At 30.8% G+C, this 72,089-nt stretch overlaps 7 protein-coding genes and 1 pseudogene across 7 annotated transcripts; 6 read left to right on the plus strand and 2 right to left on the minus strand.

Moving 5' to 3' along the window:
* The first annotated feature begins 1,640 nt into the window (after nt 1-1,640).
* On the plus strand, nt 1,641-2,900 carry LOC124840260 (putative F-box/FBD/LRR-repeat protein At1g78760). Its single transcript, XM_088111358.1, has 2 exons — nt 1,641-2,597; nt 2,733-2,900. Exons 1-2 carry the CDS (start codon nt 1,641-1,643, stop codon nt 2,898-2,900), a joined length of 1,125 nt encoding a protein of 374 aa, XP_087967484.1.
* A 2,215-nt stretch (nt 2,901-5,115) lies between these two features.
* Nucleotides 5,116-8,882, plus strand: LOC124840261 (mediator of RNA polymerase II transcription subunit 11). Its single transcript, XM_047316282.2, has 4 exons — nt 5,116-5,275; nt 6,610-6,700; nt 6,799-6,915; nt 8,404-8,882. The coding sequence occupies exons 2-4, from the start codon at nt 6,647-6,649 to the stop codon at nt 8,578-8,580; spliced, it is 348 nt and encodes a 115-aa protein (XP_047172238.2). The 5' UTR covers nt 5,116-5,275; nt 6,610-6,646; the 3' UTR covers nt 8,581-8,882.
* Nucleotides 8,883-13,919: 5,037 nt separating this feature from the next.
* Nucleotides 13,920-15,441, plus strand: LOC124840257 (carboxylesterase 1-like). The gene is made up of 2 exons (XM_088114006.1): nt 13,920-14,549; nt 14,867-15,441. The coding sequence occupies exons 1-2, from the start codon at nt 13,970-13,972 to the stop codon at nt 15,325-15,327; spliced, it is 1,041 nt and encodes a 346-aa protein (XP_087970132.1). The 5' UTR covers nt 13,920-13,969; the 3' UTR covers nt 15,328-15,441.
* A 1,526-nt stretch (nt 15,442-16,967) lies between these two features.
* LOC124840262 (carboxylesterase 1-like) lies at nt 16,968-18,146 on the plus strand. Its single transcript, XM_047316283.2, has one exon. It carries the CDS (start codon nt 17,107-17,109, stop codon nt 18,082-18,084), a length of 978 nt encoding a protein of 325 aa, XP_047172239.2. The 5' UTR covers nt 16,968-17,106; the 3' UTR covers nt 18,085-18,146.
* A 3,853-nt stretch (nt 18,147-21,999) lies between these two features.
* Nucleotides 22,000-27,334, plus strand: MBD13 (methyl-CPG-binding domain protein 13). The gene is made up of 6 exons (XM_088111697.1): nt 22,000-22,206; nt 23,821-23,946; nt 24,045-24,140; nt 25,019-25,159; nt 25,377-25,527; nt 25,966-27,334. The coding sequence occupies exons 1-6, from the start codon at nt 22,123-22,125 to the stop codon at nt 27,009-27,011; spliced, it is 1,644 nt and encodes a 547-aa protein (XP_087967823.1). The 5' UTR covers nt 22,000-22,122; the 3' UTR covers nt 27,012-27,334.
* A 1,791-nt stretch (nt 27,335-29,125) lies between these two features.
* On the minus strand, nt 29,126-30,115 carry LOC148199683 (uncharacterized; annotated as a pseudogene).
* An 8,807-nt stretch (nt 30,116-38,922) lies between these two features.
* On the plus strand, nt 38,923-43,815 carry LOC124828758 (chromosome transmission fidelity-like protein). The gene is made up of 3 exons (XM_047302131.2): nt 38,923-39,110; nt 40,489-40,678; nt 43,467-43,815. The coding sequence occupies exons 1-3, from the start codon at nt 38,961-38,963 to the stop codon at nt 43,523-43,525; spliced, it is 399 nt and encodes a 132-aa protein (XP_047158087.1). The 5' UTR covers nt 38,923-38,960; the 3' UTR covers nt 43,526-43,815.
* Nucleotides 43,816-45,228: 1,413 nt separating this feature from the next.
* LOC124828757 (RING-H2 finger protein ATL32-like) lies at nt 45,229-47,043 on the minus strand. Its single transcript, XM_047302130.2, has one exon. The coding sequence runs from the start codon at nt 46,811-46,813 to the stop codon at nt 45,608-45,610; it is 1,206 nt and encodes a 401-aa protein (XP_047158086.1). The 5' UTR covers nt 46,814-47,043; the 3' UTR covers nt 45,229-45,607.
* Nucleotides 47,044-72,089: the final 25,046 nt, after the last annotated feature.

A 72,089-nucleotide genomic window follows, 5' to 3' on the forward strand; every position in this document is an offset into this window, starting at 1 on the left:
CAATGACTTCTAACTAAAGCAATTCAAATATTATTTGAATATGCATTCATTTTTTGGTTAAAAATCCAAACATTGTTTGAACGATTATCACTATTTGTTAAGATATTAAATAATATTTAGAATACAATCATTCTTAGCAAGGACACTAAGTATTCTTTATAAAAGAAGTCACTTCTAATTAAGACATTGAATATTATTTGGAACACATTACGTTTTAACTAAAAAAACTAAAAAAATTGAATATTATTTGAAACATAATCACTTTTTTAACCCATTATTTCTTCTTGGTGTTCTTTTCTTCAACTTTTAAAAACTTCATTGAGATAAAAGTCGTTGTGAATCCTTTTATGCTCTGTTATAGTGTTTTAACTTAAATCTTTATTTTACTGTTTAGTTCATTCACTTGTGAATTTAGGATTACATGATATGTATCTAATAGTAAATGTTAATCTCCCTTTCAAGCAACATTTTGATATTTGGAGTGACTTATTAGACTTTGGTCAAAGAGGTTTTATTCAAATTGAAGGAAAAATGTAGAACTATACGAGATAGAGAGTCGTTTCATAATTGTCATTGATCACTTTAGAATTTGTATTGACTTGAAACAATTTTAGCACCTCTTTCAAAATATCATCGTGGTACAACATGGATACATATATTCTAATGTAATTTTTGCTTACTAAAACATAGTGCAAACATATCTCTATACACAAAACTCATTTCGTCTCACATAATCTATTTTATAATTAAATAACATTGAATCAAAACATATAGGATCTAATGAACTTTTCTCTAGCATTTTCTTTTATATATTATGAGTTATTAATATTTTTCTCTCATTCTATTGTAATCAATTACACATTATGTTATATATTCATACATTTATATACATATCTATCAATAAATTTTACAGTGGTATATGATCTTTATTAAATTTTATTATTAAATATCTCTCCATGCCTTTTATTTATTTACGGAAAGACCTCACTGTTTATATCTTTCTGTATTGATAACATACACATAAAGTAACTTGACACTTCTGACTAAATATTAACATTTGCATCATTTATTGTTATTGAATAAAATTAATATATAATTTTCATTGTATGATAAATTAATAAATGTATGAAATTATATAAGTAAAATTCTATCAAATATGTCAAGTAATTAAATTAAAAAATATTCTTCCATAGTATCAGACAAAATATTGTTCAAACGCGGATCGATTAATATTTGCATACACTGTAATCTAATCACAATTTTTCCGATATAGTAATAAATATATTCAAAATCATACCAACAATTACTGATGTCAATGTCTTTACACTCATAATATACATTGCCATTAATCTTAAAAACAAATAGTAGATTACAATAAATAATATAGGCATAAAATTTAATAACACAGTCACGTATTAAGTAAAATATAAATTAATGAAAAATTAACAATTTCACCTTCCTAATATGATCAAGATTTTAATGCAGTACGATGGTTCAAACTTTTGTATTGTCTGATGCAATATTCTACAAACTGTTGCTTATAAAAGACAAGTAATATTGTCTTGTTCTTCACAAACTCGTTTTACCCTTTAACTATCACTTTCTGCTACCACAGTGTAGAACTGAAAAAGTAGAAAGTGATGGCTCCAAAACGTAAACAAATTGAGGGAGAGTTGGTAATGAAAAGAAAGAGACAGAAGAGAAGATGCAGAAAAGATGAGAAGGACAGAATCAGTGAATTGCCTGATTGTGTTTTGCTCCACATAATGAGTTTTATGAGCACAAAAGCTGCTATTCAAACATGTGTTCTGTCTAAAAGATGGAAGAATCTCTGCAAATGTCTCACCAGTCTCACATTCTGTGCCAGATACACTGGGGACATTTGTTTCAGAAAATTTGTGTCATGGGTTTTGTCTAGCAGAGATCATTCTCATTCCCTGCTAAATCTTGTAGTTATAAGTCCAACTGAGTCTGAAGTTCTAGACTTGATCATGAAATATGCTATGGTTCATGATGTGCAGCGTTTGACAATGCGTATAGATTTAACATGCAAACCTGCATTTCGTTCCCTCCCTTTCATCTTTTCTTGTAAGTCTTTGACATCCCTCAAGATTTGCAATGTTTATGATCCAAATGTGATGGTGATTCCAGACTCTTTGCACTTGCCCTTTCTAAAAAGTCTGCATCTTGAACGTGTTAAGTTTACTGCAACTACTGCCGATGCTGAGTATGTTGAGCCTTTTTCAAACTGTCGCGTGTTAGAAACTTTGTACCTTCGAAACTGCTCTATGCAAAATGATTCACAAGCTCTCTGCATATCTAATAATACCCTTTTCAGCATCAAGATATACAGTTACAATATATTTGCTGAAAAAAAAGCTTACAACATTGCACTTTCTACTCCGAATCTTCGTTCTTTCACCATCAAGGGTGTTAATAATCACCATCTCTCTTCTGTGTGCAATCTACCTCTTCTTGGAGCCGTGAGTATTGGCTTGTTTATGGTGAAAAGTTCAATCATCGTAAAACTGATGCAAGCACTGGCCAATGCAAGGATATTGACTCTCGGTTCATTTACCCTTCAAGCAATACTAGTTGTAAGTTCTTTTAGCATTCATTTTGTTTTGCTCCTCATATTTTTTATGCTCAAAACATGTCTGCATTCATATGAAGAGAAAAAAGAGATTGCAGTACTGAGTCATGCATGTATCCAATTTGCTCTAACTGTGCAGGATCTCTCTGATGGTTCAACAAGACTTCAACCACCCTGCTTTGTTAGATTGGAATCATTGAGAGTGAAAAGCAAATTGATAGAACTTTTTGATGGACAAATAAGCAAAGTTGTGAAGTACTTGCTTCGAAACTCTCCAAGGACCAGAGTTGGTGTCACAAGGAATTAAATTGATCCTTATAGTTAGAGATTTTTGCATAAGATCCAGCTTTTGCTTGTTTTATGTCTTCCTTTCTGTCCCAGATGCTCTCTTACAGCTAAAGATGGGTTGCAATAATGTAATAAGCTACTTGTTTATCAGACTTGTCGCAGATCTATTTGTTTATTCCTTTGTTGTTGAGGAAGGATGGTAGGCAAAAATGTTGTGTCTGCAATATAATAGAAACTTCCTTAAAAAGCAAATATTATTCCTGTTATTTGCATATTATCACAATTTTTTTCATGACATCATCAGTTTGAGCTGTCTCTGATGTTTTTTACTACTTATTGATCAAAACCTTCATATAATCCTTGAAGAATGAAACAGATGAAGGAAGAAATTTACTTAACAAAGTAAAAGATTATACCAACGATATTTGTTGAACCCGACTGATATCTAATATTGTGTAACATGTATGCCAGACATGAAAATTCTTATCACGTTTAAGATATAGGATTTTAAAATTTTGTATGTTTCGTATCATTTAAAAATCGAAGTAAAAAATAGTTTAAATATTTTTTTCTTTCATTAATATTTTTAAGACAATTATATGACGAAACATAAATTCCAAAGATGTTTTTAACTACTGCTTTGTTTTTCATCCACCACTTGACACCATAGACCTTATTATTATTCAATGGGAACCATCTTTTTCTTTTCTTGTATTTATGAAATTTTAACTTTTCATAATCGTGGTGTAGTTTTTTATTTCAAAATAATGATATATTAACATAATATTTTATAATATTTTGATACATTACCCATATATATTCTTTATTAAATTTAAAATACGTTAATGAGAAAATGTGTTATGTTATAACTTCAAAGATTTTCAGAATTATGCCAGAAGTATACATCTCACTTGTATAATAGGCTTCAGTTTTGATATTATTCTTCCCTAATGAACTAGCAGCAGTATCCCATACTTATAAATATCACAAATTTCTGACGGCTCCACCAAAACCACTGCAACATATAAATAAATCATTAAAATAAAAATGAAGCATGTATATGGATATTGTTTTTTAATCAAGTGTCACATGTGTCTTACATATATCAAATCATAATATAATATCAGGGTTAAATATGCTTTATAAAAATATTTTAGATTTAGTTTCTTTTTTAAATTTTGATATATTTTTATTTTTGTCAATAAGAAAACTATAAATGTTTGTTTCATTTAAGATAATAATCAAAATATATCAAAATTTAAAAAAGAAACTAAATCTAAAATTATTTGATAATTAAAAGACTAAAAACATATTTAATCATATAATTTTATAACAATTTATATAATATATATATATATATATATATATATATATATATATATATATATATATATATATATATATATAAAAGGAAGAAGTGAGTGAGATATGTTAATTCAGTTCAACTCATAATATTACAAAATTCACATAAGGAAAAAATTGAACCAAAATCATTAAGCCATTGACTAATTGTTTTTTAAAATATACTTTTTTTTAAAATGAAAATTTTAAGAAAACACTTACTTAAAAATAACTTATATATATAATTAAGTTACTCTAAATTTTAAAAATAGGACAACCTAATGTAAATGATTAATTATAAGAGTCAAATTATAAAGAAAAATAAATAATTTTAATTGTTGTTTTTCTTCTAAATCCTAGTTGTACTATATACTATTTTGGGTTAAATATGTTTTTAGTCCCTAAACTATTACCGTTTCTGGTTTTCGTCCCTCTTTCAAAATAAGATACAATTTGGTCCTCATTATTTTCAAAATTTTGGTTTTAGTCCTCGAAAACTAACACCGTTAAAAATGTGGTAGTTTTCGAGGTTAGTTTTTCGAGGATTAAAACCAAAGTTTCGAGGACTAAAACTAGAGTTTCGAAAAAAATGAGGACCAAATTGTACCTTATTTTGAAAGAGGGACGAAAATCAGAAAAGGACAATAGTTTAGGGACTGAAAACACTATTTTAATGTAAGAAGAAAATAATTTATGAAAAATTTAAAAAAAAACAATAAATGATTCACAATTAAGATAATCAACTTGATTTAACTTAATATAAAAATATTTAAAAAAAAAGAATAATTTTAAGGACCAATTAGATGGAATTGAACTTTAAGGTATTTATTTATAAAAGTAATGAAATTTGAAAGATACTTAAAATTAAAGTTTATTGTATTGCATCTATTTAGTTGACTTGCAAAAACATTCTCTCAATTCCATTCTTTCTTCTTTTCCTTCCTCTGCAGGCATTGAACAACTTTTTCCTTGTTTCCGAGAAAACTCTATTTCAACCAGCACAGTTGATTTCAGCGTCCTTCTGTTCACGGCAGCAAAGTCTCATCTTACACTGTCAGTGATCAATTTGATTTCCTTTCTTCCTTCATTTGCTTGTATTTTTCTTATGTTTCCTTACATAATCGTATATGTAAATCTCAGAAGGGTGTTCTGAAGTGGTTCTGGGTTAGTGATTTACCGTGAAAATTGGTTATGGGTTCGAAAACCTGATCTGATTTAGTCTGTAACCAGTTTCAGAGTGTATTCTGTGAAAAACACTTTGATGACGGAACCCTAAATGAGTTGTTAGACGCATTCAACCAGAAGCTGTCAATTCATTAGTATTATTTTAGAATAACAGTACTAGAACAATAATAAGTTCAAAACAAAAGAAAAACGGTTCGATTAAGTCATGTTGAGTGGGATCGATTTGTTCTCCTCATAGCCCCACCCATTGAAATGGACAACTGCTAGAGTGCCAAGAACCTGTTTGATGAAATACTTAATAGAAATTTAGGTATGTAGAATGTAATGGTACAGGGTTGACCAATTTTGAAATGTTCGAAGCCAAAGAAGAGTATTATTTACTCTACTTTTTAGAATGAAAGAGTTGGGTTTCATGAAAAAGGGAGTAATTAGAATTTTTCTACGAAACCATATATACATCTATAGTTAATATCCACAAAGCAGGAGATGAATAAATGACTCATGGAAGCCTCTAGTCCGAGAACATTTCAAGGCTAATATTGATGCTTCCGTTGTCACTAACAGAGGTGCTGGTTAAGGGGTGGTGTTTAGCGACTGTGCTGGCCAGATTTTGGCATCTGCTACGTGCCTACATCTCATCTCATCTACTGTCGTGAAAAGCAGTTGCAGAAGCTCTTAGCTTTAGATGGGCTATCCAAACAGCAAAGGATTATTGTTCCCTAAAGTGATTTCTGAAATTGACTGTAAGATTCTTGGCATTCAAGGGTTAATCCAAATAGAACATATATATAAATGGTGTAGTAAATGAGTGTAAAGCCCATGCTCATGGTTTGTTGGAAGTAGATTTGCTTCCTGCAAGATGAGAAGGAAATATTCTAACTGATAGAGATAGAGGCACAATGCTCTAGCCGTGACCTGTGAACTTCATGAGAGAGATAAACAAGATGTCCGAGTCACAGAAAATGTTAAAGAAGAAACAATTTTTTTCTCTTTCATTTTACTATTTATCAATTGGTATTTTATGATATTCTAGATGGCCATTTTTACCATTCTATTGACTAATAAATCCTTACATTCTGATGCATCCCAATCCGACACTTGTTACAGTTGTCACTTTATGTGATTATGAAATTGTTAATTGTGCATTTGATGCTTTTGAAGTCTTATGGATCATTTTGTTCTCCACATAATTTATTGTATAGACCTGAATTTGAGAAGGAACACTAGGAGTCCGCATCCATGGATTCACAGGGCCAGACAACTTCTTTGCAGAGACTTCAGAATGTAGAAAAGGTAAATTTTGAAAACGTTTACAAAAGGGTCCTGAATGTCACAGGACATTATAGTTTGTTTTAATTGATTTTTCCCCCCTTTTCTGCTGGTCATTGTAGAGAATCGTGAAGGTTTTGGAGCTTGCCGGAGGAGTAATGGATGAGCTTGCAAGCCCTGTTGGTCCTAGGAAAGATGTGGTCCAAAATCACTGCCTTGAGTTCATGCAATTAATCAAGGTCCTTGTCTCACAGAAATCAATTTACTTTTTGGTGTATACATGTATATTAACCATGTGTTTGGATCTGTGTTCATGGATGCTTCGTCTGCTTCACAGCAGAAGCTACTATATGTAGCCTCTGCGTTTTTCTCTATGATTTTTGGATATATACACAACTTCGTCACATACTAAAGGGGTTGGCCTTATGGGTTCAAGTCCCAAAATGAGCACACTACCAAAATGGCATCAGTCTAATTAATGATTGAATTTAGTGAAAAAAATTAATGAAAAGATATTTTTTTGTTGATAATATCTCCATTAGCCCTGTATTACGGATGTCAACTCTACTAGGAGAGAAAAATGAATATAAGCTGTTACTCTCTACATTTCTAGAACTTGAGATAGAACATACCCCAAATCTTCCTCTCCCTATATCTTAATATCCTATATTTGCCAAACTTGTTAGAAACGTACGCTTCTTACTAAAACAACTCTGACTATACTCCCTTAATTAACCGAAACCCAGTCCCATAGCACCACCGATATTACTTGCAGCCAGGATTTCTATGAACTGGAATTTGAACTTTTTGGTATTGCTATACATAAATGTTTTAAATAATGACATTCTAAACATGTGTCAACGACATTATGACAGGAGCTTTGTGTATTATGAGGGCCTTAAGTTTCACATAGAGAGTAATATGGGATGCTGGGTGGAGTCTTTGAATATTTGGTTCTCCCCCATAATAGCTAGTTTTTAAGGATGTGTTTCCAAGTGTTTGGATGCTTATGACATTATAATTTCAAAAAGTATCTTTTTTATTTTAAAAAGATAGAATTAGTGATTACCTAGCAACATTATATTTAAACTAAAAGCTTTTATTTTTAACTTCAACTTAAAGTAGTCTCCGAGCTCCAAAAATCGTGAGGCTAAAATCTACCAGTGTTCTTGTTATTACAGCCTATTACACGTTCCTCATAAATTTGGTCTTTGTGTTTTAGCAAAATTATAGTTTGATATATTCAAAATATTCTTATTCATATTTAAAATTAAGGCTGAATTGTTCGAGACAAATTACATAATTAGTCAGGTTACTCAAACAATACTAAGCTATGACAAGTAAACTAAACATAAAACTCAATGAACCCAAATTGTAGATATGAAATGAATTCCTATTTTTGCTCAGATATATATAATTTAAATCTCAACTAATAAGTGCACAAGTGCATATATATTGGTAATTGGTACTTGTAAATGGAATTTCTTTTATAATATAAATTGTCAAGAAATAGTTTCGTTTGCTTTGTATAGTATTTGTTAAATTACTTGAGTGTGAAATCTGTATATATATGAAAAGTTTACTTATCCTTAATTAAATAATGAAAATGCAGTGGATTTTTCAAAGCAAAGCAGTGAACTTATGATCAACTGACTCTGTTTTGTTCGAGTTCATCATGAATTTTATGCTCAAACTTGTGCTTTAACTATTATTTTCAAATGTTTCAGGACATTCAGGTGGCATTGCGTGACGAAATCAAAAGTGCTTGTGAATATCGTCCATTTGAGAAATGTGACTATGGTCCAAGAATAGCCAATGAGATTTGTCACAAAAAGGTGGAATTTATTATGTCACAATTGGATGCAATGAAACAAACTATAGATGAATATCATGCGGCATTTTGAAAATGTAGAATCCTGGGTTACCTCCCAGTAATGAGGAATTGCTTGTTACTAGTTAGTGTGTAGTTTTGGGTAAGGTAATAATTACCTTGGGAGAGAAAGGAAATCAGTGTATTTATTTAGATGGTTATATAGAAGAGTATCCTATTCGATTTGGGATTGTCATGCTCCTCCTATCTTACTAGGGCCAGCATAGTTTTTTCATTTATTTTGTGGACTATGCGGACAACAGTTAGAGTGTACCTGTGCTATCATGTGCACTTTAACATCTTACAATGGTTATAAAGTTTTAGATTCTTGACCCAGATCACAAAAGTATGATCTTTCAAGGCTGGTGTGTATGACTTTAATTATTATAGGGATGTGATTCTTGTCCAATTTTTCCCAACCGATTGCATGAGATTTGTCCTTCTGGGAGGAATTTTTGAAAGTAGTTAGAGTTATCGGGATCTCTGCAACTTTTATTACTACATCATCCAGTGAGTCCTGACCAGAACCCAATCTTCTATTGTACATTTCTTCCTACTTGAACATCATCTTCTGTGGCGTCATTAATTTGGTGCGGAAAGAAAATGATTATTACATTAGAAACATGTTGAAAAGTCAATGGCATTTTTTAATTTTAGATGTTCTTTTTCCATATTTTTTTCTTTTTGCTGCATTTCTATATTTTGGATAGTATACTGTCATTAATTTTCAGGAAACTTGACTTTCAGATGAATACTGTCTTTATTTTGGATATACATATTTTTTTCTTAATTCTTTATATATATATATATATATATATATATATATATATATATATATATATATATATATATATATATATTTGGTTCATTGTCTAGTTCACACTACTATGGCGGATTTAGATTTTATAGTTTCAATTTTTATGATGTTTTATTTATCAGTATGTTGTGTTGTATTTTACTATTTGCCGCATCAATAAGAACATTAACATTCATATAATTACATTCTATTATGCTAGGAAGTCATTCAAACTGAGCTGAAGCAAAACATAAATTATTTTACTTTTGGGTCTGGTAGTTATTTATGTTAAAAACCAGTTCAACTGATTTGAAAACATTTGTATTGAATACAAACATGATATTATCTTAATTCAATAATAAAAGACTGGTAGTTTTAATTTTGTTACCTTTTAGATTAATTAAATTAAATTTTTATATAAATGTTATGCTAAATTTTTTATTAAAATTTACATTTTTCATTAAATATTTTTTTTCATTATTTTTAAACCAATTCTAAGTGTATTATTGAAAAGAAATTATTATATTTATATTTGATTTTTGCTGTACGTAAGATTAAAGTTGGTTTAAAATTAAAAGAAAATTATTCAATGTTTTTAAAGAAAGAAAATTTTTATTATTTTTAAACCAAGTCTAATTCTATTTTCTACCTATAGGAAATATTAAACATAAATTTAATATTTATATTCAGTAATATAGCTAAAGTGGATTTAAAAATAATTAAATAAATATTTGAGTAAAATTATAAATTTTAATAAAAATTTCAATATTACATTTATTTAAAAATTATATTTGACATATTTCAAATATTTAAAATTGTTTCAAAAACAAAAATAATAAGAAAAATGATATATTTGGCAACATGCATTTCTATTCTACTTTATTTCCTGAATGTTCTGGTTTAAAGTGAATTAAAGTGTTTAACAACTTGCCTAGATCGTTTAACCGTCTTGTTAAATATTATAGTGTTTTTAGTAATTTAAAGTGTTTATAATAATTTAAAATGTTTATAGTTTTCTAATGTTATCGTAACAAACTAAGTTGGATTTTCACTACCAAATATTTTTTATTGTTAATTCAGTCGCTAAGAACGATCTTTTTTTTAAGTCACTAAAACATATCTTTTTTTATTGAAATATTAAAATAAGTAAATTAATAAGTTGAGTTTATGCAAAAGGAATAAAACTTAGCATTGGATTGAAAACTTATTTTGCAAAGTGATAATTGAATACATTGATTTTATAACATTACGATAAATTATTAAATTTATCCAAAACCCTAATTTTATAGATGAAATCAATCTAAATTCCTTTAATAAACTTCAATTCCTTTTGTTCCTTATTAAAACAATTTGCTATAAGTGTAGTAATTAAAAGATAACCAATATACCATGAACCATTCTTAAATACATTATTCATTCGATGTCTTACCTCAAGTTAAGATAATCAAAATATTTTTCAATCACAAACAAAATCCTTAAAAATCTAAGTGGTATCCATAACCAACACGAAACATAAAACTAAAACTTATTTGAAGCACAATAAATAAATAAATAAATATATATATATATATATATATATATATATATATATATATATATATATATTATCAACAAAATTCAAAGTATAGTGTAGTTATATCTAACCAAAAGAAATTGATTTAGCTAGTGACGATGGAAGAGGAAGAATAAATGATACAAAATGAATAAACTAAATTGAGGAGTCATGGAAGCAAAATAAATCTTCTTGTTTTTCACTCACAACTTGAGAAGCTTGTTTCTTTTCTTCAAAACAAAGGTCACAACTTCCAAATTCTCCGTCGAGCTTCAAAATTCTTAATAAAAAAAGTTCTAAGTTTGACTTTTAAACTCAAAATTTGTCTCCACAAGGAGCTTGGCCTCATCCTTCAAAAGCTTTTCTACCCATTTATTCAATTCTTCCTCTTTATAAAAAAAGAAATCAGATTTCTAGTAATATGTTCAAGTAAATCAAATATTAAACACCTACACGAAGATTTATTTGAAAAATCTTTAAGGGATTCTTTTCATGCATTCCCTCGGAAGCTTTCTCCTATCTCAGTGTTATTATTGGAAAATTTAATTAGCAACTTAAGAAAATTTAATTAACAAATTTAGATTCTTCTCATCCTTTATCTTCATCTAACTCCTTTGCGTCCTTCTCAAGACTATTCTTTGGTTGTCCAACACTAATTGAATTGAACTAATGCTAATTTTTCAAAAATAGGATGATAAACAATAATTGAATTGATTGAATAGATTAGGTTTAATTGCTTCCTTTGTCCCCAGTTTGGTTGAATTGTGTCAAATTCATCCTCATTTTTAAAAAAGTTTCATTGTCGTCCTCACGTGGTGTAAAAGTGTCAATTGAATCCAAACATAGAAAAAATTTGTGTCAAAGTAGTCATCTCCGTTAAATACACACTAACGGTGTTAAGTGGCTGATTATTTGGCATTAGAAAATTAAAACGTGACAAATGAGTCACAGTAGTGGTAATGACGTGTCAATGACGTGGCATACGGCCAACGACCATCATCAATCTTCACCCCTTCGTGGCACTGACCCCTCTGCTCATCACCCTCATCTTCTTCCTTACCTCATGGGCCTTCATCTCCAACAGGGGCCTTCATCTCCAACACCCGTGATCAGCCCCTCTCGGATTTCCACCCTTTCCGTTCTAGAATTCGTCAAATTCATCCCCATTTTTCTCACTGGATCATCCATCAACCATTCCAAGAACCAAATCCCAAACCAACCAGTAAATAAAAAGGATAGAAAAGAGAGGGAGAGGCGCCATCGGTGGCGTCGATGACGAAACGAACTCCGGCGAGAACGATGGTGACTAGCTTCGTCGACGGTAGGGTTTCGCTCGTTGCCTCAGAGGTGGTGTTCGGGGTTCGGTAACTGGCGGCGACCTTGGCCGCGTTTCGTGGCACTGGCGGTGTTCGATGGAGAAGGAAGAGAACTCGCGCCGAATCGGAGGGTGAGAAGGGCCTGAACGCTGCCTCCGGTGGCTGGACGTGCCCAAGCGGAGGCTGGTGTCGGACTGAAAGAGTTTCTCCTCTATCGCGCGGAAAGGGGGCAGGAGAGAGGACCTGACACCGCGGCCAGCCGCGATCCTGGTGGCGCTTGGGGTCGCCGGTGACGTCATGGACCAGGCGGAGGGCCTCTTCGCGGTGGTCGGTTTGGTGGGGGCAGCCGTATGCGCGCAGGGAGACGATCCTTCGTCGGAGTTCCTAGCTGAAAGAATAGAGAGTCTCATGTCTTTCTGAACTGGAAGAATGAGGAAGATTTGAAAGTTTCATTGCCGTATGCCACGTCATTCACACGTCATTACCACTACTGTGACTCATTTGCCACGTTTTAATTTTCTAATGCCAAATAATCAGCCACTTAACACCGTTAGTGTGTATTTAACGGAGATGACTACTTTGACACAAATTTTTTCTATGTTTGGATTCAATTGACACTTTTACACCACGTGAGGACGACAATAAAACTTTTTTAAAAATGAGGATGAATTTGACACAATTCAACCAAACTGGGACAAAGGATGCAATTAAACCAATAGATTATCATGAATAAGATTAGATGTAGATTTAAATATCAAATCAATAAATATCGAGATACAATATACCTTATGCAATATAAAGAAAGAGAAATACATAAAAAATTTAGTGATTCACTCCATCACAACATATACATATAGATGTTCAACTACAGTGATCAAGAGTCACATTATATACTTTCAAACTTCAACAAATTTGGTCAAACAGAAAGAAAAACACAATTATACAGGTATACATTAAAACAAATTTAGAACAAGTCACTTTGAGAATAAATAAACACAATAATGGCAAATACATTACGTGCAAAACTATGTTTTTTTCTTCAACCATGAGATTGATCACAATTTGTCTAAAGAAAACTCCAAAATCAGAGTACTAACGCACAAAAAGTCAGAAACAACCCTTCATAATTCTATAAAATAAAATTAAAATGTTATGATTCCCACTATTAAAAATTTACATTTAATAAAATTGTTTGCATAAATTTTTACAAAAAATTTAAAATTAAAAAGGTTATATTTTAAAAAAACATTCTGAAAATTTTTAAAGTTACATAAAATATATAAAGGAAAAAAAATTCCATAAGTATAACAAAAACTTTAGTTTTAAAGATGTCCAACCCAATGCACATATAGAAACATGAAAACACGAATCAAAACACATTCTATAAAAATGATAATTTCCTTCAAATTTGAACACTACAATACAACTATCAATAATAAAAAAAAAAAAGTAATAAATTTCGCAATTCAATGCTTCCCTTTTTTCCAGAATAACTGAGAGTGTACATGATATAAATATGATTTGAATACGTAATCCACTTTCTTCATTACTTTTAAATAATAAATTTTGTGCAAACCAACACACATATTTAATAATATGTCTGCAAATGCATTTAAGATGGTTCTGATCTCGTGGTCACACACGGATATTAAAAACTCAATAATTAAGTTAGTTCTTAGTTTTTACAGTATAAAAGGACTCAGGTGCAAATCACTACAATAGCAAATAAAACAACAAAAGTTTCTCCGTTTCCTCCACCATGTCCAACGAAACCATTGACCCCCGCCTCCAAATCCGCCCGAACCCCGACGGCACCTTCACCATCTCCAACGAAACCATTGACCCCTATCAACGCCTCCAAATCCAGCCCAACCCCGACGGCACCTTCACGCGCCTCAACGGTGTCACTATTCCACACACCGCACCCTCTTCAGACCCCTCTCTTCCCATTTCAGTTCTCACCAAAGACATCGCCATCAACCCACACAACCACACATGGCTGCGCTTATTCCTGCCACGCACACTACTCTCCTCTTCCAATCCCAACAAGCTTCCTCTCATCCTTTTCTTTCACGGAAGCGGATTCGTGCTGCTCAGTGCAGCTTCCTCCGTCTTCCATGATTTCTGCGTCCAAATCGCCGATTCCGCTCAGGCCATTGTGGCCTCCGTCGACTACCGTCTTGCGCCAGAGCACCGACTTCCGGCGGCCTACGACGATGGCGCCGAAGCACTGCGGTGGATCGGAAACTGCGAAGATGAGTGGTTGCGTCAATACGCTGATTATTCTAACTGTTATCTTATGGGGAATAGCGCTGGGGCAACTATCGCTTACCAGACAGGTCACTCTCCTTCTACTTCTTCTATGTTTTTAATTCTTTATAAATTTCATTATTTCTAATTTCCCTTTATTAAAATAAAATTATTATATCTTTTATATATAAAAAAGTAATAGCTTTTTGTTATGACCAAAACATTTCTGAAACACGTTAAACGTCTGATAAAAGACAAGCTTTATTAATTTCCTACATTAAATAGTTTTAAAAGAGTAATTATTACAATCAACTCAAAGCGAGTTCAAAAAAGTTGACAGAAAGAAATATCCATAAATATTAAACGTGGAATTGTGAACATTAATATTGGAAGATTAATATTGCAGGTCTGCGTGCAGTTGAAGAGGTGAATGATCTTGATCGAGTGAAGATCCAAGGGTTGATTTTGCGTCAACCATTCTTCGGTGGAGTGCAGAGGACAGAGTCGGAGTTAAGGCTTCAGAATAACCCACTCATTCCTCTGAGTGTTTCGGATTCGATGTGGGAGTTGGCTCTGCCAACTGGTGCTGATCGTGACCATGAATATTGCACTGTAAAGGCTGGAAATGCGGTTGAGAAATTTGAGAAGATGAAGGAGCTTGGTTGGAGAGTGCTCGTGAGTGGCAACAATGGTGACCCATTGGTGGATCGTGATAAGGAGTTGGTGCAATTGATGGAAGAAAAAGGGGTGAAAGTGGTGAAGGATTTTCAAGAAGAAGGCTGCCATGGAGTTGAACTCTTTGACCCATTGAAAGGAAACCAGTTCATTGATTTGGTTAAACATTTCATTAACCCAATCTGTGTTTAGGACTAAGTTATCATGTTCTTGTGTACCAAACACAATTTACTATGTTACGTTCATGTTTAAACGTTCTACTATAATAAAAAGATGAGAAATATATGTTTTCTTATGAAATTAAAATTAGTTTATGATGGAAATTTTTTATACCATTTGATTTTATATTTTTTAAAATCATTAGTTTTTATTCTTCATTTTTTTTTCAATGGTTTTAAAGTTTATTTTATATGACAAATGATATCCCACGTATTATTTACTTTTTTATAAAATAAAATCCTTACATTGGCCTAATCCAGCTTTTCACGATTAAATAAAAAAAATAAAAATGTAAAATACCTAAGGTGCAGACAGTGAATATGGAGGTGTAGGAAAAGGAATGGATTGGCCCAACCACATTGCCATTTGCTACCTAATATAAACTTTAACACCATTGACTAAATAAAAACCAAAATTAATACTTTTAAAAATACAGAAATCCAAATTGTATAAAATTTTGACCAAGAACTATTTTTAATTTTACTTAATACTTCATGAAAAAAACATATTATTCCCTTTGTTGAGATCGCTTAAGCATCTTAGTAATTTTGCTCTGATAGATAAGTTTTGTCTTTTACAATTATGATCGGAGTTTTCAATGAATAATTTAGGAATGAAATGGTATTTTCTTCTTCATTATTGTTATTAATAATAATATTATTATATTTATAATAGATGCTGAATATACTTTTTATAACATTTATTCTTTCATCGTAAAAGAAGATTGTTCTCTCGTTAGAGGAAATAATAATGCATCTGATATTACTTATTGATGAGAAAATTATTAAAAACTATACAAATCAGAAAGAGACATTAAATGTTAGATCCATTAAATATTTCATTTCTTCTTATAAAATAAATCAGGATTATAACTTTTGTTTAAATAAATGTTAGTGTTAACTAATAAATATTTTATTTGTTAAAGTTAACTAATAAATATTTTATTAAAATATATTTTGTTAGAGAAAATAAAATTAGAGTTCATTATATAGAAGAATTAGAATTAAATTATATTAGGATTATATTGAGAAAAATTATTACAATTGTGATTATTAACTCTAAATCATGTTCAACAAACGGTATGTTAGAACACTCAATATTAAACAATGACATCATCTAACATAAAGAAACACAGGACCATCTAGTAGATAATATAACAATATAAAAAATTACTTAAACCGTCCAAGTTATGTTATAAACGGCATTTTGTTGCAACATTTTAACAATTTTATGTTATTCATAAATTCTATATATAGACGTCGGGACTCTATATGTGTTAATGTCGTATGTATTGTCTTATTTATATATTGAAGATTCTATTGTTAATACAAGTTTTCTTTCAATTATTTTTGTTGTATTATTTTTATTATTGTTCTTTCAAATTCAATAAGTATTTTTTATTTAAAAAGCTCTTAAGTGTTCTTTCAATATGATTTTCATTCTTAAATTCCACAACAAAAAGTTACTTTCTAATATTAACAGAAAATGTATTTTGAAAATAAAACTAATTTTTATTATGATTAAACATGATAATAATTTCATGTAGTATTTTTAAGAATGTCACCATATTTGAATTTTCTTGTAATGTCTCTATTTTTCTCTTTCCTCGTGACTTATGAATATGAATGGTTGAAATTTAAAAGATAAGATTCCCATCAGCGATAAAGAAAATGCTGGTTCACTTCACAGCTTTTCTACACACTGCAACACAGAACACTTTCATCTTCTTCATCGGAGCCTTCTTCCACCACCATGTCTCATCAACAGCAGCAATCCATTGATCCCTATCGCCACCTCGATGTCGTTCTAAACCCTAACGGCACCCTCACTCGTTCACGTCACCTTCCAATCACACCACCAAATTCCGACCCCACTCTCCCACTTCTCACCAAAGACATAACCATCAACCCACAAAACAACACCTGGCTACGTTTATTCTTGCCCCAAACGGCACTATCCTCAAACGCAGAACACCAGAAGCTGCCTCTCATTATTTTCTTCCACGGAAGCGGTTTCGTCGTGGCCAGCGCCGCCAACACCATGTTCCACCACTTCTGCTCCGCCATGTCCGCAGCCGTCCCCGCCGTCGTCGCCTCCGTGGAGTATCGCCTCGCCCCGGAGCACCGTCTCCCGGCGGCTTACGACGACGCAGTGGAAGCCTTGGAGTTTGTCAGAAACAGCCAGGAAGAGTGGCTGACGAAACACGCCGACTTAGGTAACTGTTATATCATGGGGAACAGTGCGGGAGCAACAATCGCCTACTTCGCGGGCCTACGTGTGGCCGACACGGTGCGTGATCTTGAGCCGTTGAAGATCCAAGGGCTCATATTGCGGCAGGTGTTTTTTGGTGGGGTTCAGAGGTGTGGGTCCGAGGTGAGGTTAGAGAACGACGGGGTTTTGCCGTTGAGCGTAGCAGATTTGCTTTGGGAGTTGGCGCTGCCCGTTGGCGTTGACCGTGATCACGAGTATGCGAATCCGAGGGCTGAGAAGTGGGTTGGAAAATTGGGGAGAGTGAGGGATCTAGGGTGGAGGGTGTTGGTGAGTGGGAACGGTGGGGATCCGTTGATTGATCGTGAAAAAGAGTTGGTGGAGATGTTGAAAGAGAAGGGTGTGGAAGTAGAGAGTGATTTTGAGGAAGAAGGGTGTCATGGGGTTGAATATGGTGATGAATCAAAGGCTACAAAATTCATTCAAGTAGTGAAACATTTCGTTTCCTCGAGTGATGTTTAGTGTTTAAGAATGTGATTTAAGTATTTCTAGACATACATACAAGGATGTTTGTTATATTGTCATATATTGTGTTTACATTTTGGTGTGATCATTTGATTCGATCGGCTTAGGGAAAGCTATGTGCTTATTTTAAGAACCTTATGTTAGATGGTGTGTTAATGTGTTGTGGAATGTTTGGATAGAGTGACCTTAGGAAATAGCTGAAACGAAAACAAAGTTTCAAGGGACTTTAAAAAAAATGTTATAAGTATTTATCACCTACCAAGATTTATATGAAAAATCTTTGAGGGATCCTTTTCATGGATTTCTTGGAAAGCTTTCTCTTACCTCAATGTTATCATTAGAAAATTTAATTAGCAACTTTTGATCCTTCTCATCCTTATCTTCGTCTAACTTTTTTCAGATCCTCTTTTAAGATTATTCTTTGGGTTGTCCAATTGTCTTCTAATTTTTGTTAGTTCTTATAGGTGAATTCAACTAACACTAATTTTTCAAAATTAGGATGCTAAACAATAGTTGAATTGATTGAATAGATTATCATGAATAAAATTAGATGTAGATTTAAATATCAAATCAAGAAATATCAATATACAATATACCTTATGCAATATAAAGAAAGAGAAATACATAAAAAATTTAGTGATTCACTCCATCACAACATATACATATAGATGTTCAACTACACTTTACCTAAAGAAAGCTCCAAAATCAAAGTAATTTTTTCAACATTGATTCTCTCCTAAGAAATCAATATTCAAATGATCCCAAAATGAATTACACACTTCTTCATGTTCTGTTTTTAGAAATATTTATGAAAATCCAATGTGTTATTGCAATTCATTATACTATTTTAATCTGTCAAAATAAAAATTAAAAGTTTCAATAAACTAAATTGTTGTTTTAAAAAGTGATTTTAATGGATTCTTCAATCGATTAAACCAAAATTATTAAATGACGACAAAGTCAAAATTATATACTAAATGAAATCAAGGTATTAAGAACTCATCTTAGTCAATACAAGCTCAATACAAATTATTCACACATTCACTAAATATTTGGCTTCATGAAATCTTCAAATATATTTAGAAGATAGTTAAATTTGTTAAATTACATGATCAATAATTTAACAATTTTACTATTAACAAAGTCATTTTTCAAACACTTCCTTTATACGTAAAGTGTCACTTCAAAGAAAACATGCAATTAAATTAAAATATAATTTTTTAATTATGTTAAGTAAGAAACTTAGTTTATGATTCGTTTCAATGGAAGAGTCGAGTCTTTCCTTAGAAAGAAAAATATTTAGAATTTGAGAAATTAATAATTTTTAATCGATTAATGTAATGGTAATTAGATGTGTAAATTGAGTTATTAGACAACATTTAAATTACGTATGGAATAAGACTTTAATTTCTTGTAAGTAAAAAATAAAAAAACTTTAGATCACATACAAGTCATATTTGTTCAATAAAAAGCCCATACTCTTCTCTCAAACACATGATTATTAAAACTTTCAAAATCTCAATATACTTACTTTTATTTGAGATGAATGATTGTTTATAATGCATCTTATATCAATATTAAGATGATTTTTCATTAATTAATGATGACTCATATTTACTATTCAAATTGTTAAGTCAATCAAGTCAATTTTGTAGCCATTTTTAATACATATTTAGTATCACTTATCTTTCATATCAGTTGTGATTATTCTTTATTTTCAAGAGTGAAGATACAAAAGTTTACAAAATATGAATTTACAACTTAAATATACATTTTTCATTATAGACTCAAAAATATTTTTATTATTTTTAATAAATTATAAATTTAATCATTATTCTTAGTAAAAACTAAAAATGAGTGCCAACTTATTACATAACACCTGAAAAAACTTATAAAGTTAATAATTTAATAATCAATATGTGGATTACTAAGAATTTTAAAAAGGGTTTGCTCTGCATTTATGAGGTATGTCTCGAGTCATCTCTTACTTTTCCATAGGATAAACTTTCTATACTGTATTTTTATATCTTAAAAAAATAATTAAATATAAAAATAAAAATTGCAGAAACCCAAGAGTAGAATTGTCAAAAAGTACTGATTGAGACTTCGGAATTGAGGCAAACACAAGTGGAACCAAGGGGACAAATGAGTATTTTAACTCAACTTAGTGAATTTTGTTCAAACAAGTACTATTCAGTAAAGTACAAAAGGAAGAAAGTGAAGAAGAAAATTTGGCACAAGTTTCAAATTTCCACCATTAAAACAAAAAAGAAAAGTAAAAATAAGAATAAGACGAGATCTTAAGTCGTGTAAAGGAAGAGCAGACACAAAAGGTTAGAAACACCCCTTCATAATTTTATAAAATAAAGCACAAAATTTAAAATAATTATTATAAAAGAAAATTCACAGTACAAAGACACAAAAAGTCAGAACAACCCTCCATAATTCTATAAAATAAAATAAGATTAAAATATGTTATCATTCCTACTATTAAAAAATTATATTTAATAAAATTGTTTTCATAAAAATTTTACAAAAAATTTAAAATTAAACAGGTCGTTTTGTTTTGGAAATATTTAAAGTTACATAAAATATATAAAGAAAAAAAAATATCCATAAGTATTAGAAAACTTTAGTTTTAAAGATGTGCAACCCAATGCACACATGTACATATATAAATAAAAACACATTCAAACATGTCCCTTGGGTATAATAAAATTGAGAGAGAAAGATTAATCATTCAAGTATAAACTCTTTTTTTTAATTTAATTTAAGAGTTTATGTTTTTCATCATACTGGTTTTTCAAGGAAGATATATCTTTTTCAAGAAGTTATAATTAAATAGGTAGTTAAAATTAATTAAAAAATATAATTTATTATCTTTACCATAAGTTTAGACAAAATAGAAACATCTTTTATATATATCATGTAAAACTTTTTATATAGATTAGGACAAACATAGAAAAAAACTGTAAAAGTATTAAATTTGATTTTATATTTTTGGTTTAAACCCTTCCTTGGTCCTCATTTTTGTATGAAAATCTCAGTTCGGTCCTCATTTTTTCATTTGTCTTAATTGGGTCATATTTTTTGTAAAAATGAAAATATTTCTCAGACGGCGTTAAATTAAGACCACGTGGTGCAGAGAAAATGTGTTGATATGTGATGTGACATTATCCTAATCGTTTAAATAATGTCACAACACACATCAACACATTCTCTTTGCACCACGTGGCCTTAATTTAACGTCGTTTGAGACCAGTTAACGGTTAGGGTAAAATGTGTTCATTTTTACAAAAAGTATAACCCAATTAAGACAGATGAAAAAATGAGAACCGAGATTTTCATAAAAGAACGAGGACTAAGAAAGGGTTTAAATCTATATTTTTAGTTAAAGTTATTTTTCTATCTTTTAAACCTTAGTTGGACTTAAACTACTTTTAGATTAATCATCACAGTAAGCCATATAAGTCATCTAGATACTAGACTCTCTCTATCTTTCTCTTTTCACAGCATCTTTGTTTTCATGTTCTTTTGGTACTTATATTTATGTTCTTTATTGTTACCATTTTGATGTATTGACTATTATGATTGACTATTATTAATACTTTGTAATTTTTTATATTGTTTATTCTATCAGATTATTGATAACAAAAACAATAACATGATAAAAGTAATTTCTGGAAGACAATTCACTCTATAATCTGACCATGATAAAAAAAAACATCTTATAGTTAAGAACATGAGCTAAAGATGTTTTAAAGCTCTTTCTTAATAATGATATTCTTTCATAGATGTAAAAAAAAAAATGAAAGAGAAAGATACTAAATTGAAAAGAAAAAAAGAGAAAGGCTTAACTATTTTTGCATTTGCACCACGTGGTCATGCAATTTATTTTGTCATTCGGTGGAAGGTACTAAGCTAGTGTCTAGTGCTTATAGGTAGCGGCACTCATCTCACCAAAAGAGAAAGAAACACACTCTAAAATCTTAGGCATTTTCTATTTTCCGGCCACCACCCATAATCATTAGAAGAATGGAGAAGCCGGACTCCGATGACCAACTTCCACCAGGTTGGACTGTGGAAGTGAGAGTGAGAAAGAATGGTAGGAGAGACAAGGTAATTTTAGCTTTGACCCTCTAATAATCATGCTTTTTCTTCTGGGGTTGGAGTATTTTTGTGATCTTGTTTCTCTCACACTTGGCGCATGTTATTCTCTATTGTAAATAAATTTGTGGTTGTTAAGTGTAGCCTCTATTGTTGCTTCAGGTGTCAACATTTCAGAGAAGGGTTTTGAGCTTCAAGAAGTTTTGTTTTAATTTTTTTTAACTCTTGGATGTAACTTAATCGGCTTTTGACATTTAACCTTTGCTATGCATGTACTTTGTGAACCCTTTGGAGTTTGGACCATGTCTCTTCAGAAAATTCTTTTCTTTTTTTGAAGATTTAAAAGGGGGTCATGATTTTGGTGTGTTTCTTATTTTTTGTTTGTGTGAATGGAAAGAGAAAAGGAATCATAAACTTTGGATGATACTTTTTGGCCTGATTTTTCTTTTACTAGTTGAGGTTGGTGTCCTTCCAGCATGTCATATGTTGCATGTGTGTGTTGAACATTGCATGTCTTTGAAATAGTGAGACTGACTGAATGCATAGTGAAGCTAGGCTCATTTGAGATTTAAACTATGCTTTGCAAGTAATTTGTAAACCCTTTTGGAGTTTGGATTATGTCTTTTCAGCAAATTCCTCTTTTCTGTTTTGAAACTTTAAAAGGAACACATGTTTTTGGTGTGCTTTTTCATTTTTATTTGTGAGTAGATTAAGAGGAAAAGAATCATAAATATTGGAACAAGTTTTTAGGTTGGAATCTTCTTTTATTAGTTGAGGTTGGTGTTCTTTTAGCATTTCATATGTTGCATGTGTGTGTTGAATATAGATATGTCTTTGCAACAGTAGGCTCAACAGTGGTGCCTTCCAAACAGCCTTATTAGGGGAATTGTTTTTCTGATTTAGTAGATTTTTGAATGATGATTTTAACTCTGGAAAGAATGAAGGAAGACACTGAAAAGGAAAAACAAGTTTAGAAAGTTGTTTATGCTTAACTTTTCCATATGGTTTAACATTATTGGCTCATAAAATTTAAGACTGAGAGTCATTTTGATGTTTCTTTGTAGTAATGTGTTAAGAAGAAAATATAATTAAGTTCACCTCGAAGCTAAAATTAACTTGTTATGAAGTTTATCCAAACTGACATTTGATCTTTATCATTCATCACTACATCCATTTGTTTCAAAGGAGAAGTAAAAGAAATTGGGTTAAAATTTCATTCAGGTGACTTTATTGGTATATATTACCTTTATTGTTTTTGAGTACTGTTACTAGGGAATTATACTATAATATTGAGGGGAGCAGAAAAAGTTGACAATTAATTATTAGTGGTTGGTTATAAGTTAAATTATCTACCTCCTTAATAGTCTATTATGATTCTATCATGATTTAGTAAATTTTAAATGAAAATCCATATATGTTGGATTTAACATCTTTTTACCTTTAATGATAGTTGATAAAATCATTTTGTTTAATATTTAATCTGTGTATGGCTTGAATGGTTTGAATAGTTGCTTGAGAATAATTTAATCTGATTGGACCAAGGAGCCAAGGAGTACATAATAGTCATAGAAACTTTATGATGCAGCTCAAATCTTATTCCTCTTATTCAAGTTATATTTATTGCAGTACTACATTCTCCCCTCAAGTGGACTAAAATTCAAATCCAAGGTGGAGGTATTTCGCCATATTGACAATACTAGTAACAAAGACAATGCTAGTAACAAAGTCAGCATACAGAAAATCTCTCCTAATGTCTGTCAAGAAAATTCTTCTTTTGATGACATTATTTTATGTTTATGTAACTGATTGTATAACTTATGTGGGAAAATTTGGTTATTCAAGCAATCTAGGTTGTAGTTGAGAAAGCTATTGCAGAAGGGTTACCACCAGGATGGGTAAAAAAGACCAGAATTGCAACAAAAGGAGATAAAGTTAGAAGAGACACGGTAAACAATTCCTCATTGATTTTTCTCTTGAATTGTTTATTTGTAGCTACACTTTTTAAGGGGGGCAGGGGTGGGTGGAACTATGTCCAAATAATCTTTACAATGCTCTTAATGAGCATTTTCCATACCAATATGTCCAAATAATCTTTACAATGCTCTTAATGAGCATTTTCCATATTGGTATTCATCTGATTGCTTTAGTAAAACTGTTTGTAACTAGATCTTCTGACCTGCAAAGTTCACCTTAAATGTTTGTCTTCTATCACTTTACAAATGAAGTGATGATGCCTTGTTCAGCTGTGACAAAAATGCTGATTACTTTTGTCTAGCATATTCAGTGTTTCTCTAAAGATTGTCTGTTTGAAAGTCCTGAGAGTACTCCAGGCATCACTTAAAATCAGTCTCAAAATGCAACTAGTTCTTCATTTCACTTTGATACTTTTCTTTTCCTTAATCATTAATGCCTTGGATATACCTTATCTCCCCCTTCGGTGTCCAACTAAGAAAATTGCTTGGATTAGCCATGAATCTAGGCAACTGTGAACATGATATCTGCCCTGTAGCTATGAGATAAATTATCTTCTAAAAGCGTCTTCCTTTCCACCATCACCTTTCTGTAATTATTCCTCTAACATTCTCTTATTGTTATTCCAATTTAATGAAACTCATACATATTCTAGAGTCTATTCATGTCCATTTTGACTTTTACTAAACTTCAAAAGTGTGCAGTCACCTACTTCTGATTCATATTACTACATCACTTGAGCAGTAAGAGTAGAAGGATGTACAACTTTTTATCTAGATTTTCTTGGCCTTTATGTATCACCAATCAATGTAAAAATAATTAATTCACCCTTCTAATTTGTTTATATATGCAGTACTACATCGACCCTGTAAGTGGGTATACATTCCACTCAATTGAAGATGCTTATCACTATCTTGAAGAGATGGGAAGGAACACACTCAAGCCAAAAGATGAAGACAACAATGATACAAATTTAAAAGATGACAAATCTCCAGTATGGGTGGTCATAATTGTGTTTCTTTTAGTTTGTCTATTCATTAATTAGTCTCACATGCTAAACTTTCCCTTCCACTCCACCTTCCCCATCATGTGGTTTTCTGTGTGGATTTAAATTCTCTAAGATAGGCATATTAAAACTGGAGAAGAGAATCATTAATGCTACTACTAAGGTTTGTACTTATACAAATTTTCTGTCTTTGTGATTTCTTCAGTCAGCATGTGTGATCATGAAACCAACAATATCAGTTAGCATGGCTCATAGCTCAACTTTGGACAAGGTAGCAAATTACCAACAGATTCCAAGATCTGCTAGTTCTGGAGAACATATGCATATGTCTGACTCTAACTGTATTTCCAATCATGGTAAAGTTCCCATCTTTCTTTGAACATGACAGCATTGAATACATCTAATTAGATGCAACTAAATGCTATTATTGCACTGCTCTTCACCACTTTAGTTTTGTTAGCATATTTTTGGTGACTGACATTTGCTTATGAACTTTATATGAAATTATGCTATCTTGTGCAAACCAAGATATATTTTTCATGCAGTTACAGTTTTTGTATTCAATTCTTGTATAAAATTAAAAATTTGTTCATTCTAGATAAAGTGGAAAGAAGTTTTGTATTTATACTAAAATTTTCTTTTTCCATATTAATAGAGATATTGCATTTGTTGTGAGTTTATTAAATGATTAGGTGTGGTAGGAACTGAATTGACCAGTTCAGTTCTATCACGGGGTGAAAATTCAGATCAGAAAGAAGTGAAGATTGGTTTTGCTTAAAGTGATTTGGTTTCAGGTTGCACTAACAAAGATACCCAAGAGAAGAAACTTCAAGAAAACACAGAGACAAAGCAAGGAACTGAAAAAGTGCAGGCCCAACATCATAAGTGCAGAAACAAACACAAGAAACAGATCAATTTGCCTCGCCGTTCCTCAAAGCGTCTTGCTGGAATTAAGCTTGATCCTGTTCCAGAACTTAAAACAAGAAATCGAGCACGTGGAGCACGTCAAGCAGCGGTTAAACAATCAAGTGAGGAAGAAACCATCACATATGTAGATAAATCTCCCAGCAGCTTGCATGATGATCTAGCTAAACAGCAACTAAGTGGCAAGGATAAAGAATGCTTCACTTTTTCACCTTTGGAGAACAATGCTACTGTTGAAGAGTGTATGAGAGTCACTGAAAATGGAGATAAAGTTGATACAAAGTTAGATTACAACCTTGGCTTTCCCCTCAAAGAACTGCTGACAGACCCTTGTATTGCATTTGCAATTCAAACTCTCACCGGCTTAACATTTGAGACCTCCAAAAACTCACAAACTTCTTGTGAATTAAAAGACATCCAGCATTCTGAAAACTCTGCAGTCTCAGGTTGTGAAGGACAAGGTAAGAAATGCAATGATGGGTTAGGTGACAGTGTGTTCTCATCTCCAGGGAGCCTTGCTACTTCTCAAGAACATGCTGGTGATGCTGCCAAAATCGATATGAAAGCCAAGAATGAAAATACATCACCATCTTCTGAAAAAACACTTGACATGTCATGGATGGATCCATGTATTGAATTTGCTATAAAAACTCTCACTGACTCCATCCCATTAGACTCTGATCAAAACCCCAAGAACTGCAACCAACACACTGAGAGGACAATGTCAAATGTCAGTTTAAATAATCCTTACCAAACTGACTACTATTGCAGCCAATACTTTGGCTCACAAAAGCCAATGTTTACACAGTCTTTTGTGGATCCATCATTGAAGCACACCAGAAATATTGGTATTGGAAATTCTGCTGGAGCAAGACTCTCTCAATGTGGTGAAGGTACTGGAAGGAATGTTTGTTAGATCAACAACCAGCTTAGTACAGTTAAGAAAAACTATAGAAGGCTTCCTACTCTGTGAAAGCTTTAACTTATCCCTTTTGGTGGTATTTTGTTTTGTGACCCCTTTAAGCTATGATCCTATGTATTGTGTAGAACTTGTTATGGTAGTTGTCAGGCACTATATCATGTTAGTTTTTGACTGTAGAACTATGTCTCTAATGACATCTAATGTATGTTAAGTCACTATATCATTTTAGTTTTTGACTGTAGAACTATGTCTCTAATGGCATCTAATGTATGTTGACTGTAGAATCTTTCCATAATGTGACATCATAGTTCTAACTAGTTGGTCTTGTTCTTGGTGCCAAGAATTGCATTCCTTTAAGATGTATAAGCCAAAAAATTTATACTTTCACTTTAATGATGATAAGTCAAGAAATGATGCAAAGTTTTTCTGCATTATTATTTAATCATATACTTTCAGTTTATCAGGAAGGAATTTGTGACAGTCACATTATATAGTAATGATGTAAGGAAACATTAACTTTTAAATCCTTTGTTTTAAAATTTGCATAACAAATATTATACTTATAATTTTTAAAACTCAAAAGTAAAACAAAAATAAAATATTATTTCCATAATAGGATAAAATATGTCATTGTCCTTTTATGTTTTTATTAAATTTGTTCTTGGTCTTATATCGTTTAGAATGTTTATTTGAATAAGTTATTTCCAAATTTGAGTTAATTTGTCTTTTTGTAGCCAGGCTCTGAAGTACTTTACACATTAAACTTGTCAAAATAAATTGTAACGACTAATTACAAATTTAGTATAAGATTTTCATTGAAAGGGTATCATTGACTCCAAGGAAAAAAAAAAGATTAAAATAGATGTTTCAAAAATAAGGAAATAAACCTGTTTTGTTAGAAAAGGATAAGAATAAAAATATGTTTTATCTTTTCTAATAATATTCTCAAATAAAATAACTCGTAAACTTCTCCAATTATAAGTGAGCTTTTAACTAGAACAATATTTTTAAATCCAATTATATATATATATATATATATAACCTTATAAGAATTACTAACTTGCGTGTAATAAATTTATATATACCACCTGGTAGCGGAGAATGTGACCTAAAGCCTAATCCATGTGAATTTTGTATGGTGTCACGTGATTGAGCGTCACACTTTAAAAAAAGTAAAAAAGGTTATAAATGTGGTCACGTGTCAACGTTATCTCGAATTGAATGTTTCACTGAACTGAGAGCCTGCAAGTGAAATAAAGTTATTGAGAGAACCTTGATACCTACTAATGGATGTAACCTTTTTATGCACTGCATTAATGCATAATTAGGCACATTTGTTAACTACACAACTGTGGTCATCCCATGATGACGATTCTATAGGCTAGGGTCATTGTATGTTGGGCTAAAATTGTTAGTGTATAGTGCTAAAAGTTTGATTTTTATTTTATGTATTTCAGAGGCATGTATCTGAACCGTTGAAATTTTCTTTCTTTTTTTAGTTCGTAATGTGTTTAACCAATTTAATAACATCTATATGTATATCCACAATCAATGATATATAGTAGTTTAATATCAATAATCAAAATATAAATTATCCTTTATTAATAAAAATACATTCGTAAACTAATATGCTATATTTTAAAAAAATTATAAAGTTCAAAATGTTAAAAATTATAAATATAAAAATAGAAATTAAAAAGATAGAACTGAACGACTAAAAACTATTGTAATATGTCATTATTATAATGTGTTCTAAAAATTGATAAAGTAAGTTGTTTACGTTGATATACTATACCTCATGACTTAAGTTAAACGATTATATATAAATGAAATATTATGAAACATAATAATTTGAAGGTTAAATATGTTTTTAATCCCTTAAGTATCACACGATTTTGGATTTAGTCCCTACTCGAAACTTTGATGGCTTTTAGTCTTCATAGTTTTGAAACAATTATAAATAGTCCTTAATTTTGGATGACGTTAACTTTTGTTTGATGTGGCTAACGGCCAGCCCACGTCTAATGCCAGGTATGAGTTTATTTTCTGCCACGTTTTCTTTTCTTTTTATTCCAAATTTGCACACAAGGCCCTAATTTCTTCAATGTTTACACTTCAGAAGGAACACTGAAATTAGGGTTGCTTAGATGGCGCGAGTTGCTGCGCAAATCTCTCTTAGGTCTGGAGGTTGATGACTTGCGAGAATGGGGATAGTGGCTTCGTGATGGGTTTTTTGTGTCTCTGGCTTCTTGGTTTGATTCTTGTAGGTTTTTGGAGGTTGACGCGTTGGCTTGCACGAGGTGGTCCGGTGAAGATGAAACCACCATCTGGTGGCTCTGGTTTTCTCTCTCGACGATGACAACGCGATTTGAAGGAGATGTCGGTGGCGCTTCCACTTCACCAGGTAATGGCGGCAGCTCAAAATTCACAGCACCACCATGACTACTACACTGCTGAATTCCACCTTTTTGAATAGTCTGCATAAAGTTGAAGTCACCCTTGGCCATCATTATTAGCCTCAACAGAATGTGTGGATGGTTGTTCTGGAAGATTCAAACACCCAGTAAGAGCAATTTCTTCAGGCAAAGTACTTGGATCAAAAACATCTGTGTTTGATAGCCTTGAATTATTCTCCAGAGAAGGATCAAAAGCTGTTCAAACTTGATTTGGATTACTGCTCTCAATCCCATATTCAGAACTGGGGTTTTGGTTGAGGAAATTTGCATAAACTAGCGGAAGATCAATATTTGGTCCATCACTCATCCCTAATGAGGAGCTAGAAGCTGCAGAAGTCCTTATTTTGGGATCATAAGAATGCCCAACAGGGATATTATTATGATTTGTAGCATTCCCACAAGGTGATGATGATGAAGTTTTGAAAGTGAAACCTCAAAATTATTCTGTTCAACCTCAAAATTCTTCATTGGAGCCCCTTTGATTTGGGTTTCGCCTTCTTGGACCTCATTGCGGTGTTCCTTCTGAACCCTAATTTTAGTGTTCCTTCTGAAGTGTAAACATTGAAAAAATTAGGGACTTGTGTGCAAATTTGGAATAAAAAGAAAAGAAAACGTGGCAGAGAATAAACTCATACCTGACATCAGACGTAGGCTGACCGTTAGCCACGTCAAACAAAAGTTAACGCCATCCAAAATTAGGGACTATTTATAATATTTTCAAAACTATGAGGACTAAAAGCCATCAAAGTTTCGAGTAGAGACTAAATTCAAAATTGTGTGATACTTAAGGAACTAAAAACATATTTAACCCTAATTTGAAAATTATGTGAATTACTTAAACATAATTATTTGTTATTGTAATAATTAAAAAAAAATTAAAAAATATCAATTAGTAAAGTACTTAATATCATTATGTTAACCATAGTATTAGTAATTAAAGGTTAACTGATTTACATTTCAGTTTTTAGATAAGTTTGTCTGTTGAAGTCTTTCATAATACATTCAAAATAAAGTCATTAAGAATTTCAAAATATAACTATGAACTTAATGTTGTTTTTCAAAAGAATAGATATATGGATCTAAGGTATTCTTATATTAATTATTCAATTTCTTATTTCAAATCCAAAATTATTATCTCCATCAATTCTGGTCTATGCTTCCATATATATAAAATATATGATTATCACAAATAAGAAACTCACAGTTACAAAAATAAACTAATTTTTAAATGAATAAACTCAAATGGAAAGACATCATATCTTCTTATCACAAAATCTTCCAACTAAAACTTCGAGTTAGAATAAAATTTTATAAAAACAAGGATAAACTAATACGTTAAAAAATTACGAGAAATAATATACTATAGATAGTAATATATAAAAATAAATATGAAGAATATCTAAATATATTTGAGAGAAAAATAAGTTATTAAATTATCTGGTCTGATCTCTTTACCTAATTCAATTATCTACTAAGTGAACACTATCTTTAAATTCCATCATAAAAACTCACATGATCCATTTAAAGAAGAAACTTAATATAAAAACAATAACAACTTACAATAAACATTACCAAAACAAATATTTAATGGAAATCAATTCTTAACATAGTTCTTCTCCATTTTATATTTTAACAAATTCATTATTTCCTAATAACTCATTTAATAATAAAAATTCATTGTATGAACTAGTCCAAAAACGAATACAATTCGCATTCATAAAATCAAATACCATGTATTAGCCAACATATCTCAGCCCAATGGTTAAAAAATCTAAATACATCTAGACTTTGCTTCTAAAAAACTAGTGTGTTAAATGAACTCGTGAGACTCCGCACTTATCATACTAACCTTCCTCCTTTTCTACAACAACCACTCAAGTGAAATATCATACATCTCATGCGGTACTGACAATGTTAACTTCACTATCTCATTGAGTATAATCCTTTTTCATATTATATCGTCTATCCTATGAAGTCCCCTTCAACTCTCACCACTTAGTTGTTATCATATTCTATGTGAGCTAAATACTAGTAAAGTCAAAATAATCTCACATCACAAGTCTCCTTCAATACATTGAAACTCATCCTATATTACATTTTTCCTTGGAAATAGCTAATTTGACAACTCTAACACTAAAACTTTCACACATATACATATATTGTCAAACATTTGGTAATACAATCATAATTATAGCAAGCATCACACAAGGAAAACCATTTAGCATGATATGAACCACTTTTGTACTAGAAAAAGTAACAAAGTTATCACCTAACGATAATGCAACATACATATGTGTTTTTATGCAATTTGAGCATTTCTCATCATCTTAAGGTTTCCACTTTTAATTAACATGTTATAATAATCACACAAACATACCACATTCTTAAAAGTGCAAAATATTCCAAATTCATAGGCTTTTGATCTCTTTAAATTAAGGCTTGAAAGAAAAATCATTATACAACATAAAAAAACTTTCAATCCTACAATTCTAAACAATAACTTTACCATAGTAACATCAAAGTCACACCTAATTATTTTTCATCTTATAGGTTAACTCTTCCATACATACTAATGCAATTTCATATTAATACATTATCAATCATAATTAAACTCTTCTAGTCCAGCAATTTCACTTTATCAAACCTCACTCATTTGTAAATTTTCTAGTAAGACAATTTCTCCTATAATCACATTTATACCTACTTTATTTTGAATAACATTATCAACCATAATTAGTCTATTCAAATCAGTAGTTTCTCATCACATTTATAACAATTTCACAATTTAAATCAGATAACCCTTCCATAAGATTTCTTCACTACTTTAGTATCCAAATTATTATCACAAATAACATTATTCATTGAAATCACTTTTTTTCATAAAATTATTCTCAAATTACAATAAACATATAACTACAACATTCATACATTAGTTTTTAAATTTAACAATAAAATCTTAAATTTTCAATTATATTAGTTTTCTTTAGCTTAAAAACTTTGTCTAACACTTGTTATTTTCTTCTAAACAGCTTTACACATAGAAATCACTTGATCTACACAAAAAAGACAAATTATTCATAAAGAACGAAGAGAAATAACATGCAACCTAAAAAGGGGCATGCATGTTAAAGAAAACAAATTGTTTACTAGAAAAGAGTAAAAATTCAAACTCATCTTTAAGAGAAATTGATCTAGGGCTTTGATAAATTTCTTCGCATAGATTACTCCAGGGTGTTGGATCTACAAAAAGATAAAAGATGAATAGTAAATTTTTTAAAGAGAGAATGAAAGTTTTGTGAGGAATCTAGGTTTTATAAAGAAAGAGTTTTTCTTTTTTGAAGAAGAAAATCGGGGTTTCCACACTTATTAGTTTACATAATAGTCATTTTATTAGATAATAATCACATTTGTACTTTCCATTTTTCAATAGAAACATAAATGAAAGGCTTGTTTAACACAAATAAATTGAACAAACAACACATTATTAATGAAATTAGTTATTTTAAGATGGACTTGTATCACCTTTTATAATTTTGCAATTAGTATACCATTCAAAATGCTATATCTTAAGTGGACACTAATAACATCAAAGTCTTTAGTAAGGGACAATAATATAAACTTAGTTGATCTAATATATATGAATAAATTTTTTTTATTACAAATCAATTATTTATTTGAGATAAATATATAGGAGATTCATTGTGCAATGAGTGGAACTACACAATAATGGGATTGATTAGGGATATTACAAGTAATTCTTAAGGCACTAGTGCAGTGAAGGAAAATGACAGCAGTTGTTTTTGACAATACGCTTCGGTTGTCGAACCGAGACATATCTTGGCGAGGTAAAAAGGTGGGGAACATTTGGCCTCGGTTCCAACCGAGATAATATCTCAAAGGGTACTGCCTTAGTTCATCAGCAACCGAAGTAGTAAGGAAGAAAAGAAAAAGGATGGTTGCGAGGGGGGGGGAGGCAGGGGTTATTTCCTCGGTTCAGCTGAGGTAATAACGTGGACTTTTGACATTGGTTCTAGCTTCAACCGCTGCCAAAGCCCTATTTTTTTTTAAAATTGTCGTGCACCCTATGGCATCGGTTGTGGCTGAACCGAAACCATACATAGGTTTTCTACATAGATTTTGGCTATAATCGAGGTCTATTTTCCTGCAATTTTTCTAATAACATATCTGTTTTTGTGATATCCATTATCACAAAAATAGACATGCATATCAAACAATATAATAACAACATAGATTCAACATAATAGTCAATATTTACATCACATAATGTTTAAAGGATAATGTACAAAGTCTAGTAACAACAAAATGTGCTAATGTATTTTAAAATCCTAATAACTATGAACTATTGAATAATGTAATTAAATATTTTGCAAGTGCCTTCCTTAGGTATGCAATTGGCTTCTCAGTAAGTGGAGTAGGAGTCTTGAATCTCTGCACAAGACACATGATATTAATTAATATATATGAATTCCAAATGATGGAGAAAAACAAAATTCATTAAATCTAAATATTATCGTTTCCTAGCCTCTTGTGATATTGGCACGAATAATGCGGGTCATCCAATACATTACGTAGTATCCGCACTCATATGACCCACTCTGTCTGTTACACTAATATATCATCACAGTTGTAAATAGTTAGTGAAAATCATTAAAACAAAACAACTATAAGAAAGTATGGCTTTAGCATATGTCAAACCTTGAGAGAAACCCATGCAAGCTTTCTACCGTTAGTCGTTGATCTCCCAACCAACATCATATGTGTTGCAATAGAACTATAATAGAAAAGGCTTCAACATTAATTTATATAACAAAGAAAGTCTAAACATTGAGGTTCTTACCAATCAACTACTTGTCTAAGATGTTTGGGAGGAGACTTGTGTAATGAGCAAAACCACACATCATAACTCTTCAGTACGGAAACAATAAGTAGCTGCCAATGGTGCATGAAATTGATAATAACTTAATTGTTATATATATTAAAATCACATGGAAATTTGAAGTTAACGAAATTCACTTACCCAGATATATAAGTAATAAAATATATGTCCTTACCCCTTGCAAAGCTACTGGTGAGATATGTTGTGATGTCATCAAAATTATTTGTTTCGTGAGTGACTTGGGGATCAATGAACCCATAGACATCATTGTACCCCAAGTTGTTACTTACACCAAACATATACCTGAAATAAAAAATTGCCTTTGATATAAGTATACTTGATATATAAATCAATTTTAAATAAATAATTGCTTATAAACTTACATCATCCGTAGCTGAATTAATGTAATATTCAACTCTTCTCTTCCCGACGCAAGCTCCCTGACATCATCCCTGATAAACTATTAGTTGTATAACTACCCTCTTGTGTTAACTTTAAATGTTGGAGGCACAACATATTGTTCTACAACCAGGGTTAGTTCTGAAAGCTTTAAGGTCTTCAACCATTGCTCGAGCTCCTACCTGAACTTTTGAATAACCTTTGTGATTACCTTGTGGGTTATGTCTCATTTGGTATTCAACCTTTTTCTTGTGTGTCTTAGAGAAATATCCATGTTAATATGGTCTAAAGACTTAATGAATGTCCACTCCCACTCCGTTAATACACACACATTTAGCATATGCAAATTGTCCAAGTGCAATAATGATGGGATAAACTTGGATTGTGATTTTTATGTTCATTAGCTTAAGCTCCCAAATTTTCAACATCACACAATATCAAGTTTTAAAAATTTTATCCAGCTGTGTGACCTATTGACAAGTATATCAAGTCATTTATAGTACAACTGAATGGGGTTATCATATCCACAAGGATTTTATCAAGCATATTGGTAGTTTGTTTTTAGGTTTTGGTATTCGGAGAATATTGCTATGAGTATATATTATATAGATTGAGTGAATCACTTGTATTATATAAAAACTCTATAACCAGCTAAAGCCCTAAATCTATTATTTGCACATAAAAGTAGGAAGAGAATTAGTTGGATTACAATTTTGAACCATTTCCCACTCAATCTCAAGCATGTGAAAAAAGATGAGTGATCTAATAACAAACATAAACTAATTTATAAACAGATTGAATGAAAACATAAATAAATATCCAAAAAGTAGAAGTACAGAGGATTAGAATGATTACATCCAACCTTGACACAAAAGAGTTCAACTACTCATAAAATCTTGTGATGCAATCCCAACAATATCTAGACATAATATTTACAATGAAAACATCTATCTCGAGCCTCATAAACCCATTTCTACTCTACTACTACATATTTGATCCTCTACTCAATGCCTAAAATGATGACATGAGGTTTGTATTTATAAATTTTTCAGGGCGGTGCTCAGCTCCAACTTTGGCGCTTAAGCTATAAAAGTTTTATTCCAGATCTTTCCGAATCGTCGTTCTTAGGCTTGTACATAGCTCAAGCTGTAAAAGTTACATTCTAAATCTTTTCAAAGGTGGGTGTTTGAGGTTTCCCTTTGCAATGAGTTTACTTATATGGCTCAAGCCCCAACTTTGTTGTTGAGCTACACCAGTGTCAATTTTGTCTAAAATTACTTGAATTTCTTCTATTTTCTTTATTTTTTTCACTTTGAATCTTTGTTGATATCAAAGAACTGCAAAACAAACTAAATAGGGATGAATTGAGCATAATCTAAACAAAATAAAAACAAGATAAATGTTAAAATTATTTTAAAATTCACTTAAATTGAACATTTATTAAACAACTAGAATGTCCTAACAATATTAAGACATAAAAGCACACTGGGAGCTTTGCTTAGATAGGAAATCTTGAACATGATCAAAATATATTATGGTTGAAATTATGCACATGTTAGAAAATATGTTATTCTTGAATTCACTCAAAGACTCGGTACAAGCGTGAGTCTTAAAAAGTATATGCACCTAATGCTTTAATATGGGTCTATTACTAGTTTTGGTGATAAGAAGGTTGAATCACACGTATACCATTAGTAAAACAGTAGTGTATTTTCACTTTCTTTATTTTCAAGTTTGTGATAACTTCAACGAAACAATAAGTAAAGTATATCGTTGTATACCTAAGTAACCCATGCTATCTTGTAAACACTCTCACATGTGAGAAAGTTTTTTATCAAGGAAGAATTGACTAAATAAACTTTATAGAAGTTATTTGTACAAATAATTACAATAATATTTTTCAGTTGTTGAATAAAATAACTTTAAAGTTTAAAATGGACTTTTGATATACGAGAAAAAAAATCTATTTGTTTGTAAGAAGTTAGAAATTTTGAGTTTTATTATTAGATAAAAATATTAATTTATGTTTTACTGCATTCTAAAAAGTTCACAAATAAAAATATAAAGATTCAATAAGAATGGAAACATTGTGAATCGGTTTAATATTTTAGATCAAATGTAAAGTTAAATGAATTATTGATATTTTATGGGATATTTCTTATTTTTATAAAATATTAAATAAATTTAGACAAAAGTTAATATGTGAAAAAAAAATAACTTGATTTGACTAATTTTACCTTTTAGTATGCTATGTGAGACCCTTAACACCCCAAGCTATCTTGACTATAAATGTGTATTATATTAAATATACTTAAAGTCAAGTACATTTAATAAAAAGACATTTTCTGAAAAAAAACTAGGGTTAAATATGTTTTTAGTCCCTAAACTATTGGTCGTTTCTTGTTTTCGTCCCTCTTTCAAAGTAAGGTACGATTTGGTTCTCATTCTTTTCGAAACGTTCGTTTTAGTCCTCGGAATTTTGGTTTTAGTCCTCATTTGTTGTTAAATGAGGACCAAATTTTTAAGCAGTGTTTAGTTTTCGAGGACTAAAACGAACGTTTCGAAAAGAATGAGAACCAAATTGTACCTTACTTTGAAAGAGGGACGAAAACCAGAAACGGCCAATAGTTTAGGGACTAAAAACATATTTAACCCAAAAAACTATATGTAGAATCTTATGAATATAAATAGCACAATCATTAGTTGATAATCATCTCCTAACTTTACAATATCATTTACTATATACCCAGTACAATCAAGTAAAACATTATATATCAAACATAAGAAGAGTATTCTATCAAGAGTTAAGATCAAAATACAAACATATACAAGATAATCATGATTCAAATACATCAACCAATCTAACATACACTTTATATATCTAATTTATTTCAAATCTCAATTAATCCAAAACATCATCTTAAAGAAATATAAGATAACACGTAACAAATAAACATCTATAAAAATACTTATATTAAATTTGTCTAATTAAATATTAACATCTTACTAATTCTAAATACTTCTAATACACATAAAGACTTTAACTCTAAATTAATGTTAAATCCATTCATCCTATATAGTCACAAAATAATCTATATTCTAAAAACTTATGTTTATATATGAACAACTTAATATATGAATAATAACTACTAAATGTCAATTTCTTTCTACAATATACTTACATTTTTTTCTACCACTAATCAATATTTTTTTAAAATTATGTTATTTAAAAAAATCATCTTATATTTACTTTACGACGAACCTTTATATAACTTGTTGAAAGTATATTGGAGGAAGTGATTGACATTTAGATTCTTTAGTTAATATTCAAGTTCGATTTTTGACTTCAACCTAAGGTTTTAAAAAGGATGTCATTTCACTTCAAAGTACACGTCAATTAGAATTAATAAAATGTCAAATAAATGTTTAAGTACAGATATGTTAACTAGATCTATTTTTTTTTATCAATTAACTCTTTTTTATAGATAAAATTTAAAAGATTAAAAAAGTTTTATCTTTTCCAAAATTATTCTGCATTAAAATTGACAATTTAAATTTTTTTTTGAGAATTTTAATATCTTAAACTTCATAAATATATGAATGTAATTCAAATGATTATTTTAATAATTTTAAATTAACAAGATAGTACAATATCACGTTGAACTAAGAATGGTAGAAAACTTCATAATATAAATATCTACGGATAAAATATGTACTGGATAATAAACATATCTTTAATAAAATATCTATAAATAATATATATGTATATTTAATTATTAATTTATTAATAGATTATTACGAGTATTATGGTATCTTACTATCATGTATGTTTTTCATAATAAAACTATTTAGACTTGACAAGTAATAAATAGGCAACCCGACCGTTTCCAACCTAATATTACACATTAAACCCAGTTAATAAAAAAATAGTAAGTAGTTTTCCCTTGCCGATTAAATATTAAAAAATCAGCGATACAAAATTTAATATAATTATAAATAGAATTTGAAATTGTTAAAAACTTATTTAGCTCAATCTTTAACGATTTGTAAAATAAATGCTATTATTACAATTTCCCGTGTTAATTTTGGCGGGAAAATAAAGCAATTTTCGCGCGTTACCACATCGCACATCACATCCCTCTAAAATTCCCAATCCTCAAGTGAGTCCGTGTAGAGAGAAAAGGGGAAAAGATGGAGATTCGCGTGAGGTGCAGCTGCGGAGAAGGAAGCTGCGAGGAATGGGGCATTGTGGAGCTTCAAGGAGTGGTGGAGCCTCAGCCAGGATTCCACGATTCCCTCCCAAATCTCCACATCGGTACTCTCTGTCGTCCTTCTTCTCAGGTTCCCTTCTCTCACCCTTCTTTTTTCGTCTCTTCATATTCTCCCTTTAATTCTATCGTCATTTCAATTCCGCTTCTCATTGCAAATCGCATTTTGACCACCGATTTATCGACAAATGTCACTCATACTACACCTAGAATCACCTTCGCTACCTGCTTATGTCATAGACTCTTCTCAAATCACTGTTTAAAACGTTTATTTCCAATTTTAGTGTTCTGTTAAGTTGTATTATAAGAATATTATTGATGAGATTTTGTCAGAAGATTTGCTGAAGAATAGCGATTGGACTCATTGTTACTAGGGGAATCTCTACATTAATAAAAGAATAGAAGAACGGGAGAGATGATGGAAATTAAATAAGAAATAGATGTGTGCAGTTACTTTGAAACCAGACTTTATAGCTTTTTAGGTTTAATTATCATTTTGAATTCTGTTTTGATCCTTTACGTTTAAGAAAATAATTTTAATTTCTTAAATTTCAGAGACCGAAACCAGATTCACATCAAATTTTAATGTTGAAATATAAGTAAACCTTTAGTATGTATAATTAAAATATAACAGCCGTGTATTTTTTAACATAAGCGAAGTAGGAAAATAGCTCAATAAAATGTGAATATTCAATTAAAATATAACTATTTAAGTAGACATGTTTTTTCATAGCTTTTGTTCGAATTCATAAATTTTGATTAGTTTTTTTTGTTCGTTTTACCTAAAAGGTTCAAATAATTGTTTGTTTCAAAGTGATATCTTGTTTTAGGATTTTATTTTTATTATTTTAGTCGTGTTTTACGTGACAAATATAATTTTTTTATAATTAAAATGTAAATTAATTATACGTTTTTAAATATAGAAGTTATATTAAAGGGTATGACATAATTATTTTGAATATATGAATTTTAATTTATAATGATGAATATGAATTATAATATGATTATTTTAAAATTGAAGTGAATATGCACTTAACAAATACTGAATATAGGAATACTGAAGATAAACGTGTAATAGTTAAAAATAACTGAGATCTTTTTTAGCTTTTTAGAAATGTAGTATGTGATGTAGGTAAAAGGAAGATAAATAATACTGTCTAAATAGAGTGGGGTCTAAATTGAAGATTTGTCATCTTAATAAATAGAGAAACTGTAAACATTTTTAGCTATCATAATAGAATTGGAAAATGTATGGACAGAATGAATGCAATTATATTTTATAGTGATTAAAAAATGATTGTCCACAGAAAAATAGTGGTTTCAATTAAACCATGGACTACACTGGTTGACCCAAGTAGGGCTCTAAATCAATGATTACCAACAAAAGTATTTCAAGTTTTTGTTAGTTAATTGTAAACTAATATTTTTTATTGATGACTTTTGTTGTTCAGGAAGTGTATACCTTCACTGTTGGATACCACGAACTGACAGGGTCAAAGGTTCCCTTGAAGAAGCCAATGGTGGTGCTCAAGAAAGTAAAGCATCCTGATGGAGAAAGTGGGTGTAAGGTGGAGCTGCAAGTTGTTGGCGTCATTAGACATAAGATTCTGTTCAAGAACAGACCAAAGGCTCTCATTTCTAGTAAGATTTCTCTTTCCTTTCGTTCCATTAAACCTCTTTGGAATATATTTTTCGTTTTGTAGAGGACAGTTGTGAAGCAACATATGACCCTTGAAAAAGTGTCTCAACATTTCCAAACTTTTGGTGTCTTCATTGTTAGAGATTCTTAGGAACATTTAGGTGTCAACGTGTGTGACGTCGATTATTATAATCTTTCACTTTAATTCTCGATCACATTTATTTATGTTTAGTGCTAATCCTCATGATTGTAGCAGTACATGTTCCTAGTACTATGAGTGCTATTTTATATCGGTGGACTTCAGAATTTCTTCCTTTGGTTTGGGGTTTAGGGGGAAAAGTTGTTCGTATACATAAATTCTTGGTCCCTCTTCCTACTTTTACCACTTGAGAAAAGGGAGATAAAAAAGACGTGAAGTGAGACTATTCCGGAGTTTTATCTTTTCTTAAAATTATAGTTGGTGCAATCGAAGTATATGAATCTGATAGTTTAAATATTAAAAAAGATTTGGTTAGAAAAAGTAGAAGGACTATTAACTGCGGAGTAAGAGATATTTTTATGTGCATGACAAATAACATGTATATTAACAACAATAACAAACAAGTATATTCCCAATAAGTTTTATTTTTATTAGTATGAATTACAAAATTGTGAATTCGAAAAACAACCCATCGGGTTAGTGGTCATTTCTTCCCTTTAGTCTATAACTCTAAGACTAGAACCAACTTATGTTCCTACCAAAGACTGGTAAAGCATTTCATTTTACTTCACTAACAGTGTAAAATATTATTCCCCAATCATTTGTTATCACATCATTCAGAAAACTATAACTTATACATTTAAAAAGTTAAACTTTTTTAACGGTGTATCAACCAATGATTGAACGGTACTGTATAAACTTTTACTGTTGATCAAACGCAAGCGTAGTGATATTTCAACCCTTACGTATTTCAAATATTCTATCAATATTCTTCATTTCTTGTTTTTATCATGTCACGTGTATCTATTACTTTTATTTTTTACACCTTTCTCTCGTAGATTATTAGTAACTGCCCAACAAATATTTTTCCAAAAGTAAAACTCATGATAGACTTAGTTTTGTATTATTGTTTTAGTGTTGATGTTCCTAGACGTCAACACTGGGGAGTTTCAATTGAATTAAGCAAGATATGATGTAGACCAGTGTAGTTGGAATGGGAATTCTTCCCTTCAGACGCTCTTTCCCTGTGTACTTATGCCCATGAAAAAGATTCTGTTATTGCATCTGAGTCTATCTTACTGTGGGTCTCACATGGTTCTGCTGGACAGCTTATGTTGCAACCACAAGGGTCACTGCCTTTCGCATTGCAAGAAAAACCCTTTAATTATTCTTACTCTATCTATTTGCACACGTCACCCTTTCTTATCATCTTCTCTTATTTCTTGAATCAAGATGATCACTCCTACGCGTAAAAAGTGTTTGCAATCTTTGCATCGATAGTGGTTTGCTCTCCACTTCAATCAAGCAATTCCAACTTTGAAAAACTCTCCAAATTTCTCTTTACGTGCTTGTTTACTAGTATATGTCCTTCTCATCTTTAATTTAGATGCTTTTTCCAGTCTTGCCCTCAAGTAACCCAATATTAAATTTATAATAAAATGCATAGTGAGTGGGGGCACGGTGCATATAAATCCCTGAAGTTCATCCCAAAAGATCGTATCTTTTATAATTAACTACATAAAGCAACAATCCTAATGCACATGTTATCTTACTGGTACTAAGATGCTCACTTCAAATGTCCAAACCTTCCATCACGATAAGATTTAAGTTTATTTTACATTTTTACAACTATTTATCTAAATTTAGAACGTTAACAATACTTAATTAAAAGACTGTAGAATCCAAAAGGTTGTCCCCATACGCCATAGCTTACACCTCACACCAAGGAAGAGAAAGAAGAAATTAGCAGATTCTTGTAGTAAAGTTACAGCTGTTTTTGACATTTCTTAGGAGTTTCATTAGTTACTCTTTGATTAGCTGTCCAAGTCTGAAAATGAATCTGTTTCTTTACTATGCTAAGCAAATCATTTTACAATTAGAACATACATGGGAACATGCCACAATTAGTTGCTGTAATTACAAGCAAGACGGGTATGGGGGTTTGCGGATGATATACAAATGCAACCTCATTCGGCCACATGGATGGAGGACCGGTTAAAGCTGCCATTTCAATTCTAAAAGGATGAAAACCTGCGGCAGTTTCCATTTTGGCCTAACTAGATGACTAAAATAATCTTCATGACTAACATGCTAGGGTATCAGAGGCTACTACCTTCGCAAATGTATAGGAGAGGATAATAGAACACAGCCTTCCCTTTCACATGTAAAAAGCTATTTTTAGATTCGAGTCCATGATTAATTGGTTACCAGAATACAACTTTACCATTACTTTTGGTTCGTCATTAAAATAAATTACCTCGTCAATGGTGTGCGTATCGTGAATAATAGAGTGAAAATGTTAATCAAAGTACCTTAAAAATATACGCTAAATTTGCATATTCAGTGTTCCATACATGTAGTTTGCTGATTGTGTTATCAGCTAATGCTCGCCTTTGTTTAGAGTCTGTTGTACAGTTGAAAAGATAATATTGGACTTAAAATTGTTACATATTGATTCTAACAAACAATAGTTAAAGGCACGTCACTTTTGTGTTTGGTATATCTTGTCTCTTCCATTTTCCCTGCCTCGTTTATTTTGTGAAATTGGAGTCTAAATGCTAATGGTTATCTTTCTTCTCTTGCTTTTCAAGAGCCACAGATGGGATCGAGGGAAAGACAAAAGCCTATCATGTTAGGCTCTTCCCCTTAAATCAAGCTCCCTTAGACTCAATGTCCTTTCATTTGGTGAAACCATGTTAGACTAGAAGACTGGAGAAATTGGAGGCACACTTGTCATCCCCTTTTCATACGCTGCAACCCAAATTCAGCCAAAGTCTTGACCCATATTTGTAATCATAGCAACCACATGTTATATAGAGTGCCAATAATGGCATAAGTGATTGTGATTTATCATTACGAGGAGTTTGATGCGTCATTATCTTGATTTGTGTTTTCGTGTGAATATGCAAATGACATTAATTAAACTAAACCTTATCTGAATTTGTCTTTGCCACGAAACAGAAAACTAGTTGGGTGATACGCATATAGGTTCACATAATACTGTATTTCTTTGGCCTCTTGTGCATGGTGCTCTCTCTCTCTCTCTCTCTCTCTCTCTCTCTTGTAGGACTGTTCTTTAGCTAAGTATATTCAGCAGAGAAATTCTTTTGGCCACCAACATCTTTAGTATAAGGGGGAAGCATATCTTTGGGAAAATTTAATATAAAAATCAATACTCTTTATAGCTTTTAGATCATGCGATCAACTGCTTTAAGATTTTTTTTGTTTGTAATTTATCTTTTGAGCATCATTGAGGCACTTTGACACCATTCGAAAAGTAAAACCAATCAAAACTCATGTGCCACTTACAAACCATGTATGTGAGCGATTCAATTTACTTCATTTCTCTCTCATAATGAACGACACTAAGATATTTTGCATTTAAATGGTTTTGAAATTTGGTAATTGGTGTTGGTGAGAAATTAATGGTGGAAGGTGGCCATAGTTTGTTTATCAAATAATCACGAGAACCATTAAAGTGATATTATTATATTTAAAGTGTATTTATCATTTAATCAAATTCTTTTTTCATTCGTAAATAAACGCTCATCTATTAAATTTTAAGTCTGTTGTATGCTAATTCATTAATATGTAAAGGTTATACTTATACATACTTAGCTGTTTGTTTTAAAAGCATCCTCACAAGATATTTTCCTTCAAGATTTTATTCTTATCTCAAGGTTAAAAAAAAGACATGATTTAAAGGAAAAGTGGTTACCCTTTGAGTTGAAAATCGCGAGATTAATTAAATTCTGGTCAGTTGGCTCCTTAATTCTCGAGAAACAGTATTACTATCTGAATTGTACAACACTTTATTTCTTACAGTTGAAATTTATAATAAATAATTTTTAAATATACAAATTACATTTGAATTGAAATTCAGAGTAATAAAAATCTTTGAATACATAAAATGTAAAGTTATTTTTTGAGTATTCACAGTTTTGAAAAATAATTTAAAAATTAATTAAAAAAACTAAAATAAAAGCAATAAATTAGAAAAATTAAAATCATAAAAACAATTTTCTTAAAACCCCATATAACGAGGGTTATCCTATGTTTACAACATTAAGAAACGCCTAATTTTTATATCTCCAATTGATGAAGACATTTAGCATAACCGAATTATGTGTTCAATATTTACATACCTAAAAATATAAATTATTTTTATTATGAAACAAGTTCGAAAATACAGGGAGAAATAAGAACACGGCAGGTTGCGTAAGTAATAAAATAAACTAAGATTAGATTCAACTTTTTAACAAAAAAATCAGATTCAACTATTTAAATCGTCCGACAAAACTAAGTGACCTTAAATTATATAAATATTTCACAGACAAGATAATATGAAAATAATTACGACTAATACTAGGTATATTATTATAAATGAATAAAATAAATAACATAATAATGTGCTAAAGAAGGGAACCACGATCTCTCTCTCATCCCAAAAAATAAAGTAAAAAGAAAAAAAACAAGAAAGAAAGAAAACGAGTTGACTCATAAGCCAAAATAGTACACATAACGAGTTGACTCATTCATTGAGAACTCTACTCTTCTTCCATTTCCGTCCTCCGCTTCATCTCTGTAACAGCAAACTCTCACAGTCTCTGGAGAATTGACAGCAACCCATTTATTGAAGCAACCATACATCACAAAGCTTCACCTCCTCTCACCAAAGGATCTTTTAGAAGTCCAACGCAGAACACGAACACCAAGTTTCCGACGGAGCTCTTCAGCCATGGCTTGCCACAAATGGCGGCGTGCAAATCACCCACCTCTTCTCCACCCTCTTCCCGGCATAACTCTCTTCGCTATCACTCCAACACGTACCCTTAACACTAGCAGAACGCTGAACACTCCTTCCATGATTCACCAGAATGTACCTCCTCACGTCTTCCGGTAACCTCAACGTGTACCTCTCCACACCCACAAGAGAATGCCCAGTGGAGTTTGACCTCGAAAGGTTCCTCTCAGCAACAACAACCACCCCATCACCAGTCACAGAATTTGAATTTGTCTCTAACTCAGGAACAACATCGGGAGATGAAGATTGTTCCTCACTTACATACACTGTTTTGGTAGTGTCATCACTCAATGCAGGACTTCCGACACAAACCTGATTCACGGCATGGTTTGTGTTAGTGTTTTGATTTGGTTCTGCCACAGTTTCTTCACTTCCGGAAACTTCCTCATCAGGAAGGGTGGGGACAGTTATGGCAACCTGGCACGAATCCTGGCTGAGATTCGCGCGGCACACAGGGCATGTCACGTGGGAAGCGAGCCAGGAATCAATGCAGTGAGGGTGGAACACGTGGTTACATTTGGGGAGGAGTCTGAGGGCATCTTTGTCTGAGAAATCGGTCAAGCACACAGCACATTCGAGCGTTTCTTCACCCTTTTTGAGGTCCTTGATGTTGGAGTAGAAGAGGGTGGGAAAGGTATTAAGGAGTTCCCTGTTGATCCCCTGCGCGCAGGAGCAGGGGACTGTGGTGGTGGTCTGCGTGGTGGTGATGATGATCCGTGACTCGGCACACCGGCGGAGGTAGATGGAGAGGATGCCCATCACAAGAAGAGCAAAGATGATGGCTCCAACGGTGATGGCAACGGAGGGCTCCCAGCTGTGGTGCGTGATGTATGTGGGCACAGGCTCCATGGAAGACTGTGCTTGAGCTGTGGAAGCATGGAGGAAGGAGAGGGAGAGGAATGTGAAGAGGGTGGTTTGAAAGATGTGAAATTTACTTGATTCAGGCATTTGGGTGTGTGATTTAGAGTTTGTGAAGAGAAGAATGAGGTGAGAGTGGAAGTGTTTGGTGAGGAAGAGTTTGAAGGTAGGAAGTTGGGAAGTGTGGTTTGGGGGGTTATATTGGGAAAGAAAAGGGAAAAAGATGGGGAATTGTTTGTAGCAATGGGTGTTTTGGGGATGAGAATTTGTTGGCATTGAAGGAGATGGGAGAAAGTGAATGGAGTCAAAAAGAGAAATGAGGTTTGAAGTTTGTGTAGCTTGGAGAAGAAGGGTTTATGTTTGTGTGGTCTTAGTGGAGAGGAAATGCAGAGGAACGGTTAGCATAACTTAGCTCGCACCACTTCCTTTTATTTTAGAATATCAGAAACAAACGCTTCAAAACGCATTCTCTCTGTGCCACTTTTTAAAAGATAAATTATTATATGGTTTCGGATGGATTTTTATATCAATTTTTATTTTTAGGTTTTCTCTAATATTTATATATATAACAATCTTTATTAGGGTCTTTGTCTTTATTGGGACCCTAATACCATTTTGATGAGTTTCTTTTGTCCTTTGAATATGAGTTATTGGAGTGATATTTGATCTTTAACTCAATGTCATTCTTCACCTTTTACCAAAAATACATAAAGATGGAAGACCTATAATAACTTGCTATAGGTGGTGTTTGCTGCACCATTATTATTTACCATTACATTCATCTCAATCATGGAGTTTTATGTTTTGATCTCCTTTTCAACTTCTTTAATTGCTACCACAATTTGTGGTCATTAGAAGTGATTTTCAGTGACTGTGTTTTGTTTATTATTTTCTGTTTTTTCTTGTCTCCTCTGCCCTATGTGGTAATCTCTCCAACTCCTTTTGAGATTTTTTTTTTTGTTAAATTTTGTTTTACTTAAGAATATTGTAACCTTTTTGCTTAGAATGTTTTGAAACAAAGACATGATCGTAATGTTTCAAAATATTAAAATATGATTGTGGTTTTATAAAATAAAGCACAACTCAAAAAGAAAAAGGCGAGAAAAGTTTATGAGCTTTTAAAATATGGAGATCTTGAATAGAAAAATGGTATTTTAACTCATAAATTTTTTACATTCTTTCATATTTTTTACTTTTTATTTTCCTGAAAAAATATAAAAATTTATTTATTTATGATATTTTACTCTTATTCTATTATATATCAAATGAATATAAAAAATATTTCATCATATTGTTATTCTATTGTCACACTTCTTCTTTTTTATTTCTTTTGATTATTATTCAATATTATTTTAGACTAATATTATGATAAAAAAGATGTGATTAATTTTAATTAACTAACTCACATGTTTCACTTAATTGACTATTTAAAATATTTTTTTTATTTAAATTTTATTGTTAATGAAGGACACCATCACTGTTTCAGAGAAATGAAAATAATGATTTTGTGTTTCTATTGAGTGAAAAAATAAAATAATATGTTACCTAAATAAAAAAATTAAATATTTAATAAAATAAAATATTTTAATAAATACTTAAATTTATAAAGTAGTTAAAATTTAACTAAACTTAAAGTTTGACATCCAAATGGATGATCATTGCAACAGAAAACACAACACAAACAAAAGACAGACACAAGCAGAAGGGTGAGCTAGATATACAAAAATCATGTTATAACAATCACACACAACATGCAAGTTTAATTCAAAGTTAATGAACCATACAACACCACTTGTTACACTTTACACTTGACTCGTCCGGACTTAGAATGATTGTCGAGCTATGGCAGGTTATGCACTCGTGGTGGCTTATGAAACTTGGGTTCCCCACCCTACCACACTCACGAAGTTATCCTGTTCCGGGCCTTGAGGCATACTGGGAGCCCCCAAGACTAAGGCCTCCTGCTATTCCTCACCACATGGTTCAATCCTCTCTACTTGAGAATGAAAGACCATTGGAGCGTTAGGAAAACCCCCAAGACTGAGCTACCATGCAAATCATTCTAAACACTAAGGGCACCACCATGAATCTTCTCCTTGAAGATCATGGAATTACGTCCAATAACATAGGGCACCACCATGTAACCTCCCTTTGAGATCCATGGAATTACGTCCATAACATAGGGCACCACCATGTGACCTCCCTTTGAGATCCATGGAATTACGTCCATCAACCATACTGTCACTTTGAAACTTAACTCAAGACATGAACAACCAAATACCATAATATTATCACATTGAATCCAAACATATACCCTCACTGATCATACAAAATCATAGATACTTTTACACCATTCTAATAATCAAAACATAGCTCAAGGTTATTGTAACATCCCAAATTTCTCACATTGGATAATTCATAATTTATATATTGTAACATTACATTTACGGTAACATCCCGTAATCTCACACTTAAAAATTCACCGTTGATATATTTTAAACTCAGATTTCAACTATAAACTCCTAAATATAACTTGAATTCTTCTAACTTATTCTTCGATCTCTTTCTTCCTTGGTATTGTTTCAGACGACATTCCTTCATCTGCTCCCGTATAACGAATTATACGATCATCGCACATACCCAAACAAAACAAACACAAACAAGTAGGGTGAGCTAACATGCAACAAATCATTTATAAAACATATATAATTACCTTGATATAAACATCATATAATAATTATGTTCGACACTCTCATACCACAATTCCTATTAGACACTCGTCTCACAATACCCAATAGACACCACAATACCCAATAGACACTCATCCGGATGATAAGTTGATGAGCGGTCACGGGAGGTTATGCACTTGTAATGACTTCTACTTCTTCTTTTTTTTTCTTTCTCTCTTTTTTTTTTATATACAAATACACTTTCAAAATACTTCATACCATTCACAAGGTTAATCCCCTCACTATGTCCAAAACCGGCACATAGACCAGGACCTCCTGCTCCTCTCACCACATAATTCATCCCTCTCTACTTGAGAATAGATGATTATTAGAGTATCAGGATAACCTCCAACTACGGGACCCTCAACATCAACATATACACAAATACCATAACATTTACTTAATCTCTCCACAAGACTCATACCATACTAATATTCCTCAACTCACATTATACCCCTACAAAATCTCCCCATACTACTCATAACATGTTCAGATGCATAAATTCAAATGCAGTATAATAAAATACAATTATCGCATAAATCACAATTATAATTCATAATTTCATATCTACCACAATAACATGAATTAATCAAACATTTTCATTCCAACAACATATATTGCATAATAATTTAACAGTACAAAATCTGTTCAATAGGATTTAAGTTAAAAACTTGTCGAGTAGACTTCCAGGAAAGAGAGGTGCGTCACAATGGACAACTTAAGTACCAAATCTTTCCTTAGCCAAAGCGTTCCTCAACTAGTTTTTAACAAATTTCTTATTTACAGATTTAAAACAACAGCATATAATATTAACACCGAAATTTAATATAGATATCAAAAAATAGAAATTAAGCAATATTAAGATCCCTGAGAAGATACGAAATTAATATCTCTAAATCTGTAACTCCGATTTCAAATCTGATTGGTCACAATAATTCACTATTTGTTATAAACTACATATTAAAATTTCAGGTTGATCCAACGGTTAACTAGATAGATATTGAGGTTTTACCGAGGTAACTCAAGTGCAGAATTTTAAGTGGTTTTCGGTTATACTCAAAATGCGAAACTAATTTCCCTAATCACAGACATTTAATTACAAATCTGAACGGTCAAAATGACTTAATATGTCTTATGAATTACATACTAAATTTTGGGCTCAATCTAACGGTAGATGAAATATATATGAAATTTGTACCATGATAGCTTAAGAACAACAATACAGTGTTCATCCGATTGTTTCACACTTTCGAAATTTCTTTCTCTAAACATAGACCTTCAATTACAAATCCGATCGGTCAAATTGTATTAATATGTCCTAAGAATCATATATCAAATTTTGAGGTTGATCTAACGGTTAAATAGGTCAAAATCTATATTTTTACCGAGACAACTTAGTAACAGAAATAGGGTGACTAATTTACTCAAACTTGCAGTATTTATTTCTCCAAGTACAGACTTCTATTTTCAAATCCGAACGGTCAAAGTTTAGTAATAGGTCTTAGGATTCACATACTAAAATTTTAGCTAAATCCAACGGTGAAAACAATTAATAGAAAATTTTCACAACAGTAACTCGAAAATAAGAAATTATAATAATGAAAACTAAATTTATATAAGTGAATAGATAACTACCATTACCAAAATTTTAACATACTCATAACTCATATTCATTATCATAACATGGATAAAAAAAATCATAAACAAGAAGGATTAGCTCCCCTACCTCTATTCCAGACTTAATCTCCTGCTCCGAATTTGTTTCCCGAAACCCTTCAGAACCTCTACTCTTCTTGCAACTAAAAATTTCTCCCTAACTCTTTCTTCTCTATTTCTCAAGCTCTCACTTGATTCCTCTTTTCTTGGTGCAAAATACCCTTCCCTCCCATGGCTATTTATAGTAAAAAAAATTTACTATTCATTAATATTTTAATAATTTATTATTTTAATATTATTTAAAAATAATATTTCAATCATTTTCTCACCAAATCTGATCCTAATTTCTACCTACTACTTTCTTCCATGCTAAGGAATCTTAATGCTGAAAATTTATTTTTACTATTTACTTTTTACTATTTACTATTTACTTTTTACTATTCCATTTAAAAAATTTTACTAAATAAGTTACCAAAAATTTGAACCTCTCCTTCTAAAATTACTATAATTTTATATCCAAAATTTACAATTTTCTATCCATTAAAATATTATACTAATAAAATACTAAAAACTACTTTATATAAATATATAATATATAGATACATTCTAAATTTTTTTTTTTTTTTTTTCGTCCTCGAAAATTCAAAAATTCGAAATAAAGTTATGATTATTTCACCTTATCTCCTAGTTTCCTTGTAAATTCATTTACTCTACTTATTTTGTGCATCAAATTTCTAGCATGTCAAATTTGAAATGTATTCACGAAAAAATTAAAATCATAAACCTTCAAAACACTTTTACTTGACACTTTTAGCCCCATGAAACCACCATTAAACATACCTCACTAGTCTCAAAATAATTCATTAATGTTTTAAAAGAACTCATCACTCATAAACTATTAATCACAAGATTTCATAAAACTTTTCATTCCTACTATAACAAGAAAGTAATTCTCCTTATAGATCCCTATTTAAGACTTCCATGACCCCATTAAACTCTAAGAATCATTTTTTTTTTTTCCGTAACAACTTTCCATTATTTAATACAGTTTCTACTCCTAGAAATCGTACGCCTCCAAAAGCCACTTTGTTTACCAAAATTTTATACTAGATTGCTCCACCTTACCCTATACTTCTATTTTCCGTAAAATTTCTAATTACTCTGATGATTACACGGAGTCCAAAACACTATTACTAAACAATTCATCCTTATGTTTTCTTTTCTATACCCATTTAACAAGGACTTGTCCAAAAATAATACTTATATTGAGTATGCTTTATAACATCCATAGAAACTCTTCCACACTTAAGATTATGCATCATTTCCTTCACTCGTCCTTGATGAACTTATCTGATTCTCGATAATATTGCATTCACCCTTAACTACACTTAATGTTCAACAATCAACTCACAATTCTTGAAGACCATAAACTTCTAAAAACATATTGTAACATGACCAAACTATCCTTTCGATCATACCCTAGACTGCAATATCTATCCTTCACTTGCATTGGTCAGACATCCCTAAAATACTCATCCTCATCCTTTACATCACCATTGAGGTTTGAATACTACCACATAACTATACCTGATGAAATTTCTCCAATCACAACCTACAACTTCTTAATTATTCCAAATTCCCTAATCACATTGCAACCCTCCTTTTTATCTATTTCCAAACTCTTCTTCTTCCTTATCTTGTCATGTTCATAATAATATCAATTCAACCTACACTACCTCAACTAACTTTAATATTCCAAAATCAATAAAATTTACAACCATAAATCATGACATTTTAATCCTATCATAAAAATACCAAATATTTGCATAAGCCGAAAGCCAAAATTTTCGTACCTGGATTTTCTCCACTACTCCTCATACCAAATTCACATATTCTCAAATCTTATCTCTAATGCATTTACTGAAAAAATCTAACCATCTCCTTTTAATCATCCATTTAGCTTAGAATCCTTCCAATACTTCATTCTTCTCTAAAGACTCGTGTTCTCTTAACTTATAAATTTCTCCTCCTATTAAACTTTCTCTCAATCCTCTTTATGCCTTATACAACTTCTTATTTACTCTTCTTCGTCTAATATTTGATTTATTCTTAATCTACTTCAGTATTCCTATCCCTTTTTATTTTAAACTTTATCTTCAAATCTTCCACCATTTTCTTTCTTCAGATTCCAATCATCGCTGATACATCAATCCATGTTACCAATCTCACACAATGCCACTCTGTTTCTCATCAATACTTCCTTCTCTTCTGACTTCTAACGTTACTGATATACTAAACCAAACTGATTTCTCAAACCTTGCACATTCATGCTTATCCAAAGCTTCTCTTAATCTAGCCTTTGAACTCAACTCCTTTTTGTGAAACGTAAGATATCTCATCTATTAATTTGTTCTAGAAACTTCTAAAAAATTTACTTCTAAACACCAACATCTTCACTCATCCTTTGAAACTTAAACTCTAGTATTATATCTCCTATCAAGGCTTTAACTAATTCTAATATCTTTCCTAAACCCTCAGAATTAAGAAAGGAAAATCATCTATGGTAAAAGTCATGGTAGTTAGACACAATACTCTACTATCTAGATTTGGAGGAAATGGTAAATTATACCATTTAGACTCAATTCTTCACAGAGAAGACACGGAAGACCCACAACACAGAGGTCATCCTAAGGACGAACTGCTCTGATACCATTAATGTAACATCCCAATTCTCACATTGGATAATTCATAATTTATATATTGTAACATTACATTTACGGTAACATCCCGTAATCTCACACTTAAAATTCACCGTTGATATATTTTAAACTCAGATTTCAACTATAAACTCCTAAATATAACTTGAATTCTTCTAACTTATTCTTCGATCTCTTTCTTCCTTGGTATTGTTTCAGACGACATTCCTTCATCTGCTCCCGTATAACGAATTATACGATCATCGCACATACCCAAACAAAACAAACACAAACAAGTAGGGTGAGCTAACATGCAACAAATCATTTATAAAACATATATAATTACCTTGATATAAACATCATATAATAATTATGTTCGACACTCTCATACCACAATTCCTATTAGACACTCGTCTCACAATACCCAATAGACACCACAATACCCAATAGACACTCATCCGGATGATAAGTTGATGAGCGGTCACGGGAGGTTATGCACTTGTAATGACTTCTACTTCTTCTTTTTTTTTCTTTCTCTCTTTTTTTTTTATATACAAATACACTTTCAAAATACTTCATACCATTCACAAGGTTAATCCCCTCACTATGTCCAAAACCGGCACATAGACCAGGACCTCCTGCTCCTCTCACCACATAATTCATCCCTCTCTACTTGAGAATAGATGATTATTAGAGTATCAGGATAACCTCCAACTACGGGACCCTCAACATCAACATATACACAAATACCATAACATTTACTTAATCTCTCCACAAGACTCATACCATACTAATATTCCTCAACTCACATTATACCCCTACAAAATCTCCCCATACTACTCATAACATGTTCAGATGCATAAATTCAAATGCAGTATAATAAAATACAATTATCGCATAAATCACAATTATAATTCATAATTTCATATCTACCACAATAACATGAATTAATCAAACATTTTCATTCCAACAACATATATTGCATAATAATTTAACAGTACAAAATCTGTTCAATAGGATTTAAGTTAAAAACTTGTCGAGTAGACTTCCAGGAAAGAGAGGTGCGTCACAATGGACAACTTAAGTACCAAATCTTTCCTTAGCCAAAGCGTTCCTCAACTAGTTTTTAACAAATTTCTTATTTACAGATTTAAAACAACAGCATATAATATTAACACCGAAATTTAATATAGATATCAAAAAATAGAAATTAAGCAATATTAAGATCCCTGAGAAGATACGAAATTAATATCTCTAAATCTGTAACTCCGATTTCAAATCTGATTGGTCACAATAATTCACTATTTGTTATAAACTACATATTAAAATTTCAGGTTGATCCAACGGTTAACTAGATAGATATTGAGGTTTTACCGAGGTAACTCAAGTGCAGAATTTTAAGTGGTTTTCGGTTATACTCAAAATGCGAAACTAATTTCCCTAATCACAGACATTTAATTACAAATCTGAACGGTCAAAATGACTTAATATGTCTTATGAATTACATACTAAATTTTGGGCTCAATCTAACGGTAGATGAAATATATATGAAATTTGTACCATGATAGCTTAAGAACAACAATACAGTGTTCATCCGATTGTTTCACACTTTCGAAATTTCTTTCTCTAAACATAGACCTTCAATTACAAATCCGATCGGTCAAATTGTATTAATATGTCCTAAGAATCATATATCAAATTTTGAGGTTGATCTAACGGTTAAATAGGTCAAAATCTATATTTTTACCGAGACAACTTAGTAACAGAACTATAGGGTGACTAATTTACTCAAACTTGCAGTATTTATTTCTCCAAGTACAGACTTCTATTTTCAAATCCGAACGGTCAAAGTTTAGTAATAGGTCTTAGGATTCACATACTAAAATTTTAGCTAAATCCAACGGTGAAAACAATTAATAGAAAATTTTCACAACAGTAACTCGAAAATAAGAAATTATAATAATGAAAACTAAATTTATATAAGTGAATAGATAACTACCATTACCAAAATTTTAACATACTCATAACTCATATTCATTATCATAACATGGATAAAAAAATCATAAACAAGAAGGATTAGCTCCCCTACCTCTATTCCAGACTTAATCTCCTGCTCCGAATTTGTTTCCCGAAACCCTTCAGAACCTCTACTCTTCTTGCAACTAAAAATTTCTCCCTAACTCTTTCTTCTCTATTTCTCAAGCTCTCACTTGATTCCTCTTTTCTTGGTGCAAAATACCCTTCCCTCCCATGGCTATTTATAGTAAAAAAAATTTACTATTCATTAATATTTTAATATTATTTATTATTTTAATATTATTTAAAAATAATATTTCAATCATTTTCTCACCAAATCTGATCCTAATTTCTACCTACTACTTTCTTCCATGCTAAGGAATCTTAATGCTGAAAATTTATTTTTACTATTTACTTTTTACTATTTACTATTTACTTTTTACTATTCCATTTAAAAAATTTTACTAAATAAGTTACCAAAAATTTGAATCTCTCCTTCTAAAATTACTATAATTTTATATCCAAAATTTACAATTTTCTATCCATTAAATTATTATTACTAATAAATACTAAAATTTACTACTATAAATATATATATATATATATATATATATATATTTTTTTTATGGGTCTTACAGTTATCATAAAACAGGAATAAAAAGAATAAAAACAGGTTCTGGGCAAGTCGCTCAGCGCACCAAACTCATTGTGCGAATAACAAAAAGAGTGGGTTTTACTCACTCACATTCGCTCAGCGCACCAAGCCTGTGCGCTATGCTAAACTCAATTCGCATAGCGCACCAAGTCTGTGCGCTATGCTAAACTGAAAATTCTGGTACACATTATCAGACCCTAAACCCTCGCATAACGCCCCAAATTTGATATTCAAATTAAACTAGCATTTTTCCAGGCAACCACTAGTCGCATAGTGCCCAAGTTCGCTATGCGAATCACCAAACAGAGAGCAACCCTCTTTAGCCATTTGCACAACGCACTAACTCGTTGTGCGAATGATCAAACAGAGAGCACCTCTCTGTGAGGACTCGCTATGCGAAAACATTCGCTTAGTGAGTCTGCATAATCTGTAGAACGTAATTCTTGCATAAATATGCAACTCACACACCTTTTACCATTTCTAGTCATTTTCCCCAACTTCTAACACCTCTAATCCGTGTTTTTATACTTAATTAGACTTATATAGATTATTATAAACGTTTCCACGGTGATTATTAAGTAATTAAGACCCAAATTCCTTCCTAAAACACTAATTTCCTCAACTTAAGGGCTCAAATCCAATTCTACCATTTTTAACATGTTCTAGCCCAGTTTTATGTTCCCAGCAAACCACATTGGACCTATCTAAACCATCCTAACCCTCCTCAAACACTCTAGACCTCATATACTCAGAATCACTACCTCACTTCCTCTCAAGATGACTTAAAACCCTAACAGAACACCAAGTTTTCTACCTATTCAATGTTACAACAGATTTCTCACCCCAAGCACTTCAACATAGTAATTACAACAATTAGATACATCCAGAACAGTTTAAAATCATCACACTCCAGTTCCACAGTCATACAGTCCAACACATGCAAATAAATCTTCTCAAATCAAAGCACAACATCAACAACATAATAGTACAAAAATCCATATACATACACCACATACAACCAATTTAAAAACGTATTTTAACTCCCCTTACCTCAGAGTTGAACTACCCATCTCACAAGAACGCTTCTCTACAGTACCTCACACAGCAAGGGCCCAACCAAACCCTACAAACCACCACATTGATGGTAGAAAACAGCTCTTAGAGCTAGAATTTGACAGAGATTTGAAGAAAAGCATTTCTAGCTACATGCAACCAGTAGAGTCGCATGCCCTAGGTTCCAAGGCAACGAAGGAGAAAGGAAGAACTACTTACCAGTGAGAAGGAAGAAAGTGATCGGTTCAAAACGGAGCCATCTACGATGGGAACGCTCGAACACCACCTGATCAACAATCTGATGGCTCAGTGAGAAGAGATTGAAGAGAGAAGACAAAGGTGTGGTAGAGAGAAGATAGAGAAAAAGAAAGAACTGAGTTTTAGAGAGAGAATGGAGTTGGGTTAATGAACCAGGATGTGTCTGAAATGTGCTTTTAAAGGAACAATTTCTGGTTTCATTAACTTAATACCCTATTAACTTTCTAATTCATTTTCAGGTTCTTACAACAACACTTTCCTTTTAAAGGAATTGTCATTTTTATTTACTTTTCATTTAAATTTTTAAAACCAATAATTTTAAACTATATTAAGAAAAAGAATAATTCATTTAAAAATAAATAATAAACTAGTTCTTATTTATTTTAATGTAACCAATGACATTAATAAAAATCATTCTACTAATTTATTTAAAGTATTATAAAATTATAAATAATCATTATATAGATTACATTGTAAAAGTACATTTGTATTACAAATGACAAATAAATTAAATTAAAGAAAAATGATGAGAACTTTAAATTATTTCAGTTAAAAGTTTAATTATCATAAAAAAAGTTATATTGTTTGTTTATTCTCATTTACTTATTCATTCATTCATATAAAATAATAACAAGAAAAAAATGACCCTTCTTCAATCAAACCTGAATTTTGATAATATTCTTGTTATATTTTGTCCAATGATTAGAAGCTGAAATAGGAAGCATGAAAATGATTTTGCATACAGAAAAAAACAAATAAAGACAGGATCTAGAACCAACTCTATCTGTTTCTGAAAATGACAATAAAATATGGACAAACTTTCAATTTTCCTTCCCTTTTATTCTCCTTTCATGGCCACGAAAATTGAGAAACATAAACAAAATTTCTGAAAAAAAATTATTACAATACTTGTAATTGAAATATAACAAAAAATAATATATAACTAATTGTTATATAGTGGATAAAGATTATGACAAAGAAATTGCAAACATTCAATGCAAAACTTCCTCCCTTAAACTCTTTTGTCCTTTTTTTTCTTCTCTCAAAGTAAATTTGCTATTTGATGGAGGAAACAATGCTTAGTAAATTATTTTAGTAAAAAATAATTAAAAAATCAAAGTCCTTGAGTGTCCACTTTTTAATTAAAATTTTGATCGTTTTTTTATTCTTTTCTTGCTATCTGTATCAAGAAACATAAATGATAAATAAATGAGAAAAAAAAAAGAAAAAAGAAAATATTTTTTTTGTCAAATGTACACACGAACACGAAGAATCCAGAAATGTCTTTCTTCCGCGTAACGTCACAAGCTAGTTTCCTAATTTATGTAATACTCCTTCGTCACATTATTTTAATAATTTATTACTACTATTATTACTATATTATAATAATTATTATAATATATAAAAAGAATTAAAACATTTTATGTTATTATAGCACATTTATCTATGTGAAATTTCGAGGTTGGATGGTAGTGTTTGGATGAGATTCTTGGGTTTTGAAAAATGAAGATGAGGATGAAGAAAGCATTTACAAAGGTTTTAATTATATTTATAATTTCTTTAATTAGATGATGTGACCGTGGTTTTATCTATCAAACTTTTGTTAATTAATTAAGTTGTTTATTTTAAAATTTGGTACATTTTGTTACTCGTATTATTTTTGTTTTTCTATTTTTCTACAAACTGAATAACAAAATTTAAAAAATATTAATTTTCATTCAAAAATAAAGAAAAAAACTTAAAAGTTTTCCTGTTCTCTTCAACTCTTACTCTCACATCTTAAAAAATTCTTTCAATTTTTGTTATATTTATTTTAAACTTTAAAAACTATTTTTATAATCCAAATCCATGTAAAATCGTTAACTTACTCCATAGAAATCTCGAACTAGATAGATTGAAAAGTATAATTTAATGCATAAAGAAATGTTAGATGAATTAAATAAGTAACACATGATTTCTTTTTAGAAATAAATTTTAATGAAGGAAGAATAAAAAGTTTATAACATTGATTTTTTATTTTATTAAAATTTAAGTATTGTTGAAATTTTTAAGTTTAAGAGTAACTATATTTTGTTGTAACGGTAGAGCATATTTATGAAAAGGCAACTAAAGATATACTCAATTAAACTATTAATTACAATACGTGATTTATTTTTTGTTAAGAATTTATTTTTTTTCTTATTATTGATGTAGACGTTGGTATTTGAAATTTAATAGAAGTTCTTTTGAATTTCTAAAAGTGTAAAGGACAATTTTTTATATAGACACGAATTAATCTAAGTAAGGAAAATTAACAATTTATTTAATTAGATATTATATAGATGTGTAAAGGATATGCTAGTGACGTAGATATGTTATTTATATACATAAATATGAGTATACATTTAAGTGTAAGTTGGGCAATATATTACATTGTGGGTTTAATTATTAATATGATAACATGAGATATGAAAACGTGATATTGTAACTTTTTAAGACTTGATGGTTTGGTTTATTTTGTTTTTTTTTCAATTTAATTCTCTAATTTTTTAAGAGAATTTAATTTTTTTATTTCATTAAGTTTTCTAATATTTTAAAACGATTCAATTTAGTTATTTTCCTTTTGACGTTAAGTATATAAGTATATGTCATATGTTAATTTGTGAAACTTTTTAATAATTTCTGAAAATTTTAATATTTAAAAAAAAATTAAATTAAAAAAATAAAAATTATCATGTATCAATCGGATGTCACACTAGTGATAATATTGCATATCACAGTTACTGTCATGACAATGATGGTTTTTACTTTAGTTCTTTTATTTTAAAATTTTGATTAAATTTAGTTTCCACATTTTTTTAGACGTCTTTGTCTTTTTTTAATTTGAAATCAAATTAATAATTAAGCTTAATTACGATTTAATGTTAAAATAATATTTTAAAATTTATATATCAAATCATCATATCTAAATACTTAAATTTTTTTTTTATATTTTTTCACTTGTAATTTTTTACACTTGAAATTTTTTAACTTTTAAAAAATAAAATAATTTGAATATTTAAGTGAAGTAATTTGGTGTGTAAATTTTAAAAAATTCTTTTGACATTTATATAAGTTGTAATTAAACTTCATTACTAATTTGGTCTCAAATTGAAGATGACAAAATTGAATAAAAATTTTAAATAAAAGAATTACATTGAAAACAATTACTAAGAGGGACAATAACATTGACATGTGTTACTGTCACGTCAGACTGCCACTGAGAGGGACAATAATACTGACATGTGTTATTGCCATGTCAGACTGCCACTAAGAGGGATTATAACACTAACATGTGTCACTACCACGTCAAACTGTCATTGTCATGTCACACTACCATCATCATGTGATGTGATCATAACTTGACACATGACAATTTATGTTTTTTTTAAATTGTTTTTTTTAATTTAAAATTTCACGAATTGACACGTGACATGTCTGAACACAACATTAATGTCAACTTAACAAAAAGAACCAAATTGAACCTTTTTAAAAAATTATAGGACTAAATTGAACCAAAAAATAATAAGGGGATCAAAATGAACTAAACCAACAAATTAGAAGACTAAATCACTAATTAAGCTTTTTTTATTAGCGTGATGTATGTTGTGCAATATGTTGATTTTTTCTATTTAGCGTAATCCTAACGATGTTCAAATGGTGGATGTAAATTAAATGCACTACTTATTAATGCCCAAATGCTATAATCAATGATCACGTGATAAGATATATAAGTTCAAATGAGTGAATGAAGCTTGAACGAGATAGATAGATACCAGGATAACTCTATCTTCTCTCGATTAGATAACTCTTAAACAACAATATGGTCTTTGAAGCATTAAGTCATGGTGATAGATAATACATGAGTTTATGAAACATTTGAAACCATATAACTACGCATTGGAAGTCAAGTAATGAAAGTGTCACTCGAACAATGTAACTTGTGCTTTTGGAATTTGTATATAATACAATAAGTGCATCTTTCAAGTGTTGTAATGATGCTCATTCGATGGACATCAAGCATGATAGAAGCATTTGAGTGAGGGAGACAAAATTAGTTTTTCTCTCGAGTTATCTTATTCAAGTAATATTTGATCGCTCAAGTGAGAAAGTTTCTAATAAGGAAGGTGATATATGATTGCTCAAGCAACTCTTAACTAATAATAACGATGATGATGTTGATATTTTATATGTAATGTTAATTACATAAATATGTTCTTATATCTTATTAATACATGAGATGTAAGTATAATATATGTACGAATATGTAACATTGACGAGATGTATGTATTCATATGATATATGGTGATATATATTATAATGTTTGTCTTCATGGATATGTGTTGTTCCTTGTGGGCATGTGATAAATACATGTGGGTTGATGGTATTGGATTTCAAGGATCATACTAAACATATGGATTATTAAGAAAATAAAATATTTTATGTTTCATTGATCATATGATAATAGAGACATTGTTATATGTAGTGAGAAATCGAAAAAAAGCTATTAGATGACATTTTTTTTATAAAAGATGTGAGTAATTGTTTAAAATAAGAAACTAAAGTTGATTTTATAGGTTAGATATATTAGTCTTAGGTATGATATATTTAATATGTATATTATGGATTACATTTATTTCGGTAGTGGAGTCGAGGCCTTGGTACTTCAAGTTTCTTATAAACTCCAAACTGCCTTAAAATCTAAGTCTTCACGTCTTCTTTCCTTTAGATCGTGAAGTGGGGTTACCTGCAAAAGGTACTTCCATGCTTAAGTAAGTAGATAATTATTCAGTATAAAAAGTTAATTCTCGACAATGCAATAAATGCAATCACCTATTTCTTACCTTAAACTTGTATTTATAAATTTTGGAATGAACTTTTAATTAACATTGACCTAATTACATCTAAGAATTGATAAATATATTTTACCTGCAAACATATTTAATTTAATTGTAAGTTGAATCATTATTAGAAAAATTTCCAATCAATGACTTTAATTAATTAATGGTCGTTTGATTTTTGGAAAAATTACTTCTGAATTTGTTAAAGTTGATCGCCGATTGACAGGAGGATCATATTATTATGGGTTAAATATGTTTTTAGTCCCTAAACTATTGGCCGTTTCTGGTTTTCGTCCCTCTTTCAAAGTAAGGTTCAATTTGGTCCTCATTCTTTTCGAAACGTTCGTTTTAGTCCTCGAAAACTAAACACTGTTTAAGAATTTGGTCCTCATTTAGCAACAAATGAGGACTAAAACCAAAATTCCGAGGACTAAAACGAACGTTTCGAAAAGAATGAGGACCAAATTGTACCTTACTTTGAAAGAGGGACGAAAACCAGAAACGGCCAATAGTTTAGGGACTAAAAACATATTTAACCCTATTATTATTGAAGATTATATTGGTTGAAAGTTATTTAGTTATGATTTGTAATGGGTTATATTGATAATAAAGAGTGATTGATATATGTATTATGTATATTATAGTGCATGGTCTTTCTTTTTAAATTAGTTAACTTTTAGTATGTCTTTAAATAATTGTTGTAAGAAAGGATGTGAAGATTCATTGAATTTGCAAACGAATATAAATTAATCGTAATCCCACAGGAGCTATTAATTCCAGTCTAAGTTTTTTTTTTTTCAATTTAGCAATTAAACAAAAATGATAAACGAAACATGAAATATTGAAATATAAATAAGATAGAGTGATACGAAAATAGGAGTTTGGAAGGCGTTGTTGAGGCTGAGAACAAACATGTGGATTCATAATGAACGTCTTTTCTTATTAATGAAAACCACCACGCCATTCATAATGAACACCAATTATTAAAGGTCAATGTCTCGCAAATAGGCGCTTCAATTTTTTATTTTATTAAAAAATCATTCAAATCAAACATAACTATTTGCTTTAATTTTAATTTAATTTAAAATACAAAATTAAATTAAATTCATGTTTTATCCTTTATTTTAGATTATTTTGTATACCTTTTATTTTAAAATTATTGATTTTTTATTAAAACTCCGCTGATCATGTTATTATACAAAATTCTATATGTTATGATTTTATTTTACAGTTGTTACATTCGTATATAAATGATAACTTGTGAATGAGTACGTCAACTCAACATAATTTTCATGTTAACTAATATTTTATATTCTATTTTAATTTCATTTTATGAATTATAAGATATGTATTCCTGATTTAATAATTTTAGACTTGGGATCTAATAAATTGAATTTATAGTTTAATACATACTAAACTATAAATTCAATTGAGGATGACATTGAAAATATACACAAATAAAAAGATATTCCCCCTTTCCTAAATTTAATGCAAAGAGATAAATAAGAAGGGGTGGAATTGAAAGAATAAATATAATAGAAATATTAAATTGTTAATATTTATTTGAAATAAAAAATAATTTTTGTGGGAGAAAAAATTCGGAGTATCAAGTCGCATTTTTCCATCAAAAGCTAAAATGTAGACTTACACGTTTCATCCATACTAGACCATGTTGGATACACACTTTTCTTTTTCAAAAATACACAGCCACAATTATTTTTTTTTTCTAAAATAAATGGTCAATTTAATTTTACATATGTTATTGTTCAATTTTAGGTCAATATTTTAAGCATATTGTTTCGTTTTTTCTTTTAACATTCATTTCTTGTTACACTTATGTATTCTATTTCATTTATATTATTATTTACCTATATTTTTATTTTATTTTAATGCATAATGGTTAAAAATATTAAAAATAATTTTTATATTCACAAACCATAAAGGAATTGCACCAAATTTAATGTGTATACATATATATATATATATATATATACATACATATATATATATACACATACATATATATATATATACACATACATATATATATATATACACATACATATATATATATATATATATATATATATATATATATATATATATATATACACATACATATATATAAAATCCAAACCTATATCCAATCTGAAAATGCACTGCTTCTGATAGGTTAAGTGACAACCCTAATCAAGAGATCATAAAAAGAACAGGTCATAGTAGGTCAAGTGGGTCGACTATAAACCGTAATACCTTTTATTATTATATTTTTTAAACGAAAAAATGGGTTTCAATAAAATCGTATTCAATGAAAAGTATATCCAATAAAAATATAGCAAAATCGAGAGATAAGATAAAAATATTTTGTTTAGAACAAAATTACTTCAAAACATAAGAAGCTTTTGTTTTAAGTTTTATTTGGATAAATTTTTCAAAAAGTATACAGAAGAAGCAAAATTAAAAGATAAAAATTTAGTTTTCTACTATAAATATCCTTTAACGTCTATAAAAGTTCTCTTGTTTATTTTTTAAAATAAAATATATTTACGTTAATTTAACTTATGAAAAGAATATTTATTTTGTTTTATTTTCTTATGACTATTTATTGAACACCCACCGTTATTAATTTCTCTAGATCTATAAAGGTAGTAGACAACTAACCTTAATTAATTTTTCAACAATAAGGAAGCTATCATATTTATGCCTAAATTTTATAAGTGGCATACACAACTTTTTCCTATCGCATAGTTATTGAAAATTTATGGATATTTTCTAAATGATGTTGTAACATCCCATCAATATAGTTGGACACTATATTTAAGAGTCATCACATAATAATAATAATGTAGAATGATTTTTGGGAATAAAGTTGACTTACAGTTATCCTAAAATAATCATAAATTTAAAACTTTATAAAATTCTATCCTAATGCAAAACTTTATACATGATTGAACAGTCCCTACAAAACTATACACAAAAATCGATCGGTCCTAGTAGCTGGGTCCTCTCCATCTAGCGCCTGCTCCAGAGAACACTCGCGATCCTCTGCTCACACCCACAAGATGATCATTGCAAAGAAGAAATACCGAACGGACAACATATACAAGAATAAAAAAAAGGGTAAGCTAGTATAATTTAATAGTCATGTGAGCATACGATTCAAACAAACAAATCAGATAATCATACACATATATAAAACAGAAACACATATTGACCGACCACTTTAACTCGACCGTCTGGAATAGTATGAATATGTAGCTTTGGCCGTTCGTGCACTCGTGGGTGTAGTAACTGGAAACCCATCAACTGCCACACAAGGTTAGCCCGTTATCACTCACTGTAGAAGCCCCCCTTAGGCTAGGGCCTCCTGCTATTCTCACGACATGACTTACCCATCTCTACTTGAGAATTGATAATCATTAGAATGTCAGGATGAACGCCGTGGATTTCGCTGTCCATATTCATACTTTACCACCACCTTGATAGACAATCACTGAGACATTCCTCCTTGGAATTCTCTTTCATACCAGTTGGAACATCATACCTTACAACAACATCCACTCCATTATTCATACATGTTCATATAACTGAATTTAAACAAGTGATCAAACAACAATGGAAACCACATGCAAGACCGAACACACTGCGTACTTGGGAGACCGAACGATTCCTCACTACCCCAAAGAACAGGACCGAACGGTCCATAATAGGTAAGGATGAAGAAATGACCGCACACTATTAAGGATCTAACTCTACCGTAAGGCCGAATACAGTTAAACACTAAAGTAATATCGAATACTATGGTGAGACCGAACACTAAAACAACTGAATCACTTGAGCTAAACCGAACACTTATAACCTAGGCCGAAAACTAACTTAGACTGAATACTCAAGTAAGACCGATCACTAAAGCATAACCGAATGGTCATTAACAGGTAAGGCCCATAAGAGGCCGAACGTAGTTAAGACCAAACGCTAATACAAAACCGAACACTGCTAAGACCGAACGCTAATACAAAACCGAACACTACTAAGACCAAACGGTCATGAACTGGGAAGACTCTAAAGAGACCGAACCCAGTTGATGACCGAGTACCTGAACTTGACCGAGAGGTCAACAGCGAACGCTCAACTTTCTGCATAATTCTGCAGAACTTCTGCAAAATTAAGAACACACTAGAATTTACCAAACCTAAACATTTTTCCCAACTTCTAATCCTCAATACATGATTCATATACCAATTTACACCTATCCAAGATTACCTAAACCTTTCTAACATCATTTCAAAGAATCCCAAACTAGAATTCACTCCAAATTCTGCATAACCCACCACTCAATGACCACAACATTTAACATCCCACACAAACAATGCCAAACACACAAACATTCAATTTCACACACATGCAAAACCATCACAACATTTTCATACATCATCCACCAAATCAATTAAATTAACTAGCTTCCCTTACCTCTTAACCGAACATAAAGCTTTTACCACTTTCAAGAAATTGCTTGATCCTCTAGAAAATCTAAGAACACCTACCGATCACCGATTGGAAAGAGGAGACCAACAGTAGGTCCAAAAACGAAATTAGAATTTGAGAAAAGAGTCTGATGAACACATGCAAACAATTTTCTCTTGTATGCACAAGAAAACAGAATCACTAAGAAGAAAGGATGAAACTTACTGACTCTAAACATTAAACCGATCGGTGGAATGGAAAGCTCTTGACACCCGGATTGCTTAGGCACGATCTGATTGTTGAACAGATGAAGTGAGATTGAAGGAAATCTAGAGAGAAGGAGGAGAAAAGAAGAAAGTAGAAGAATGTGGAGAGATATAGCTATATTAAGAGAATGAGACGAGAATTTTGAAACTTTCATTTATATATCACTCTTATTTTAGTCTAAACCGATCGGTCTCATCCTTTGTTTACACCTATCTACTCCAAACTTCTTTAAACCTCTCGGTTCTTACAGATGTTGATTTTCACCAATTTATTTTCGAATATTTTTAGGATAGAGGTAATTTCAACTGGGGAATTGAACATGAATAATGTTTATCTATAAAATATCATTCGTAATAAAAAAATTAATTTTTACTTATTTCGTCGCTTGTCCAATATTTATTTACGTAAATATTTATGAATACTTATCAATGTTTAAAAAATTTATTTTATAAATTTTTTAAATAAAATCTAAATAAAATTAAAAAAAATAAAATAAAATATAAATTAAAATTAAATTTTAATTAAATAAAATATAAATTAATTTAAATTTTAATTAAATTAAATATAAATTGATTTTAATTTTAATTAAGTTTAACTTAATAAAATATAATTTTAATTTTTTACTAATAATAGATATATGTAGATATGAATAACATACACCTAACCTATTTATAAATAAATATTAAAATACTCACAAATAATACATATACGTGAATACCAGATTTTATTTACGGATATACGTGGACATGATTACTTTTGTCATAGGATTAATATAGGTGTAAAACTTAGTTAAATCACATATTCAATAATTTCACAAAATTTTAATTTAATTAATCTAATAGTTAAACTTGATCTTTTTTAATTAAATTATATATACAGATTTTTATACAATTTAAAAATTATTTAAAATTTCATTACATAACTAAAATTCAATGCATAATATAATACTTAAAAATATGTATACCGCATTTCATTATGTATCTATAAAACTTAAATGATATATAAACTTTTGATAAGCATAATTATTAGGATAAAAATATAAAATTCAAGCGTTGAAGTGTTTAAATTTGTATTGTATAAAGAGTATTAAAACCGTAATTTAATTAAGTTATATAAATTATGCGATGGGCATGTGACACAGATGTAGCGTAAATAAAGCAGGATGTTGTTGATTGGTTTGAATGAATGAAAATGAAAGGCAATTATTGAAGGGTGATGCATGGTGATGTGAGTGAAAGGTTTTGGTAAGGTTTGAGAATAAAGTAAAAAGATGTGAAAAGTAATAGTGTAATATTTTTATCTATTAATTTGTTGTCTTTTGCTAAAAGGTTTACAAACCCAAACTCTTTTTATATTCTTTCTTTTTTCCATGGACGAAGGATACGATCTCACGCCATCAACTGTCTTATTTTGAAACATGCATCCTTTCTTTTCCCATGCGTGTAGGGACATACTAACAAATTCACCTCTTAAAGATACACATTTTTTTTCCCTTTTAGCCTTCTCTTTTATTCTTCTCATTCAACTTGGATAAGCTTTTTAACAAATCGCTTTTATGTAATACTTTTCTCATCATCGTCTTTAACTCATCAAAAATGTACCTTTGTGTGGTATTCTAACATTCATTAGTATAAATTTAAGTTTTATATTAAGTAAAAATACAAAATTAAATCATTCATAAGAAATAAAATTTATAAATTTATTATATTAGTGAAGTATATTAAAAAATAGATTTTAATTTTAATTTAATTATACATAATTGACTTTTTAAATGAGGTTTGTATATATAATAATATACATCAAATTATATATTAATTCGTCTTATTTTTTATCATAAGACCTTTAATAGAATGATGTTAACTTTTTATGTAAATTAAACTCGTATTTTATATTATATATTATATAACTTTGTGGGACTTCCAACAAAGATAGGCTTAAAATCATTTTCTAATATGGTATCAGAGTCATAGTTGGAGCCTATCCTAGCGAGATCTATGTGAGCATTCTGTTCCACCCGTTGTCGGGCTACTATCGGATCATCCATTAATTATACTGTCACGTTTGAGATGTCTATACGTGAATGTGGGATGTTGGAAGTCCCATGTCGACTAGAGATAAGACCAAATTATAATATATAAGTGGAGTGAAAAACTCAGCATATAAGCCGGTTTTGTGAGATTGAGTTAGGCTTAAAACCACTCTCTAATAATTAAACTCGTATTTTATATTATATATCTATGAAATTCTTTCATTACATTTTTTTTGTATAATGTATATTAATGTATTATATTTAGTCTTGTATTTTAGATTGTAGGTGAGTAGTTTTTCTTGGAAGAATATAGTTGGTGATTAGTTATTTCATGTTGACGATTGTTCACCATAACCTCACAACGTGGCTTTGTTATGGTTCATTATTTGAGTGCTAGAATGAGATGACTTTTATTAGTCATTCCATATTAACAACAAAATTAAGACGGTAATTATTCAAACAAAAATAACAAATATTTTGAGCATTCTATACATTTTTTTAACAAAAACTCAATTAAAAATACATAAATTTTTGAAATACTTAAAAACCTATTTAAGTTTATTTTAAAAAGGTTTATAGGTTCACAACGTCAAAACTAAAAGAATATTAAATTATAAAAATGTATTTTTTTTATGAAATATTTAATTATAAATCTGTTCTACACTTTTTCTTGCGCTTTATCATCTTACTTATATAATATATCCAAACAAAGTGAAAAAAAATAATATAAGAACATCGGTTAAGATATATTATATTGTGTGTTATTATTATAATAGATGTAAAAAGGTCAATTTTTCCTAACCACTGTTTATTTAAAGTGTGAAGGGACCTTCTTGTACAAAGAGCATAATAACTTATTTAATGAAATTAGACTAATCAGAATATATATAAAGTAAAATAATTTTATTTTCTGAATAACCAAATATTGATAATATGCATTTTTATATTTTTATTTTCTTTTTGTCCATCGGCTATATAAATAATGTTATTTTTCCCCTCATTCACGGGTAATCTAAACATACAAAATTATTTAAAACATCAATAATGTAAAACAAATACAAAAACACTATGAGACACGTAATGAATGAATATTCACATAATGTATAATTGTACTACAAATATGTTTAATTCTTAATTTTCTGAATATATATATATATATATATATATATATATATATATATATATATATATATCCCAAAATATATAGAAAAACATATATAATAAAGATGTCATCGTGCATAATATAGGAAACCATATGTATCCTTTCCTTGAGGATCATGAAATTACGTTCATAAACCATATTGTCACTTTGAAACTTAATCCAAGACATGAATAACCAGATACCATCATATTATCACAGTGAATCCAACATATCTCATACATTCACATACTTCTCACATAAATCACATCGTACTATGCATTCCAAGCAATTGATCCAATCAAAGATATCAAAAGAAGAGACTTGACCCAACAGGAGTTGCACAACGCATCCTATTCGCAAGGTGAGACAGGAGGATCTCGCACAGCGCATACCTTAATTCGCATAGCGAATTAAGTCGCAGCATACATCAGACCTCAAACCTCTCGCATAGTGCACCTAGGTCGCTATGCAAGAACCCAGACAGAGACCAACCTCCCCAAAGCTCTCACTATGCGCCCCACTCTCCCTTCGAATTAAATGGACAGTGATCCCAGACCACCACCAGTCGCATAGCGATAGGATTCGCCATGGCGAGTCCATAAACAGAGAGCATCACCCTCTGGTAATTCGCACAGCGCACCAGCTCGCACAGCGAATTTCCCAAACAATGAGCACCTTCTACAGGGTCTCGCTATGCGAGACAACTCGCATAGCGACTCTGCATAATCAGTAGAACGAAATTTCTACAGAATTATCTACTCAACCATTCCTTACCACTTCTAGACCTTTCTTCCAACTTCTAATGCCCCTAACTCATATTTCATACCTAGTTAAACTTGTCTAGGCGCTCCTAAAGTGACATTAACATGATTCTAAAGTGATCACTACCAAACTTTTCATTAAAACTCTAATGTTATTAAACTAAGGACCCAATTTCAATTCTACCTTGTTGCTAATGACTTTACTCAGTTTTCTGACCCTAACCAGTTCTAATTTACTCATCTAGACTAGCCCAACTTGCCCAATTGGTCATCGGAGAAGAACCCAATGTCTGAACGCATCAAACTCACCTTCGACGCCAGCACATATGACTAGTCACAACTGACTGGATCAGACCAGGGCTGCTCTATGATCAGGGATGTGCCAACTCAAGTTTTTAAGGTTCCTCTATCCTTCCAACAAAGTACTCTCAATAAGTCACAATTTATTTATCTAAGTCATCCAAACTGTCCTATGGTGTTCTAGACTCCGATTGCCCAATTACAATACTTCACTTCCCTTCTTAGTAACCGAAAAAAGTATCTGTACACCCACTCACCATCCATATTAACTATTTTACAGCATTCTTACTCCAAACCAGTAATCCAGTACAACCAACAAGCTCATCCAAGTGAGAGAATACTCAGTATACCATGGTTACACAACTTTCACATATTCAACAAATGCAGCTCAACATGCTCACCACCAAAAATATCACATAACAGTAAGATAAATCACAACTGATCAAACATGCACATCATATAGTTCAAACAAAATATCACTAGCTCCCCTTACCTGGGTTTCTCCAAGCACAACTACTGAAACTGCCCTAGCAGTACCCTTGACAACACAAGAACTCAACCTGCCCCTACAAACCACCAAAGTGGTGACCGCAGCAGCTTTTAGAGTTTGATTAGGCGGAACGTACGAAAACGAAATCCACTAGTAACATGCAAACAGTAACGTTGCA

This window comes from Vigna umbellata, chromosome 4, assembly GCF_029865625.1.
Source record: "Vigna umbellata cultivar VRB3 chromosome 4, Vumbellata_1.0, whole genome shotgun sequence".
Taxonomy (NCBI): domain Eukaryota; kingdom Viridiplantae; phylum Streptophyta; class Magnoliopsida; order Fabales; family Fabaceae; genus Vigna; species Vigna umbellata.

Excerpts from the sequence above, each read along its gene's own strand:
- LOC124828757 (XM_047302130.2), bottom strand. The coding sequence starts at position 46,813 with ATGCCAACAAATTCTCATCCCCAAAACACCCATTGCTACAAACAATTC.
- MBD13 (XM_088111697.1), top strand. The coding sequence starts at position 22,123 with ATGGAGAAGCCGGACTCCGATGACCAACTTCCACCAGGTTGGACTGTG. Across the intron at positions 22,207-23,820 it reads AGAATGGTAGGAGAGACAAG|TACTACATTCTCCCCTCAAG; the intron begins GTAATTTTAGCT and ends TATTTATTGCAG. Across the intron at positions 25,160-25,376 it reads TAAAAGATGACAAATCTCCA|TCAGCATGTGTGATCATGAA; the intron begins GTATGGGTGGTC and ends TGATTTCTTCAG.
- LOC124840261 (XM_047316282.2), top strand. The coding sequence starts at position 6,647 with ATGGATTCACAGGGCCAGACAACTTCTTTGCAGAGACTTCAGAATGTA. Across the intron at positions 6,701-6,798 it reads GACTTCAGAATGTAGAAAAG|AGAATCGTGAAGGTTTTGGA; the intron begins GTAAATTTTGAA and ends TGGTCATTGTAG. Across the intron at positions 6,916-8,403 it reads AGTTCATGCAATTAATCAAG|GACATTCAGGTGGCATTGCG; the intron begins GTCCTTGTCTCA and ends CAAATGTTTCAG.
- LOC124840262 (XM_047316283.2), top strand. The coding sequence starts at position 17,107 with ATGTCTCATCAACAGCAGCAATCCATTGATCCCTATCGCCACCTCGAT.
- LOC124828758 (XM_047302131.2), top strand. The coding sequence starts at position 38,961 with ATGGAGATTCGCGTGAGGTGCAGCTGCGGAGAAGGAAGCTGCGAGGAA. Across the intron at positions 39,111-40,488 it reads TCTGTCGTCCTTCTTCTCAG|GAAGTGTATACCTTCACTGT; the intron begins GTTCCCTTCTCT and ends TTTGTTGTTCAG. Across the intron at positions 40,679-43,466 it reads ACCAAAGGCTCTCATTTCTA|AGCCACAGATGGGATCGAGG; the intron begins GTAAGATTTCTC and ends TTGCTTTTCAAG.
- LOC124840260 (XM_088111358.1), top strand. The coding sequence starts at position 1,641 with ATGGCTCCAAAACGTAAACAAATTGAGGGAGAGTTGGTAATGAAAAGA. Across the intron at positions 2,598-2,732 it reads CCCTTCAAGCAATACTAGTT|GATCTCTCTGATGGTTCAAC; the intron begins GTAAGTTCTTTT and ends CTAACTGTGCAG.
- LOC124840257 (XM_088114006.1), top strand. The coding sequence starts at position 13,970 with ATGTCCAACGAAACCATTGACCCCCGCCTCCAAATCCGCCCGAACCCC. Across the intron at positions 14,550-14,866 it reads AACTATCGCTTACCAGACAG|GTCTGCGTGCAGTTGAAGAG; the intron begins GTCACTCTCCTT and ends TTAATATTGCAG.